This window comes from Embiotoca jacksoni, unplaced genomic scaffold, assembly GCF_022577435.1.
Source record: "Embiotoca jacksoni isolate LCO1_2020_lvr unplaced genomic scaffold, fEmbJac1.0.p SCAF_6, whole genome shotgun sequence".
Lineage (NCBI taxonomy): Eukaryota > Metazoa > Chordata > Actinopteri > Embiotocidae > Embiotoca > Embiotoca jacksoni.
The window spans coordinates 20966363-21036703 of NW_027185414.1; the positions used below are offsets into that span (position 1 = coordinate 20966363).

Below are 70341 nucleotides of genomic sequence, written 5' to 3' on the forward strand. Positions count from 1 at the left end.
CACCGTCTTGTATTCATCATTGTTCACAGCTAAAAATAGAAGAGATAGTACTTTGTTCCTATATTGATCAATTAGGGAACACCTTTCAGAGGTCAGGGTGAGGCACAGTGCAGCACGATGGGACTAGTATGACTTACTTCACAGCAAACAGCAACAGGAATGTCAGGCTGTGGTTTGATGAATTATCTGAGCCTTACAGGTGGAACTCCAGCTGATTCTTTTTTTTCTTTTTTTTTTTTAATGTCAGTGGAGGATTTCTTCATAAAGTCCTAATAACACAAACTCTCCTTTCCCTCGCTCTGTCACACGTCCTCACATGCACATGCCCTCTTGAACCTTCTGCAAAGCTCTCACACCGTGAGAGGACAATTGGTTCAAAGAAGCCGCCGGCCCTCGACTACAAAGCCAGAGTTTATCGACGAGTTATGCGTCAGTACACTGAGCGGCCAACGGGAGTTTACTGAAACATTAAAGAGCTTATCAGCAATTACAGGCATATTTTTCAATCATTACCACAGCTCTGAGACAGCTCGCCCTGTCCTTAAACTAATCCCTGTGTCAGCCCAGTCGGTACATTACTGACTCCCAGTAAGTCACTGATTCTCCCCGGCGTGTTTAACCAGTTGATAAGATCTTTCATGCAGCTGATAGACAAGACTAACGAAAGTTCAGGAGCTGAAAATACAAACGATTTCTAGATCCTACAGATCATGATAACATGGATCATATACAAACATCAAAACCAGACCATGAAAGACACAGACTCTTTGATTCACTGTCACTGTGTTCAACTTGCTTTGATGATGTGTTTTTTTTTTTACACATTCCTGTATCTGCTCTTCCTGAAGGCACGTTGTGACCCACGAAGCTTTCAGGGAAGCTGTTGACCAGCACCACCGTTCCCATCAGGCCTGCAGTGCAACATCCGGATTGCGGCCGTGATAAATGGCTCAGGTGTACAATGGGCTTTCTGTGTAGTGAAAATCAGCTCTCCATACTCCTGGTAATTAGACTAATTCCCACAGTGTTAAAGGCAGATGATAAATCAGCTCGCTTTCTGCCAGACCTTGAGACCAAAATTAATGTTGTCTCATTAAGGAGATAAAGATAATTTATTAGAGTTTTACTTCTCTTCTTAGTCTCTGTACCTTGTCCCCATCATGTATTAACCAATATTGAGCTTTGCCATATGACTTCTAGCCCACTGGATGTGAATCTCCTTTTGTCTGTCTTTGCTTCTTTGGCCCCTTCCCACTCCTCTCTCTTCCGGTGTGTATCAGCACTTTCATGAGGTGCTGGTGGAGAGTTAATGCACCTGTTTACTGACCCTGGAAATCATATCATTTAGATTTTTTTTTTTAATTGCTGTTTTACTTCCAAGTTGTCCAGGATGAGCCGCAAGGGAAGGAATGCAAATTTGTTCGTTTTAACAATACTTAAACATCTTGAATTAATAAGAAAGCAGATATTGAGGCAACAGTATTTTTCAGTGCCTTAAGTTGTATTTATGACAAAATATTTCAATAAAATCCAAGTAGCTGAAAACTAAAGTAACTGGCCCAACAGCAACCAGATTCACGCTGCTTTTACAGCATATAATTCAGATTGAAGTGTGAACAGCTAAATGAGAAAACATGTTCTTGTTCACTGCAGGAAACATGTCTGAAAAACCACCATCACTGTAGTTAAATCCAAATAAAATCCAATATTAACATAAAGAGAACACAAACTCATTTTAAAGGAGTTTCTGTTTGTGTCAGATTTCAATCATTAAAGGTCCCTATTGTATAAATTCAAATTTCCATTTGTTTTCTTGATTATAAAGCAGGTCAGGTGCACATAAATACCATGAAATAGGAAAATGCTCAGTCCATGGGTAAATGCTCACAGCCTGTATTCAGCCGCTGCGCCATTCAGACATCCATTAGTTTGTGATGTCACAAACTCAACCTCAACATGGCCCACTGTCCAAATCCTTCTGTGGAAGAAAACTACATTTTTTCCCTCATGGAGTTGGCAATCTACAAGACCCACATGTAATTGGCCTGTGCCTGTCACTCAGAAAGGAGTCAGCCAATCAGAGGCAAGTTATTGATATCAATGCCTCTTAAAGTCGCAGACACAAAACAGGTTGTTTTTCATAGAGCTCGAGAGGGAAGCTTCAGAGAAGACATGTAAAACTATATTGAGATGGATTTTGGTACTTAAAACCACAAAAATACCTTCTTATGGCTGACAGAAACAACAACAAAAAAGTGTAACAATCTACTCCAAAACACAACAAAAGCAGGTAATTAAGCTTGTTTATCTGGTGTTACGATAAAACTAACAGTGGGGGTAACGATGTTGGAGTGTGAACACTCCCCACCGGGAATATTCCATGAACACTGACCTAAAGTTGGCTGTAATTGGAACTGAGACGTTCCTCCCAAGATAAACTACTGTATCACTCATTTCAGGAAGTTCCCCAAATTGCTTATAATGAAGGGACACAGTTAGAACACAGTCCGAAAGGCATCAACACAACTGCACAGCAATCACAGCAAGAACCAAGTGTGAATGTTGGATTGGTCGGAATCCCGTTTAATCCAACGTTGGAGGCGTTCTGACCATCCAACAAGCACTTTGCATGGAGTATACTGGCCATCACCTTAAACACAGTGTTGTCAGATCATTAAAACAAATGTATTTTTATAACAGTGATTTGTAATGGCTTTGGGAGGCACAGATAAACTATGTTGTCCTGTATGTGTGGTGTTTTTAACGCGCAATTCAAAACCACATCATGAATTCCAAATTTGTCTAAATCCATTGTTGTTTTAAAACAAAGATGAACTGATACATTTTCTGATTATTAGATGGAAGAGTTCATTTAAAAGGTCCTGATAATCTGTCTTCAAAAAGCATTAAATAAACAAACAACGTAGGAAGTGCAGTTAATAAGGACGAAGTAGATATTGCATGGGTTTTAGTATGTGGTAGTTCTAATACTTTGTACACCACCTGGCTTTTAAACACCTGTTTCAGTACCACTCTTGATCAAATTTGATGTGTTCTGCATATCAAGATGTCTAAATAAATATACAGTGCTGGAATTAAATGTTACTCTGGTGCTTTAATGTAAATCACCTGCTCTTTCAGGTTTTGATCTTGGCTAATTAATATCATCTTATAAAGTGGACACATCTTATACAAAAACAATAGAACAAATAAAACAGCCCAGGTTCATAGTCTGCCTTAAATCTAAATTGGGGAATTCCAGCCCTATGACTCTCCAATCATGTCCCAGCTCACCTGCGTGTTTTTTCCACACTGGAAACAAAAGCTTCCTTTCAACATTATTCAGTTCATTGTGACTTTTATGACCATTTAATGGGTCCTTCCATCCAACAGCCCCATGTTTTACTGTCACCCATACAAGGGCCCCATTGTGCACAGATATGGGAAATAGGAGATAAAGACACCTTATCAGCCACAACAAGACATCATTACTTTCACCCTGCTATCTCACCATCCCTCTCCACCATGCATTATCTGCCCACTTATGAGGATATTCAAAGTCATCAAGTGCTTTGAAGATATCCGTCAGTTGGCTGTTTGCTCTCTCTGCTTCTCCCTCAGTTTCAACTGTGCAGCATGTTGTTCATTTGGTGTCTCTCCCATCACTGCGAGCCATACTTTGCGGTTTAAAATGACATTTAAATCTACATCTAATTGCTACTTTGGGGATAGGGCTTATTGCTCATGATAGCAGGTGTTGTCCAATGCTTTCCGCTGTGAGGAAATTGCCTGCTGCCATTAGCAGGCGGGTAATATCTTCTTATGGCCCAATGTACCTGTTAACACTAACCAAAGGTTACCGACGGGAGAGGAACAGACAAGCAGCGAAGGACAGTGAGAGCAACACACAGGCAGATCGTTTCTTTTGAATAAAAAAATATTTCATTTGCAGAACATTTATCCACAAAATACATTTACACAGATTTGTATGTTGCATGGTACTTTTAATTCATTTGTTTAAACAGATTCCTTCTGTTTTCTTGTGTGCACAGAGCAGCAACTACACTGTACACTCCAAACTTTTGGATAAAGGGAAGTGAAAGTACTGACAGGAGTTGATTCTGATAACAGACAGAAGACACAAACAGGATTGTTATCTGCAGTACATTAAACAGTCATCCTGCAGTTTCCATCCACAGTGAAAAGATCATAAATGCAGGAGTGCCAGTTCCATTGGCAGCCATAACAAAGCCACCAGCATGTTTGACAGATAAATTGTTGCTTTGGCTCATGACTCTCCACCATTTTCATCGAGACTAATGTTTGTTTCATCCATCCACAGAAGTTTGTTCCACAACTGGTTTGGTTTTGTATGTTTCTGTGAACTGCAGCCTCTTCATTTTTTGAAGCTTGCCAGAGAGCAGTACACTAATAAAAGAAAAAAGGTTGTTTGCTATTTTCTAGCTTACCTGTATGTGCCTGATTTTTCAGTACAAACCTCCTGGCTTTGGCAAACCAATGGCATCTCTGTTTTTGCCACATTATTTCTCATCTTTATTTGTGTGCCCTCCTCTTTACTCCTCATTCTGACAGACAACTCAATCTACAGTAAATGTCAACTCTAAATCAACACTGAAACACGTGTGAGCTCTTTGGTGCACAAACACCACTAAAGTGAAACACATCAGCTACCTGAGAAAATGTCAGTGTTCAGATACTTTTGGACCTAGTTTGGGCGCTATGTGTTGAAAGGGCTATGCTACGCCTCATACACAGTTTTTTTTCAATATTGGCATACACCTATATCACACCTATACACCTAAGTAGATTAAATTTGAATGTAGTATTCACAGAACATGAATAAAAATAAATGTGTAACTGTACAGACCAACACAAACACTCCACATACTCATTTAGTAAGAAGATAAGAATGTTTTTTTCATTTCCCCCAAGAACTTGTGTTCTTGTGAACATTGGAAACTGGGTCATGCAAATTAAAGGCAAGCAAATTAATATATTTTAATGCTAGTTAAGTTTAATATATATAGTTTAATCCAGTCACACAAGGTTTTATTCAAACCAAACACTTAGTTTTAATTTGATGTTTTAATTAACTATACCACTGACTTTGAGAGAACAATTGAAGTTTTCCACTTCAAGTGGTTCAAATACAAATATCTCTGCCTCTTTCACTCATCTTTTCTTCACTCCGTTCATTAAATTTGTTGTATTTATGGTTACAAGGGTAGAGAGGTCAGGGAACTCATCCCTCTCTGTCAGCGTGCTAATTGGTTTGAATAGGCAGCCCCTCCTCTCAATAAACCACACATGCTCAATCTTTAAAGTGGCCTGAATCATTTTTAGTCAGCCTGTCACAAATAACTGAAGGACAAATTCTCCACCTTGCTAAAAATTTAAAATGTACTTTGAAAATGTCAAACAATCAAACTTTGAGTCTATCTGTGTTTATTTGGTCTTAGTGATAGAAGAAAAAAAAGCTCTGTGTTTTTAGACGTTACTATAGCATATCTAATCTTAAAACATTTATCATAGATAAAATCTCAACAAGTCTCTACGCTGTAATATTACAAATTGACATCAGCAGCAATATGAACTGAACCATTTCCCCCTCCACAGGTCTTGTATGCTCTGAGGTCCCCATGAGGCTCAATATTAGTCTCACTGGTCGGCTGTATGTTTTAGAACAGATTTAAAAGATTTTACTTTAATATTTAAAACATATGTACACAAATTCTAATATATTTTGATCTCCCCATGAGTGGGATCATGCTTAATTGTCAAGCTGTCTAAAGTGTCTACTACCTTAAGTCTTTGATATTGTGTTTTTCTCTGTCTTTTTTTTTTTTTTTTTTTAGTCATAAAACACTTTGTGACTTTTGTTGAAACGTGCTTTATGAATTCAGTTGTTTATAAAGGTGGACATTCTTTATCTCTGAAAATGACTCTTGGAAACTAAATCTACACCTACCATATTTACAGAGCTATAGCTCATTTTCTGTTCAAATATCCTTATGGGATAAGCACTGTTTGTGATCTCCTGTTTGCTATTGGTGGACTGACGTGTTGAGTTTCGGGAAATGCTCCACATGTGCCAAGCTGGGGCTCAGCGTAAACTAACTGAGGAATTAGCAATTCCATAATTGGACATTCTGTCAGAGGTTCTGACAAGCTGAGATGATGAAGTGGTCACTAAGTGATTTGTCTTCTGTTCTGTCTCACATCCCGTCCGACACAAAACTTCAGTCACCATAAAGAAGATTCACTGTGTCCTGTTTTGTTCTATGGCTCAAGCTTTACTCTTCCTACACTCCATTTACATTTTGTTTTCCGGAAAGGAACAGAGTGTAAATAAATCACAAAAACACAGCGCTCCCACTGCTACGCCATGAGAATGTGACAGTGAGAAAGCATGCGCAAAACCAGGACCCTGAAACTGAAGCAGCTAAACAGAGAATTCTGTTATTAACAATTTTGCTATTTACAGTTGATTTTCTTACTGTGGCATGTCCAATTTTTCTCTGGGATAAAAGCCTATTGTACAGAAAGGTGCCAGCAAAGCAAGGGACAGTGTATCAGTCTATCAGTGTGAAATAAACAATCTAAATTAGGCTAGAAGATGACATCCAGTCTACAGTCCCTGTGTTCAGCTGGTTATTACAGATCTTATTTAAAGAAATTGGTCTACAGTTAGAATATAAATTCATTGGGGTTTTTTCAGAGAGTGTGATGAGCAGATCAAGTCTAAAATGTGTAAACTGAGTGTTTAGCTGGAGCCAGGAGGAAATCCACTTTGCATAAAGACTGAAAGCAGTGGAAAGACTTTGCCTGGTTAACTTCCCTTTAAACATAAACATATCAGTACCCCAACAGCTCAGTTGTTGTTTATTTAATGGGAATACCATACTTTCAACAAATACAATAGTTGGTGCCCAACTTTGCCTTGCTAAGAAAAAGAGTACAAACCTCCATCTGAAATGCAAAATGTTTCTATTTCTGTTTTGTATGAATAAAAAAAACAATTTTCTAGCTAATCTGTATGCGCCTGATTTTTAAAAGTGAAAATGTTCACTTTTAAAATTTCACATCTTCTTGCTGGCTCCATACATAATTTACACACAAGAGCGGATCTTCTCATCTAACTCTCTGTAAAAAAGCAACTGAGAATTTTTCTTAGAATGTTAGTTTAAAAGAATTTTAGGACAGATCGTGAGCAGTGACCATTAGATTTAACAAGTGTGTTGACCATTTAATCTGTAAAAACTCTTGCTTCATTAAAGCAGAACCGATTTTCAAAAGGGTCTCAAAGTATGGCCACTATTGCCATTCAGGTTTGTGCTCTGGGAAAGTCTGCCACTTAGAGGCCAGCGCTGATTGGATTTGAGGCCACATTCACTCTCCCACCATTAAAAAAACAATATCAAAACACCCACTAATGTTCTCAAAACTCAATTTACCTTTAATGTCCTTCATCACTGTCCTTTCTGTTTTAATGCAATGTCTCCCTCTACCGCGCTCTCTTCTCTTCCGCCCTCCCTGCTGCTTGTTCGCTTACTCTGACAATACAGCATTATGGAAATAAATTGTTCCATTAGTGCATTGTGTTCTGCCATCAGGCCAACCACACGGAGTTATTAATGAACACAGCCTCCGTTTTGATTAAGACTAAAGATTTATGAAAAAACATGCTCTGGTGGCGTTTCACTCAACACAGCCACGTCCCTTCACTGAGATGTGTTCACAAAGAAACACTCCCACAAGAAGTGACCTCATGAATGTCACCAAACTGGAAAACACCCAGTCTCTAATTTAGTGGATACACCACAGTTTTCTAATATCTTTTTTTTTGTCTTGTTTTTCCACGCAGGAGAAGGCATGTCGTAAACACACTACAAACTTTGAATCACTGTCAGAACTTGTCCAATTTGTACAGAAACGTTATTTACATCACTGTGGTCTATGTTGCGCTCCAGAATGATCGACATCCAGAATTCTATTTAAACACGACTTGACGTCTGCAGTCATCCTGGCAGCTATGTGAGGCTTTAGCTACTTACAGTAGGTGCAGCGGTGCTCCGAGATAAACGATAATGTTAGTGTGCTATATTTTCACAATGATAAAGCTAATATGATGATGTTAAGAGGGTGTAACGTTTGTTTGTCATTTTAATTCAAAACACTAACATTTTCTAAACAGCACAAAACTCAATGCCTATAGACCGGGGACGTCATTAGATCTGCACATATTTCAAACCAAAAGTCTTGTGGTTAAAATAGAACCTGATGGTGGCGGTAAAAGTCACCAAAATTATTACAATTACACCTGAGGAAGATAGGTCTATCTGTCCAAAAAGTTCCTGACAATCCTTTCAATAGCCATTGAACAATATCACGCCTGGTCACACCTGGTATTAAGATGCATCGAGGGAAATTCAATCACAAATGGACATGTCTAAGTACAGGTGTGAAGGCATCCATGACATACTGAGATCCAATCCCTCAAACATTTTAATGTCGTTTCAGTGTCTGACCAAACACTTAACAAGCTATTGTTTAGGTACACACAAGAATGACTTTATGTTGCTGCTAAAACATGTTTCTCTGAGTGAAGTGTATCAGAAGAGTCTATATGCTATTTCAGGGTCTGTATTTTTACAAATTTTGTAAACAGGCCTTAGTCATTCCCTCTGTACAGCACAGGTGTGTGAGAGTGTGTTGTGTGTGTGTGTGTGCATATACAAGTGCGACTGATCCCATTTATCAGGCCAGTTAACCCTTGGCAGCACGTAGTAATTCGGAGCAGGACACCCGAGGGGGATGCAGGCACTCGCTCTAATTAAATCCCCCCTCAGCCTGCCCACCCACACCTACAGCCTGCTGCCTCCCCTCCTTCAGCAGCAGAGACACTGACCTTCCAACCCTGCCTTCCCCCCTGCCGCCTGCATCTCCTCAGCTCTGCACACCGCAAAGTGACACATGGAAACAGTTTTCTGTTCTAATGACAGTTTACAGTCTTCATTGTCAACCCCTTAGGCTAAAGACAGATTAGATCATAAAGTAATTAAATTACTAACTTGTCATATCATGCTATGCTTAATGAGAGACAGTTCTTGTCATTGAAAGTGTTGATAAAAGTCATCAGGCCTCATACAAATACATAAATGCATTAAAATCCCTACAGATTAGCAGTTATGACTGAATAATCACTGTTGGGGTGTTTTATGTTTACGTTCACAATGATGAATGACAACATACTGAGAATGCTTGTGTGTTTTCAGGAACACTAGTGGCACGGCATGCGTCTGTCCTCCATTTTGTTTCAGTCTGAAACATCTCAATAACAATCCGATATCACATGTAGTAAACTACAGGCACCAAAACTGCTTGGATAAGTTTAGGAAAAGATCACAATTTGGGTTTGAAAAAAGTAATCAAAACAATAATCTTGCATACTTCATGTAAGTTACTTAAGTCACGGAAGCTCAATATGTCATGTATGTAACTTAAAAGAAATCCATGTTGACTTTTGTTTCCTAATGAACTCGAACACCAGTTGTGCGATGAAAGTCCAGTATTTGTCCCGTCCATCCACCCACAACGTTCCTAATAACTGGAATTTTATCATATGACCTCCTTCTTTGACCCTGGTCATAGAGTGTACTTTTCAGGCCTGGGTGAAGCAACACGTCACACTGCCACGGTGTCCTCTGGTGGGCTGACAGGTGTATTACATGCTTTGGCATTGATACCTGGCAGCAACAAATATTGGATTTACTGCCATTAAATTTTGTACAGACATTTATGGTCCCCAGCAGATGAAACCAGTCATCCCCTGACTTTTTATTTAGCACCACGACAGTAACAAAGGATGACTACGGCCTAAAGAGTCTGCTACTCTCTTTCACTTTGACAAATGGACAAGCAAAAACAAAAAAAAAACAAATGGTGGCCACAAAACAGCAAAAGAACAGGGACATTATTATTAATAACTGTGTAACACTTTTCCCACATTGATTTATTACGGACAGTTTTTTGTTGTAATAAGTATATTTGCTTTCCCAGGACAGTTCTGCTAATCGACATGATAATGTTGCTTTTCCCCTTTTCAACTGCGTATGCCTTCACTGAGCTGTTGACCTTCTCTAATCCATCTTGTTTTCAGTGTGAGTCACATATAATCTTAATCATGACTCAAAATAAATGTATCCTTCCTCCACTTTTGAAGTAACGGCAGTGAATAAAGTGGCATTAATGTGAATAAGTGTTTGCACTGGTATGATGGTGTGCAGCTGGCTTTTGTGTGGCACACTGGGTTCAAAAGCAGGTTAAGAGCAGAGGTAATCTGTCTGGCTGACAGCATCAAAGAGGCTGGCATCATTAACACTGACAGTCCCGGGCTGAGGCGTAGCCACAAAGGCTCCATCCACTGTTTGTGAAGGTTACACATGAACTTATGTGTCCACATGGAGGTGCAGGTACCTGTGTGGAAAGAAATAGGCAAGGATTTGAAGAAGAAATGAAGCCTTTACGGTCTCACAATATATTTTAGAGCTGATGGTGATGTTGAATTTATGGGCCCATTTGAGTTTGGTAACATTTGAAGCACAGCTCCTGTTTTATTAACACAAAGTGCAAAGTTTAGCAGCACTCTTGTTCTATATCTTGTTCTTTCTATTACTGATGTTCTCCAAAGATAGTCCATCATAAAACGGCAGAATATTATTGTATTTATCATTTTTATGTTTTGAAAGTTAACAGGTTTTGAGAAAAATATTTCCTGTTGAGTATCTGCATGCATGACAGGTGTATCTGTAGGGGACTGAGAGGAGATACTGCACGTCCTCTGGCCCAAACCCAGACTAATAAGAACAGATGAAAACTATTACTGAATAAATGGCTGCTCTGGATTTAACAGGACATTACACTTGTTAAATGACACTCTTTTTAATACGATTATTCTTGACAGCTGTACTAACTGAAATTGGCACTCTGTTTCATTGTGTGAGGGAATTTCAGAAGCTCCAGGTGTTCTGAAAAGAAGTTGTTTAATTGATTTCCAAATATATTTAATGAGTTTGAAAGTATTCTATGAACATTAAATTAAGGATATGTGAAGAAAATTAGGAAGATGTCTTACAGTTTAGCACTTAAAAAACAAACTCATGAAGGTAAGGATTATTATCTAATTATATTTACTTATAATTATATTTACTTATAATAATGATAAACATTTGTGGTGCTGCTGTCACTTGTATTGGTTCTGGTTGTGTTTCTGAAACATACATTAAGCTTATTTATCATTTTTAAAATACATTATAAATGCATTTGTTAATTTTTTTCCACTGTAATCAATTATTTATTCTTATGATGATGCTTATAATTGCAGCTGACTGTCTAACAATAAAGCAATACGTTGCAAAATCAAGCACAGGACAACACTGATGATACACACACACACACACACACACAGTTCTGAGACTCTGTTTACCCATTTTTTTTTTCCACATCAAAACGCTGCACAACCGATTCCACCAAAACATTGATTGTTTCCATGTATGAGTGCCAGGAAAAGGAAAGAGGCACACAAGACACAAAAGGATCTAAAAGTCACCCTACTCTTTAATCATCAAAAGCCAATGGAAGGGAACCAGGTGAGTGCAACTACCTCGAACCACAAAGCACACACCTATAATGACACACCTATCACCCACATGCCAATGCACATTGAAGCCAAGCACCTGAATATGCAAAAACATACAGATGTGGCTGCTACACTTGTTAAATTCCTCACTTTACAGATTTGTACTGGCATTGCAGCCACTGCTCACCCTGGAAGAACTCTCTTGATATGACAAACACTCACCCTACAAGGTCCAGGCACTCCTTTAGCTCATGACCGTACGGAATATTTTGTCAAAGATGTCCGATACAGGATGAGCCTGCAAATAAAATGCATTTTCAGGTCTAACAGGGAGGTATTACCTTCTATCTTCATAAGCTGATGATCAAACAACAGCAGGTAGAGAGGCAGAGTGAACTGTAACTATGTGTACTAGAAAAAATACTTGGGACCAATTTAAAGACCTACTTTAATCTATATGCAGCTATCAGGTCCCAATTTTAAATATGCAATTACTGGTTTCTGTGTTCACTTGAGAGCAGCGGAAACATTTAGTGAACACAAAATTGTCATATCATCACCTTTTAAGTTGATGTGGCAACCTTGCCAGCATCTAGCAGATATGGTGCAACACTAACATACATTTGGAGTTGTGTTTGTGTCCGCCTGATGACTTCAAACGAAACATTAACTCTCTTTTATCTCCGCTTTTTGTAGCTACCAACTCGTGAGGGAAATATCTGGCTGTTTGGTTCTTCTTTCGTCAGCTAGTTGCTGACTGTGTCCTGTGCGGTGCTGAGCAGGTAACCTAGTGTGTAATGAGTTTCTAAAGCTTTTCACTGAAAACAGCTGACATTACAAGAGCTGAAATGCCACCAGTTTGGATATGTTGCTTTTCAAAAAAAATTCGGACGTTTCCTGTAACCACTGACGAAAGAGGTCAGGTTATTTATTAGATTTGTATTCTATTTAGACAAAACTAAAGAGATACCAGAGCGTATATGTCTACAACCATGCATAAAGAGGGTCACGTCAACATCTCATTTATGTAATGGCTCCACATTTATCGCACCCTGACATGACTGACGGGTGGAAATGACATCGCTAACATTTAAATTGTTGTCCTTCTCTCTGCAAAGTAATACATGCTAAGTGATGCATATTCCACCAACAGGCTATTTTCTACACTCATCTACTATGTCTTACTCAACCTTTGTCACACGCGCACGCGCACATGCACACGCACACACACACACACACACACACGCTTTAATCCGCCTTTCACTTTCTGTGTTTCATTTTACTGTCCCCACAACCTCGCGGTGTCACTGTGATATCCAATTGGCATAATTGAGCCGGGTCAGATGATAAAGAGACCTATAACAATCAATGCAGGTGAAATAAAAAACAGCTCCCAGTTATTACTTTTGTCCTTTTCCTGCGTCAATCACTCCACCTCCAAAACACACACACAGATACACACACACACACACACACACACACACACACACACACACACACACACACACACACACACACACCAGTTTAACAGACTGGTACTGCAGCGTTTATTTGAGGGAAAAGTATGACTTCTCAGAAGGAGGAGTGAGGAGACATGGGGAGGGGAGAGCAGCAGCAGAAGAAGAAGAAGAAGAAGAAGAAGAAGAGGAGGAGGAGGAGGAAGAGGCGGTGGTTCAGCATTATCAGGGCTGAGATAGATGAGTTGTGACAGGCTGACACTCTTCTCAGCACCTTCTCATCAGCATGACACAGCTGTCACAGCCCTATTTTAGGAAAATTAAACAGCCTTACGGTAAACTGGACTGCCTGGGAGGAGGGGCTGGAGGAGAGGGAGAGAGAGAGAGAGAGAGTGTGTGTGTGTGTGTGTGTGCAAATGAATAAACTTGTAGTATGCAGATGGCCTTTCTGCTTCTCTCCTCCCCCAACCTGTTCTCCTCCTTCAAGCACCATCCTCTCCTTTTGACATGATAATGGCTCCAAATTGATGAAGACACTTCACTCATTCAGTGACAACTCGACCGGCGAGCGACATAAACGCTTCCTCCACGCCTCCTCATCCATCACTGATGAAGGCCCTCCTTTCCGCCTGCTGAACATTGGCTGGGCGGGAAGTTGTTTAATCAGCTAATTTACTCTTCTCTGGCCACCTTTAATGACCATGCCACCTCTGGATTATCTTGTCATCCCATCCTCTTAATCAGCACTGATGAACTGCTCATCAAACTATTAGCCTCTTTTTACCTTTGCCATACTTAGCAAAGGTTACAGGCCTGTAATTAAAACTAATCTGTTGGGGCACATTTCTCTCTTTAATTGGCAGACTATAAGCCATTTCAGTAGCGTTTCTATAATGACCAAGAGACCTCAACTCTCAACAGACTACAAGTTCACAAAACACAGGCCAAAGAAGATGTCTTCACAACTGTGACAACACATACAGTAAGTGCTACAAATACCAAAGTAGAGAGAATTTCCTGGTTTTCTTCATTTGTATTTTTTGCATTTTCCCCAAAATGCTGCCTGTGTGGTCAAAATGATGAAACTATGTTTTTATCAGTATGTCCATGTGTATCTCTCTGAACACTGAGTAAGCACAGCGCCTTATAAACATACTTGAGTACACGAGAAACTGGAGTCTGATACTTGTAAACATACTTGACCAATAAAAGTAATTCATTTGCTTGTGTTATCTGAAATTGTACTGTGTTGAACTCGGTCGAGCACCATATAATTTAAACGGAAATGCAAACGGTTGGACTGAAACAAATCTGCCATGACTGTGAATTACACTAGATAATAGATAGGAGCGAAAAATGGCTAAAAAGTGTCATTTTAACAGCACAATAAAATTAAGTTTCTCGAGACAACGCTATGAAGTCAAATTTTAATTTTAAAATAAAGGTAAAATGATGATGACTATATTATCACTATAAGGGTTGAACCATACGTCACTGCTTATCACTAAAGGTTTGCTGCAAAGTTTGAAGTGCCCAGAAATAATTAACACAAAACAAACATGTGCGTTAGTCAAGATAAAAGTACTATAGCGGCACCAATCAGATACGATGGACTGATATCAGCTACAGTACTTTTAATAAATTGCATTACCAATCCACAATAAACGTAATTTCTTTGATATAACATTTAGTGTTTTCACAAGTGATCACATCTCTTCAGTCATGACAAGATGTTAACCCAAGCTTTTTGTGCCACGGGAATCGTTGCTGTCATGTTACCTTACATAAGAATGACACCAATGAGTTCTGCACTGTGAGGTACGGAGAGCCAGTAGCGGTTGTTACTAAATATTGTCAGGCACCCTAGCTTTAGTTATTGGTATTAGTCGAGAAAAAGTTGGACTGATGCACATATCATGTGGTCACGGTACGTTATAAGCTCATCGAGTCGGCATGGTGGCCACATGGAATTTATTTAAATCTACTACTTTGCTTTTTCATGTACCAAATAATGTTGTAGAAAGTCAATCTTTAATTTCAACTAATATTTGTTTCCATGGAGGGTGGAATAGCTCAACCTATGTTTTTCTAGTACTAACTATCAATTGCATTTACTTTGATTGACCTTTGATGGGCATTTAAGTAAAAAAAAAAAAAAATCCACAAAGCTTCAAGTTCACAGCACCAGAACTGAAAATCCCCAACTTTACAATCTGCTGAGCTGCCAAGACCCCAATTAATTTCACTACTGTTGGTTTTTGTTGAGAATTTACATACAAGGTGTTTCACAGACATTTTCTCCTACAAGAAAAGGCCAACGATGAATATTTTTCTCTCTCTTGAGATTGAAAACATTTTGTTTGAGAGGCTGACAGTAGAACAATGAATAGAAGGTAACCAATGCAGGCATCTTTCGAGTGTGTATCCGTAATGGTGGAGGACACTTGCAGTATCATTCCAGTATAGAGAAATATGTGCAAATGAAGGCATCTATCTTTAACATGCCGGTTTAGGTGACTCGGGTAAAGTAGACGTGTCTAGTCTGCCTGTTTTATAAGCTGAAGATCTTTCCTCTGTATAATTTAAGCCCTTTTCCTGCCATTTCAGCACAACTATGAAGCTACACTGTAGGTGAAAGAGTTGTGATGCCTTTAAAAGAATTCATAACAGCCAACCTGTTCTGACCTTATCCGGCAAATAAAAACTATCGATCCTTCTTTTCCAACTCGCACTTTAAAAGACTTATTGTGGAGCTCCATTTCATCTAATCACTTGGCAAAAGAGTCCAGCGTCTAAATAAAGAAAGAATAAATAAAAAAGTCCCTGGACCAACGTGTTGCTCTCACCTTTGCAGATGAAATTACCCGAAAAGCTGTTACAAATCAATATAATCAATGCAATCAGCTAACTGACACAGGCAATCTCCTGCCAGTAAGTAAAATACCCCCGGCGGAGATCTTTCAATCTCCAGTGCCATAATTGCCCCCAAGGGCGACGTTACGGTGTTGCATTTTGTACACTTAATTAAATTAGTGAGCTCTGTGGACAGGGTGGGTTGCCGATCTCAGAGAACGGATAGGTCTGGCCCCGTGCCAGTAATTAAGGCAATACCTTTCTTGATTACGCCAATCCCCCTTAATGAACTCATTATGCATTTTAACCCAAACACTCCCATGAATTAATGAGCACACAGAAAGCTCCTGGATGGAAAGAACGCCCTGATCACAAGCACAAGTCATAACTCATCCACTCAACGGGGTAGACGTAATGTCCATATTTCTTCCTCTTTCAGCTGCAGCCAAGACTAATTTGGACTTGAGTGACAGAAAAAGTTCTGAGTCTGTACACATAAAGCTTTAAAGAAATAGGATCCCTCGTCTGGAAAGCAACAACAGAAACTTAGTGGGCCACTTAACAAGGTCTCACAGGAATCAGCTCACTGTGTTTAGGAAACTTTTGGATGGTTGTTTTGAACAGCGAAGATGAGGTGCACACACCCGCACATGGCTTCCAAACATATGTGCAAAATGATTTAAAGAGACCTAGGAACACTGCGGGGTGGGAGCAGCTCTGCACTGACCCATAATGCTTTGCTAATTAAATAATTCACTAATTGATTCATTGCCAAATCAATAAAGCCCACGGATGGTTTATGGCGTGAGAGCTTAAGTGTGTTTGTGTTTCGAGACAGGGGCTGGGTTACAAATGAAACACACACACATACACACACTAACAGGATCCAAACCAAACCACCAGTGTATCCTCTAACTGAATGACAAGCAAAACACATGAAATTGGTGCTAAAACATAGGCGAACATTGTGTTGACCTTGCGCTTGTGTTGCATGACATCATGCAGCCCCTCACAGGCAGATGATAGTGAATATAAAAGGTGGGGGCAGAGTGTGAGCGTGTGTTTGTGTGTGGGTCCTCACTGAACCCATAAACTCGGCGCCGTCCTGAACCCAGTCTCAGGGGAGTCTGGGGTTTGTAGGTGGGCCTGAGGAAGAAATCAGACTGGATTATATAAATTCAAGCGTAATGACTTCTAAGGGTGTTTGTGTATAAAAGGGAACATTCGTTGTAAATATGCGGCATGTTGTGCATACTTTATGACTGGTCATATTTGTGTGTTTGTGCCCGGCAAGATAGGAATTACCTTTAAAAGTAATTGGAGGAGCAGTGAAGTGTGGCATCTCTCTGATCTGAGTGGATGTAAGGGTTGTAAATCCAGCTACACGAGCAGTTTCATATTCGTTTCCAAGCATGTGTGCACACAAATACACAAACACAGAAAGAGGTAAAGAACGGCCGTCAGAGCTCAGTACGGCCAGATGAAGGTTGTGCATGTCTGCCATGGAGGACAATCCATCCAAGACTGAGACAACTTCATTAAAAAAGTACAAGATTTTACATTTAATTTGTTAATAGTACAAATCCCAAATTTTCTTGTTTTCTAAAGGACTGAATGTCAGATTTCAGAGTCTGGCTACAGAGATTTGCTCCCTTCAGCCAATAGGACATGATGATAAAGTGATATGATAAAGATGAGTGATAAGGCCTGACATCAAATTTGGAAAACAATTTCTTTATGAACCTTTCTTTATGCAGAGAGCCTAATCACAAAGTTGGAAGCATGCTGAAGTCTAAAATATCACCATACACTGTAGAATAAAGATTTAGCGTAAGCCCATTATTCCTCGTCCACCAAACTTTACAGTTGGCTCTATGAATTCAGAGAGGTAGCATTCTCCTGCCAACCAGCAAACCCGATTCATCCACTGCCAGACTGTGAAATGTTATTCATCACTTGAAGGCAACAACTAATTTCCACTGATCCAGGGTCCAGGGGCGGTGTGCTCTATGTCATTCAATCAAATGGCCGAGGAACATCTAGCCAGCAGCACTGGATTTACTCCAGCACTGTACTTAAAAAACTCAAGCATTTACATTTCATGATACTTTATAACTGAACTCGACTAGATTTTTGAGAAAATTATCGACAGACTGAAGGAGGAAGGGATCCTTCTGCGAGTACTTTCGACATATGTACATATTATCTTGCCAGTTTCATGTGACTTGAAGTTTTAGTTTCAGATCTGATGTTCAGCACCACTGTAGGTAAGATGTAACTTCAAATGCAGAAGTCATAAAGGTTAATACACATTTTAAAGGATACAAAATATTATTATACATGATGCTCTGTTAGAGACCAACACTTTCATCAATGAATATAAGTTCAAATTACTTCCACCTTTACCAACTACAACAGTGAAATGCTTACATATTCATGTATTTGTAATAGCAAGCCAGTTATACTATAAGTAGTAACACTTGTTTTTCTGAACTATTAGTAGTTTAACATTTAGCTAATATTATTTACATGCTTTCATTCAGGTGACATTTTAGTTGCAGGACTTTTACACGTAAGAGCATTTATAAAGCAGTTACCCAAGTAAAGGGTCTGACTACTTCCTGCATCACTGATAGCAGGTCAGGAACCAGTTTAAACAGACTCACTGGAAACGTTGCATTATATGACAGCGCCACATTAAAGCCACCGAGTTCTTTAGTATGAAACCATTTTACTGCAAATGTTTGTCAATGAGGATTTCATAGCTTGATTTGATCCATTTTGCCATATTGTGAACACCAGACTGACTAAGTAGTGGAGATAATATTTGAGTCCTGACACATACTTTTCTTGACAGACTACTTTTTAAATGTAGGATACCGTTTTATTTCACAATTGTATTAAAAAGTGTACAGAGTGCTACATGTTTAATATTTATTAATCCATTACTGTGCAATGATAGTGTCAATAGAGTTTTCCATAATTGAATAACACACTCTTATCTAGGACCTTTACCAATACACCTAAAAATGTTCTTACCAGCACCATCAAACCAGTATTAGTTTGCCACGAAATACTACACACAGGTTCAGTCATTTGAAATATCCAAACTTTGCATTAAAAGATAATATATTTAAACAGTGTGTCAATCCCAATACATTCCAACAATTAACCGAACAAGTTAGCAATTAAGGACAATTCTTAGTTTTAATATGGTCCTATATCACCGCATTACACTCACAAATGCATTAGACTTAACCTATATGCCCAAAATATTCCCAATAGTCTGATAAACAGTTTAAAAGGTACCATTCAGGTCTATAAGAAAGACCCTTCGAGAGGTGGTCGTATCCCGAGAGAACAAAAGTGCGAGATGACATTCACACGACAGGAAACCCAGAATAAACACAAACATATCTGGAATGGAAAATGCGTAATTGTTTAAAAGTAAAAAGGTTAACCAGCAAAACAAATGTGATAAAAACTTTTACTTACAGTTAATATAATCAAATTTTTAAGTGATTCCTTAAACCGCTTAAAATGGATTTCTTATTGTTTAGGTCTGTACCGGTAATGCCTGATCCCTTCTCCTTTAAGATGTATTTATTATTTTTGTGTAGGCAGATAGTCATTTCTGTGTTGTACGAAAAGTGAATTTATACACACACACACAAACAAACATAGTCGATCACCATGTGAATATGTTGAGAAGGGGACTGTGATGATGGAGCACCTTTGTGTGTTCAAATGCAGTACTGCAGGTGAGTAGCACTCGGCCTCTTCACTTTTCAGGCAAAGATAGTGTGAATGAAGGTGTGGAAGAAAATCTAAAGGTGTACACTGATGATGACAGCATTTACGTGTAACCTACACGATGTTACACGCACTAGAGTGAGGAATCAAGATGAGAAATAAAAGGGAACGGGAAGTTATTCCTTCTTGGTAGGGAATGTAATTGATATGTATTAAACTCGGGTAGCTTTCATGCACTGGAAAGTTTGGCAAAGCTTTAATGTTATCCCTTTTATCAGAAAAAAAAATGTAACTACATTTTAGGATGAAAACAGTTTCTTGTCTTAAAGAATACACTAGAAATAATCTTATTTGCTAAAACTACAGCCTTTGGCTGGTTATCTTAAATAACATATAGACTGCAAAAAGGGGGGCAGCTAGCTTGTCTCTGTTCAAAGGAAAAATCCACTGGCCCAGCATCTCTACAGTTCACTAATTAACAGGTTATATCTTATTGGTTTAACCCATTTAATTAGTTTTTTTTGTACAAATAAAGAAACAACATGATAAATAGTAAACTTTAGGATGATTCTGTTACCTTCGGACAGACCCAGCAAGCCGTTTTCCCTCCTCTCTCCGGTCCTAACGCTAAACTAAGCTAACAGGCTGCAGGCTCCAGTTTCACACTGAACTGACATATGAGAGCAGTGGTAGCCATCTTCTCATGTAACTCAGACATTCAGGAATCACTATATTTTTCAAAATGTAGAACCGTCCATTCATGGTAAAGCCACATTAATATTAGACACAACATTTGATCCTTGGCAAAAGCATCCTACAGCAGGGTCAAATAACACTTAAGGCATTTCAGATTCTTCGGATCATTTGGTAAATCTGTGACAAAGAGTGTTCGGTGATACGCAGGCTGGCCTGGATCGTTCGAAATAAAAGCTGATTACTGTTGCCAAGCTCCCCAAGATGAGTGAAAATCCATACCTAGGCTTTTACACTGAACTCAATAAATAAAAGAAGTAATTTCAAGTTGGAAATAAGAGATGTTCATTTACGCGTGCAAAGGTCTCCGTGACCCGACATCAAGTGCAGCGTGCAAAAGTCAGACCATGTTGGTTTGGGTGTTGGGGCTGCGACTCTGAAGGTCCTGTACCTGGTCAAGAACCCAGTTGATGTTTGGTCTCTCCTGCGGATTTGACACCATTATGGAGCTCAGCAACACCTGCAGGCCCTCAGAGTAACTGGGCACAAGACAAACAGACACGACATCAAAACTCATCTTTTCACATCAGCCTATAACCTCCCTTAGTCAGCACAAAATACTGAACTGTGGTCAACCAATGTGCACAAGGTTAGGTATATGCGTGTATATGTGTTCTTGTATGTGTTGTCAGACCTCGACGCTATTATCACAACTTGTATATTTTGCTGTCTATTGAAAGTATTTAATTGTGTCAACGGTTCCACGTAATAATACTTTGAATGTAGTTTTTTTTTTTATACATTTAGTGTATTTTGCTGATTCTACTTCGTTGTTGTTTTTATTGTATGTACAGTAAGGCATGTTTTGCAATATTGAACTACTGTATAATAAACTTTAACTTGACTTAATATAAGTTTGGCCCATATTTAATTACATAAACCTAAACAACTGACTTTTAAACTTAAGGGCACGCATGCGTCCCTAACACCAACCACAGAATCTTTATCAATAGACTTGTCTTTATATACATGAAAACTGATCCAACTCGTGTTTTCACATAGCACTTCTGTTCAATCAAAAAGAGAAACAAACTGCATTCAGTGAGCTTGGGCTGCATTTAAGAAGTTGGACTGCTGTTAACTTAGATGCACACTTACAATGGAAAGTAAATGCAAAATAAATTTGGAAAAAGAATCTCAGGTAAAAATGTGTGTTGTTATTTTTCTACCACTATCACGGGCAGTGCCAGTGACTGATACATCAACGGGAGACTTTCAGGTTACACAGTGAGATAAAATCTGAACACTGACCTGCAGGACTGTGGGATGGCCACTGGGTTCTGGACAGCCAGAGCAACACTGTCCCCCTTCTGAAATACCAGATCGTATGGCCCCTCCAACATCATCATGCAGTAAAGCACACAGCCAAGTGACTGGAGGATTATGGGAAGACCACAAACCAAAGATAAGAAGAAGGAGTCAGTGAATGATCCACAGTCATTTTCACCTGAAGTTTCAGAGAACAACATGCACAGCAAGCAAAGAAGGCTACAAGGTTTTACCCAGATATCAGTGCGCTCATCTATAATGCAGTGGCTCTCCACATTGAAGAGCTCAGGAGCCCTGTAGGAAATGGTACACCGCTGGGCTGCCCAGTCCTGTATGGTCATGGCATCTCTGGATCCTTTAACCTGTAATAAACTCCGTTTTTTTTATTAAAGTTGTCACAGTGTAGTAATCATTTAGAGGTTGTAATGTTTAGAAGATAAACAACATAGACAGGTGAAAACAAAAAAAACGACACACTTTTGGTCTATAAGTGATCCTCAGCTGGTTTGTTGCATATAACTCTTGAAATGTTATGCAAATACTGAAAAAGCCAAGTATAGAAAATGGGTATTTGAAGTGGCACGATCAGTGTTGGAAACACAACAACTTTGATGGAATAAACTTGCAGCACCATCGAGCATAGCAAAAGGCCAAAGTTGTACAAGTTTGACGCATCCAGACGAAAAGTGAAATAAACATGGTTGAAAGAATTCAAGAAACATCGGAGACTCTATTGTCTAAATCTATTGTTCGTAAAGACAAATTTACTTTAAATCTAATCATTGTTACAATCCGCATCATGCAGCTTTCTTGTTCAAATTACTGATGAACTCGTCACTGCATGAATATGGAAAACGAGTCACAAGAAAGAGCAGCGCTGGAGCTTTGTAATGAGACTCACATATTTGTACACCAAAGAATCATGTCACGAAGAAAGGACAAACGTCTGCAAAGAAATATCTTTACCGATTTTCGAATTCCTGCTTCTTGGATGAATAATTCACAAAGTCCCGATCGCTTCACAACGTTTCACACGACAAAATGAACAGCAGCATTTTTCCTTTCTGGCGATACCAGTTGTTCTTTGTGCAACAACGTGATGTCGAGTGATTTGCTTTTTGTAAATCACAGCAAATTTCTGCATCGTCTCCAACATTACAGCCCACTTCGTATTAAAAATAAATAAATAAAAGAATGAAATTTACTTTTGTTTGGCACTATGCACATACTTTCTCAAATGGCTTAGTCTGAGTGTCTCACCATCATGGCTCTAACATTGCCAGATATCACATTGCCAGCATAAATTAAAATATTTCTCTACATTTTATAGTGAAATACATGTAAAAACAGATCAGGTGCAATTTTTTCTGTCCTTGATATAAAGACTAATATAAAAATATGTTCTGTTCTGAAACTATTGTGACACAGCATGAATGCCGTGACCTTATCACGACCCAAAGAAGAGCTTAAAAGTATAGGTAGTGAGATTACTCTGAGGGTAGAGTTAAGGACTTAAAGCATGATACTTTGAATATGAGGTTCACTGGCAAGAAAAATGTTACTCTGCCATGTAGAGGTGGAAATCTAGTAGAAAACTATTCAATCTCATAAGATGATCTGAACAACGACTTGATGGGTCGCCACTAAATATTATGTTGTAGTATTGGTAATCATTTCAGATTATTTGTTTTCAGATTTCTTTATCTTCATTTTTCTGTCATTAAAATAGATTTTGCCATATAACTGCAATTATTTCTTTAATTGCATACAACCACTGTGCAACACTTAAATAACTTAAAAATGACTTTTTAATATTAACAGACAAAATAACAGAAGTGCGGGTGGAACTCAAACCACACAGCATCTTGCTGTTGATGCCACATAAATAATTGACACGGAAGATGTGACTGATTTCAGGCGTCAGTTAAACTAATTGGGGCTTTATTGTTTTACCAACAGTTATAAATGCCTTTAATCCATCAAATCGGACAAACTCTTCACCAACCCTTTGTACTTACCTCAATCCTGGCCCGGTTCATTGAGCCCAAATCCATCAGAACCGGCCTGTCATCCTCATCCAGAAGCACATTGGTAGGCTTCAGGTCTCTGTCAAACATAGCACACAGCATGTGTTCAGATGTAGGCAATTTTGTTAAGCTTTAGATTTTAGACTTTATTAATCCCACAGTGGGGAAATTTGGTCGTCGCAGCATAGAAACACAAAAAAGGTGCACACAATATGACAAAATTTACAAATACGTATACATAAAATAAGATAGATAAAAATAATTATTTTAGAAAAAAACAAGAGCAATAAAGAAATGCACACACACATGCAGACTATATACACAAAAAAACAAATAAAATGACAAAAATAAATAAATACAGCTTAGATATCTTGATGAATGGAATAATGAATGGAATTAATATGAAACACACACACACTCGCACACACAAAATGAATGATCAATCACATTTCACCTCAAAATAAACTGTAACACCATATCCTTAGCTAATAATATGTAGGTAGGTATACACTAAGTATTGACTGACACAGTTACAGATTTTTCCAGAGGCTTCTGGAAAAGTGCATCTACTGGTACTATGCATGCAAATGTTTGCTCTGTCTGTCTGTGTGTGTGTGTGTGTGTGTGTGTGTGTGTGTGTGTGTGTGTGTGTGTGTGTGTGAAGGGGGTTGGGGGTTACCTGTGTGCATAGCCTTTTTCATGAATGGCCTTGAGTCCAGAGCAGATACCGCGCAAGATTTGCAAGATCTGTTTTTCAGGCATCGAGCTTCTCTTGTCTCTCAACTTCTCCAGAACAGACCACAGGCTGCCTTTCTGCTCACACAAACACACCAACATATCAGAATCGTATCATTTCCTGCGAGGTTATTCTCATCATGCTCCATACTGCAGCAACTTACTCTAATATAAGGCAGAAGTAACCAGGCTTCAGTCTTCCCTCCATGATCAACAAAGGTGTGAGCAACCAGGCTCAAGATGTTGGGGTGATTAAACACCTGATGCATCTCCACCTCCGTCTGAGCCTCCTGGCGGCCTTCACGGTCATGACACAGGATTCTCTTCAGGGCGTAGAAGCGCCTGTCCTTTACTCCCTCTACCAGGTCAACATAACTGAAGCCGCTGAAGAGAGGTCACAGAGAAATATTGCTCAAAAGAAGCACATGAATCCAAATTGGACTTCAACCTATAAGGGTGGTCATATTATTTTATGGTGAATCTCATAAAGACCAAAATCAAGAATGTATTTGTTCACCTCTCACCAGCCTTCTGACATTATCAGCCCCAAACTAAATTGTTCCTGTTGATTCAATCTTCAAAACCAGTTTAGATGTTGTTGTTTTTTCTCATTTTAACAGCAGGGTCTTACATTTTTCCAAAATATTTCTCAAAGCATAAATTGCATGCTTTTAGAGACTATTTTAAAGCATGACTTGGTGCGCGAGTCTCTAATCACTGCATCAGACAGATGAATATTTCATTAGAAATAGCATTCATTGTAAAGACGGATGAGAGATGTGACCCAGTGCAGCAGTGAAGCTCAGTGATGTGATTTTAAAAGTTTCTGAACAAACAGTGTAGGTCAAAGCAATAAAATACATCAGACTCTTCTTCAGTTGTGGGTATTTTTTTTTAAAGGGGTTTGTTGAGAAACAAAAATACAATATGACCACAGTTGACCTTAATGATAAGAGTTCAGAGGAGTTAAAAACACAGTAAACTTACCCTTCGTCTAGTTTCTGGACAAAGTAGTATTTTTTGTTATCAATGGTCATGGAGCTACGGGAACATATACACAGGGTCTGCCCCATCTTGACTGGCACATTGCTTTAAAGGGCCTGGAAGAGATATTTAATAAAAAAAAAATTAAAGAAAAAATAAAATAAAAAGAGTACAAGTTATTTGTGAGCAACAGCCAAAAATATGGACATTTAATTTTCTAAATACAAAAAAAAAAAAAAAAACAACATTCAATTATTAGGATGTTAGAAAAAGACATGAAGCATTTGAGGAAACAGCTGACAAAGACTCGGACAACAAACGTGAATAAATGCTAACAGAACAACACCAACATCTAACGCAGCAACATCCAGGCTACAACACACACAATCCCGAGATTAGACTCGATTTTTTTTACGGCCCGAGAGTTTTGTAATTTTGATATAACGAGCAGCCTTACCGAAGTAACCGAAGCTAAAATTGGCGGCGTTACGTTTTCACTCTTACCAGCTTTCTATTTACTAAGTTAGCCTGCTGTCATTTTGCTCCCCTTCTTCTTCTTCTTCTTTGATTTTTTTTTATTGGCGGTGTGCCAAACAGCCTCTGGGTGCAACAGCGCCATCCACTGATCTGGAGTGTGGACGATACACGTACTGTATACTTCTCTGTATTATTACTGCTACGAGAGAATAAAATCGAAAACAGCCAAAATTACAGAAATTAAAGGGGATCCAAACGAATACGAAATCAAGTAGAACATAATAATTTCTCCAATTCTGTTCATTAGTCTTGTTGATTAGGGACCATACACTGGATATTAAAGATAGGGACCCACGCACAAATAACAGACAAATACATTTTTAAATTTAAAAAAAAAAATAACTTAATTAATTAATTAATATTAATATATGAATTAATATTAATACATTTAATTTAGGTAGGTAGGTATATACTTTATTAATCCCCGAGGGGAAATTTTTTCGCCACAGCAGCATACATACAGAAGCAATAATAGAAACAATAGAATTAAATTATAGAATAGAATATATAATAGAAAAGCAATAAAACAAAAGAGCAGTAAAAGCAGTAAAAAATATAAATATAAAATATAAAATGCACAGTATATACAGTATATATACAGTACATTAAATATCTATATATATTATATACAACAAACCAATAAACACAGTCAACATATATATATATATGTATATATATACATACAGTACAGTATATAATATATAATTTATTAATTAATAATAAATTATTTTTTAAAATAATATATAATTATTATTAATAATAAATAAAAAAAAAATTAAAAAGTGAATTTTAATAGTGGCTGTGAGTATTTTATACAATAGATTTTCCCCTACCACTGCAACTTTATACTTTCACTCCACCAGATCTCAGAGGCTAAAATACTGTACTTCCTACTTTGATACGCGGGGTGGCGCTGTTCCCTCGTCTTCTTCTGCGCTAAATAAACGGCTCGTTTGGCGCCACAGCGCCTGAAGAAGACCGGCGGCGAGTTTGAAGCAGAGAAACCATGGCGGATTACGAGCACAACAGGAGGGGTCGCATCGACGACGGAGGTGATATTTGTGCTGTTTTGACGTGTAAAAATAAAGTCGAACAAATAATCAGTGTTTAGCATTAACTTAATTTACTGCCTATTCTGTAAAAAAAACAAAACAACAAACAAACCCGGCCTGAACGTAGAGGACACGGACTTCATTGAGCTGCTTCATGCTGCCCGCGTAGCGCTAAGCTAAGCAAAAACGCGAAGCAGCAGTTGACGTTTAATGAACTTAAAACCTGCGTGTCAGTGGGATGAAGTTACCGCTGACGTTACGCGGGCTGCAAAGGAAAAGCTTTGCTTTAACGCGGGTCTTTAACACCGTCTGTGATCGCTTGTTAAACCCGCTAACCTGGCGTTAGCTTAGCAACTTGCTAAGCCTAATGATATAGGTCATTTTTTGTTGTTGTTGTTGTTGTTGCATGCACAAAGTGGATTTAAAAACACAGCAAAAGTTAATATTTGTTTTATTAATGGCTAACTACACAGGTAAAGATGATAGCTTTTTTTTTTATTATTATTATTTTTTTTTTTAAATTATTGCCAACAAACTGTTGTTCACCTTGGTGAGTTGTCTTGCCTCAAGCAGGGCCGCAGGAGGAGGGAGGCAGAGTGAAAACTAAGCCTGTCTCTTGTAGCACTGTGGGAGGAGAAGGGGCTGCAGTCAAACGCACGTCCCAGCATCTCACCGAGGAGGACGACGACGAGTCCTCGGCAGACCCACCAGCGCCTTGCAAAGTCTCCAAGATAGGCTTTAGCATGAGCAGCCCGATGGCGAAGAAAACAAACCCCATATCTATCAAACTCGGAGCAACAGTGAGTGTGGAGAGGTGCACATTTAACCTCATGCAAAGAACAGGTTTTTTTTTTAAAAATTTGATATAAATGGTGGCGTAGGTTTCATCAGGCTGTTGTACAGTTGCTCTAATGCTTGATAGTGAAAATGATCATTGATCTGACAGGCCCCCCCCCCTCCCCCCCCCCCAAAAAAAAAAAAAAAAAAAAAAAAAAAAAAAAAGGATGCAGGCAAAGGTCCTTTAGAGATATGAACATGTACTGTTTGAAAGTCGCTCTCGTTGAGCTCTCACGGTAGAGAGGTTTGAATCTATGAGGTTGTGGTGGGTTTTTTTGTGGGTTTTTTTGCTAAATCTTGTGTCCTGTTCTAGAAACCTAAAGAGACTCCACCTTCACTTCCTCCAAAAAAGGCAGGGCTGGCGTCTGTTTTCAACGAAGAGGATGATGTAAGTGAACCCAGCAGTGTTATGGTCGTACAGATGCATCGACAGATGTGTGGAGGCTGACTTTGACTTCCTCTTGTCATGTAGAGTGAACCTGAGGAGATGCCTCCAGAGGCAAAGATGAGAATGAAGAACATTGGGAGGTATAATGTGAAATATGTTTGATGTGCTTTATAATTGTTTCCTCTGCTTCTGCTTTTGTGGAAAAAGTAATTAAAAAAAAAAAAAAAAAAAAAAAAAAATTTATTGTGTACACTTTATGTTGAGCTGTTTGGCTGATGTACTTGTTTAACATGTCTCTAATTTAGTTTGAAGTAATCTGTCATTTTTTTCAGGGAGACACCAACATCTGCAGGACCGAATTCCTTCAACAAGGGCAAGCAGGGTTTCTCTGATCATCAAAAACTTTGGGAGAGGAAGCTGAAGGCCCAAGCAGACAAATTGTAAATGACTTCCACAGATTTTGTCACTAATGGATAATTTTATACAGGTTAATCATGTCCGATTTTGAATGAAGGCTCAAATGATTCCTCACTGTAGCCTTGGCTTTGTCTGAGTTATGTGGACATTAATTGGAGAATACTTTAAGCCTTCTAAGATCGTGACTGAACCTGCGTTTACGTTTCTAACCACTACTGGCTGATCCCAACTGAGAGGAGAGTTCCCAGACTGTCACGCTGTCAATTAGGAGAGAGATCAGACAAACAAATTAGTCAGAATGTTGTTTGAACTACAGCAGCGTTCTGCTGGTGAATGAGAAACAGCCAACATCTTACAGCCCTCATGCCCCCTTTTGTGACATCCTTGTGTGAAGCTGGTTTGGTGTGGTCCTGAGGAAGTGTGTCGCTTGTCTAATATTTGTGTAAAAATGTACATAGAAGTGTGACAGTGTTTTATTTTTAAATCCACAAATTGGAGTGCGAGTTTGAGTGTTATGTTAACGTGAGTGTGTTGCAAGCAGGCCAGACGTGCATATGAATTGTTTTGTTTCCTTTAGTTTCTCAACCTTGATGTACAACCCTTTGCTTTCACCAGCTGTGCCACCTCAGAGGCTGTCTTCTCTTTGATTTTTATGTTGTGTATTTGGTTTGTTTTAGCTTTGTGCCAGCATTTCTGGTGTCCCTTACTCTACACGGTTTCTTTCTGCTTCCCTGAATATAACAAACATAAAGTAGAAATAAGGTTGTGTTCATTTTTTGGTTCTCAACTGATTATGTATTTTTATTTGACAGCTGCGTGAAAAGAATCATACAGCCATGACATATTAAATATATTCTGTTGAATATAGGTTAGCAATGATGAGGGAGTTTTACAAACTTTTCTTTGCCACTTTAACATCAGAGATATAGCGTTCATTATTTTATTTCAGATATCATACCTCAGTGACCTTTCCTGTGCCTGAAACTGTAGTTGGAAATCTTCCTTGATTGCAAATATTTTCAAATTCCTCTGTGGGTTACCCAACTCCTGTACAGACATCCCCAAATGAATTACAGCTACTATCTACTATGAATCCACAGCTACCATCAGTTTTTTTTTAGTTTTTTTTTTTTTTTTTTTATCACAAAATACATATTTAAAATCCTGTCAAGGGGTGACTTGACAGCAGAGGATGCGTACTACATGGCCGCAACCGCTGTTAAGTGTTAAGTTCGACTTTGCTGCATGTCATTCTTCTACTCTCCTTCCCTGTATTCCCTGTCTCTCCACTGCTCCCAATCAATAAAGGCTAAAAATCCAAAAAGTAATTGTTTAAAAAATAAAAAGAAACAGTCAAAAATTTTAATGTTTCATGTAAAAAAAAAATTAAATGCTGACCTATCCACCGTATCAGAATCCATGATGAACTACACCTCCACTGATTTACAGGTAGACATAAATGCTAAGTTTGTTAATTGCCTCCATCATGTTTCAGTGTACTAGTTCAAAACCTTTTTTATAGTCACTTTTTTTTTTTTAACTGCAGAAACGGATGTTTTTGCACTGTTTAACTGACATGGAAATGTACTGAACTCATAGCACAGCAGGTGACTTGCTTCCCCCCCGCCCTCCCCCGACGTGTGAAAATTATGCGTTGTGGTTTTGGTTTTGCATCACTACCATCATGGAAATTTCCTTCACACATTTGTGCATTCAGGTCCTGCAAGCAGTTTCAGTGAATGACAAGTAAAAACAACATACTGCGAGAAAAATGTTACTAGGAACAATCTAATCTCTGGCGCTGAATGACTGAGACCAGCCACACTCTCTAGCAGTGGGCATGGCCTTCTTTAAAGATCTCCAGAAGTTGCTGTTGGGTCTGGCAGGTTTGTCTGAGCTCCAGTCCAGACTGGGTAGCACCCTCAAGGCCCTTCGGACGAGTGCGGGCAGCGGGGGGTCCGGCTGAGAGATGGATGCTGAGGCTCCATTGGTCCATATTAACAGGAGTTTGAGTTCAGACTTTTGCAACAAGGCCTAAAAATGTGGTAAAGGTAGCAAATCATTAACACAAAAATGTCAGCCAGGAGACCGCGTCGAGTTTAACCATCTATTAAAGACGTGCATACATTTTTGTTTGGTGGTGACTGCGCGAGTGATGCTCTAGAAAGGTCTGAGCAAGCATGACAGCAATTCTGAGATCACAACCCCCCCCCCAGCAGAGCCTGAAATTCACAACTTTGAATGAATGGACACAATAATCAGAGAAACATTTGTGAGTGAGCGAGGAGGCTGGGGAGGTTAGGGTTAGGGATTATGCTATCCTAAATTGAATAAAAACAATAACTTCCTGACAAAAGAATTAATGTCACTGGTATGTTTCTGTATGCTGATTGCAAACTGTAAGGAGCGTTTTTATCCAAACACTGAATGTGTGAAATATACTCTATACTGCTGGGAAGTACCGCAAAAATGTGACATCATAGCTCATATCGACACTCCTGGTTTTCTATCACACTTTCATACATTGACCAGTTTGACTGATACATATAAAGTTGCAATGATATTAACAGAGTCTTTAAAAGCTCTTAAATTAACTTTGATCAGCAGCGGATAATAATAAGCTTTTCACTTTTATGGGCTACATAGAAATTTGAGTTATTTTCCACATCCAGTACAGCTGCTGTTGCTGCACTGCATGCAAAAGGAAAAAAAACCTTCCATTCCTCATGTACCTTCTGAGAAATGCATGCTTTACCTGGACTCCTGATTCCAGTACAAACACAGTGTTGCTGTTGGCGAGGTAGTCGGCTGACAGGACACAGATTAGCATTCGGCTTCTCTGTATTGCAAGGACCACATCATTTGTATATGCTGCAAAGAAAAACCAACATGAATCTTTGTGGACAACCCCCCCCCCCCCCCCCCCCCCCCCCCCCCACACACACACACACACACACTTGTTGCTCTGACCTCCTCCAGGAAGCACGTCCCTCTCCAGCAGACACAGCCGATAACCCCACTGGTCCTCTAACACCTGGGGAAGCAGCACTTCCAGTGGTCTCTGGGTGGCTTTACCTTCCCTGCTGGTCAGCAGGTCCAAGCTACATAAACATGCTGCCATTAAAAGAATGGGTGAATTTTCTTTCGCAGTGCCTTTACATGAAGATGTAATACAGGTATGATGAAACATGTAGGTGTACCTTCCTCATCATTAAAGGTTCCTGATCTGGAGGAAAAGGTCAAACCATCCATCACCTTTGCTGCTGTTGTTGGAGGGCTCCACACGTATGACAGAAACACATCAAACTCCTTCTCCTCTGGGAGGTGAGGAAATTTGTAAAAAACAGTTTAGACACCAAAACATTAGAGATTCAAACTTGGGCTCTTGATTGTACTTTTTTTTCTTAATGCCAGTGTGCTACCTACGTTCTTCAAGTTCATACAACAGAGTTTAGACTGCAGACAGACTATTTCAAGGTATTTTCATAACCGTTGTAACTTAATGTAACGCTGTGTAGGGTTAAATGAATTAAAAACTAATTTGTGCAGTGGTAGACCATCTTGAGATGAGGCCATATTGTTTGAAGAGGAGCAGCAGATGGCAGAGATGCATGCAGGCTAAATTTACCTTTAAGTTTCTATGTGTGTGTATTTGCATTCTGACCTCCATCATGTTTTCCATACTGGAAGTGGGATCTGTAGATAAGCTGTAGTTCCAGCCATTTCACATGCAAGATGATTCCCATCCCAGCTACCAGAAGGAAAGATGCAATGGTATACCCAACCAGTGGAGGCCATCTTTCTGCAAGCAGGTCCACAATATACTTTTAGATTTTAATGTATCTTTACTGCAGGGATGATTAACTATAGGGTGCAAGTAAAGGTAGAAGCTGTAAACACAAAACGGACAAGTTGAAAAGGCAAATTTGTCAGATGATGTGCACATCAAACAGACACAGAGCAACATTACCGTGCATTTAAAGTGGTAAAGTGTTATTTGAGGGCAACTGGACTTGCGTGAGGTTCTTAAGGATGTTCTAAAGAAGCCTTTTGGATGAAATGTGAAACACCCTCAAGAACATAAACCAAGTCTAGTTGCTTCCAGATAACACAATGATAGACCAGGACCCAGATGACTGAGAGTCTTCACAGACATAAAGTCCAATAGTCGCCCTCCTTTTAGCTCTGTTTGGACACTTTGAGTTTCTTAGCTGAACATAAACACAAATGAGAGCGGGGAGAATGAAGCAAACTAAATAATGGGGGGCCATAAAACCAAAAAAAATGTAGTTTAAAGAAATACAAATGTTGAGTGAGGATAGCTGCAGAGTCGAGCAATAAATCTTTGGGTTCACTTAGAAGAGTTTTCCCTTAAACATTTAATCAGTTGTAAATATAAAACTATTGATTAGTGCAGATTTAAGTACCGAGTATAAGTCGGTGAACATACTGTAAGTACACGAACATGTGTGCTTTGAAAACCACTATAGAAAAAGGTTCTCTTGCAGATTGTGTCACCAGTAAATTCACTGGATTGATAACATCATTGCTTTTATCTGATTAGATGCAGCTTTTTTATTTTGAGTAATAACATGAAAATAGGTCAAACGCTGGCCTCTTTTCAGCCACAGGATTATAAATAGGGGCTCTGACCTCCTGCAGGTTAACAGCAAACAGCTCTGGGCTTTGTTGCATGGTTGCACATCCAGCTGCTTCAGTCACTGGGTTGGAGCAGCTTATCTCCAGTGGCCCACTGGGTGCAGAGGCTGTAGGTGACAGCTCACCTTCCTCTTGTGCTCATTTGGTGCAATATATAACATACAGTATCTGCCTGTTCAGCTATCTGACACTGTGCAGAGACTCTCCTTTAGATTTTTAATAGATTTTATCATAGTTATTTCACTGTACCATTTCTTTTTTTACATTTCATACAGAAATATTTTAAGAGCAATGTAACAATAATATCGGACAATATAGTATGAATAAAACATGAAAACATGAGGGTGACAACAGAAGAGGTGGTACCTTTAAGTTTCCTTATGAGCTTGATTGTGACGCTGTTGCTTCCAACAGTATTACTGGTGATGCAGGTGTATGTGTGGTCCAAGTGCTGCGGCGTCACCTCTGTTATGATGGCTCTCTGTCTGACCCCATACTCTCCAAGCGGCATTTTCTTCGGTCTGGAACACAGAACACATTTTTAACCGCTTCCAATTCTACAGCAACCGATCGAACAAGTGAAACCACATCATGGTGTTTACATCCACGAGCGCACACTGGCACGGTCAGCTCGGTCTCATTCCCAGAGCGTCAAATACTGTCAGTTTGTCAAAGCCGTCGGCATCAGAGAGATATACACAGGGTGCACTTTGGCATTGCCACCGTGACCGTATATACAGTGATTGGTGACATACTTAATTTTAACCCAAACTATGATCTTCTCCGCAACCTTACCAAGTAGTTTTGTTGCCTAAACCTAACTAAATTGCCCTCTATCACATTTAACCCAAACATAACCTGTTCCTAAACTTAACCACAGGACTTTTGATGCCTCATCCTAAGATAACTTTATTTTCAACACCAGTGGGCAGTGACAAAACAACAGCAGGCTTTTTGATGCCCTGCCATATGAACATGCTGCTACTACATGGGGAAGTTAATAGATGGAAAAAGCAAAACTGACTAAGACACAGCGGTGACTTACTGAGGTGTCAACATTTGTTGTGGAGTCATCTTCTCCATGCTGTCGCCATAACTTGTGTACCACTGCACCTTTGGTGAAAGCTGTATTTTGAAGGGAAAATAAACCTCACATGTCAGATTGTGAGGGCGACCTAGAATGAGCAAAGGAAAAACATTATTAGCGGCTCCTTTAGAAGTGATAAACGAGAGTGATAACATATTCTGTATGTTGTTCTTTGTGTCAGTTTTGGAAGATGCTCAAACAAGTCATTCAAAGTTCAGACTATTGTGTGATTGTTCAGAACTATTTCAGATATGTAAGAATAAACAGTAGTGACATGTTGTGCATTGAAAGTCAAGTACAACAAGTCATCATTGGAACATGTTAGAAATGCTTGAAAGTCAAAGAGCCAAATCAGTTCTGAGTCAAAACAATTATAACCAAATACTGACCATTGATTACACAGCTTTTCAACAGGTGATTGTCAACAAAGAATCAGAACTCTTTGGCCCTCATCTGGTAGAGCCAGCATGAGCTGGAGACCTATCAAGCTGATTGTAATCTGTAACTAAGTGTTGACTTTTGTGTGGCAACTTGAAATTCACAAACACCCTTTTTTTTGTATTTACATGATAATTCTACTAGCTGTATGATTATGTCATAGTACATTTTAATAAACTTACCAAGCTCCACTTCTTCTGTCATATTGTCATTGGGATACGTAATCCTGGGAGGCCTAGGCACTGTGTGATACGCTGTGTGGGAATGAGAAACAAGGTCACATATTCATTCTCTAATTTAGAGTGCGTCTGAAAAATGTACAAACAAATCAGATCTGTGCTCTGCTCTGACATACGGTCACATCCGCATGTAAGAAAAAACATTTTATGAGATGGGATGAAATAAGACAAGTCCACGGGGTCGGGGTGGTTGGATGGATCAAGCAAAGGATATCAAGGAAACTGTTGTTTGCGACCGTTAGAGGGCAAAAGTCAAGGTTGATTTTGTGCAATGTATTTACTTATTTGATGTATGTAACGTTACTTAATGACTTAATTACTGTATCTTCTATCTTCTAGTGGACAGACAGGTGTATTACACGCTTTGGTGTGAGACCAGGTTGTTCAAGTCAATCAACTTAAAAAATTAAATGATCAATACTACAGTAAGCACATACAAATATTTTGGTCAATGTTTTTAAGATATCTGAAATGTTTACATATCAAACAGATGTCCTATTTATCTCTGTCAAAACAGCCATACTTACACAGAATTGTGTATTTGACAGGCATATATTTGTAATATTTGTTAGATCTGTAGACTTTCTCAGATAAATATGTCATTGTTCCACTTCAACATTTTAAACATCATTTACATTATTTCCTCGGTATTCAAGGCAAACCTGTTTTCATACTTCTAAGCTATGAATGCAAGATTTATGTAAACACAATGAGGGATCTATGTTCCACTTTCCTCTAATTAAACTGATGGTTAGATCAGTTTAACAAATAATTTTGTTATCAGGTCTGCGAGAGCTTCAAAAACTTCCTTTCGGTACTAAAAACGAACACTACATCATGTCCCTCAGAGATTTGTTTTACACTCACTACAGGTTTTAGTCTGGAATTTGGAGTGTGCACCATACTTTTATAAGCTGAGAACTTTCCATCTTGCTTTGAACCCCAAAAACACCAGATTTCCTCCACAGGAAGTGGTTAGCTCTTTGGGTGGTTTCATGTGCATTCATCGCTCCAATCTGCAAGAATTCATGTTTCAGACTGATAAGAAGCCAATTTTTGAAGTTAGATATGTTAAGATAACTGAAGGACTACTGAACCACAGTATGTTGTTTCCCCGATAACAAAGCAAACATCAAGAAGTTATTTGTCGTGTTCAGGTTTTTTCCCGGAGTAGACATTTTCAGAAATTAATTTCTGTTATTTGTGTTTGTTCTGACTTGGTGGAGAAAAGACAGAAAACCATTTATTTTTGTGTGTTATTTGTATGTTTTTTCTATCACATATAAAACGACAGCACTTACGAATCACTCTGACGTTAACAGCCGTCCTGAAGATCCACGTGACTCCTTGCTCAATTATTTTGCTATCACAGAAATACACACCAAAATCCAACTCTCGGACTTGGCAGAAATGTAACCACCCTCCCTTTTTACAGACGGATATTCGCTTCTCCAACATAGATTCATGCTGTAAGAAAACACATGTTTGAGTTTCTGAGGTGATGTTAGATGCTTATATTGTGAAGTCCTGTTCTTCTATGTACTTTACCTTGTACCAAATAACATCTGTGTTGTTGCTGCAGGTGAGGCCCGGGCAGGAAATTTTCCCAAAGATATTCACACGCAGGTTTACTTTGCTCTCCTCACCATGAAAACATCCCAGATTGACTCTCTCCACCACCTGTAGATGGAATGCCAGCTGGCCACTGGACAGCAGAGACCTGAACACTTAACAGATAGTCATTCAGTAACAGACATTTACACACCGCACAAAAGAATATAAACTTAAGTTTTTAACATTGTGACCATCAATAATATCTCATCTGAAAAGTTAACTTAAAGTCTCTAAACTCAAAACATCACTCACATGCCCATATGTACTGCTGTAGTTATTCCTCCTCTCCATAGATGGAGACAAAATCCAGACAAAATTTGTGTGAGGCTTCAGCAGATTAAGTGGGCATATTAACCAAAATCAGTCTTTTGATACATACCTGTGTTTCCACAGACTGTTTCCCGGTAACATAAAAAGATTTTGTACAAAAAGTGTAAATTTGGAAGATGGGGGGAAGCTGGGATCTCTTTGTGCCCAGCATGTACAAGATAAACAAATACAGAAGCCAGAAACTGTTCCATTAAGCATAGTCTATGGGCATGGGAGTGTTGTTTAAGGAAGTGAAACTGTCATTTAAAACCCCTTAATAAATCACATTGTGTTCCCCCCCCCAAAAAAAAAATCATCATCGCACTATGTTGTTACGCAAACATCTAAGTTAAACCTGATTTTATGAATATCAATCAAAAGCGTTAAATGGAGCATTATTTACCCCGTGAGGCTTGTGTACTTTCCAGAATGTTTGGCTTCAGCTTGAAACACTTCCCCACAGTCAAAGCATTGTGCGCCTTTATTTCCTTCTCCAGCCTTGGAACACATTTGCTCGTTCAAAGATTTATTAACGCATGGCATCATAAAGATTTCTCCCTCCACAGCTCTGTAGTGCAGATATGCAGCATCCGGCTGAGGAGCTAAACACAGTCACATTTCTGCTATATTTTATTTCTGTGGTCAAAATAGCCTACTACACCATTCATAAATAGTTCTTCATTTGAAAAATTAAACCCTGTACAAAGCCCTGTTTTCCAGCTGTTATGTTCAAACATTTGTGCTGAAATTATATACCTGTTCGTTGCTGACTTCTCTCACAACATCCGTCCAAGAAAATGGGAAAAATACAAAAACACAGAACGTATGCAGAGTCCATGCTGCCTCTTTGAATCTGTGAAGATTGGTCGCTGGTGTCAGTCGTGGTGATGAACCAGCCCTCTTACATTTCAGTTTTTTTCCCCTTTATTTACTGAAGTGTAACGAGATCTGGAGTTCCTGGTATTTTGACAGAGATGTTGTTGGTGGTACCGTACAGTTTCCTGTTTGGTTGTTTCTCTGTAAGGTGCTTTAATATTTGTGTTCCTTGTACTTGTTAGCCACTTCCTGCGTATTTCTTAGTAATGTTGTGTTGTTAAAGGAAACATTAACCTGTATAGTTGTGATTTCAAGCACAGAATCTACCAAATAAAAAAAGTATGCTCCACTGACAGGGGCCACAGAAGATATGTATTAATTTAAAGAACAAACAGATTCGATAGATTTTAAAGACTGTGAGGTGTTTTTCTAGCAACACACAAACAGATTCCTATGGGTAAATTTAGAGACTGAAAGCATGCTGTATATGCTTGAATTGTGGTAAATATGCATGTACTGGTGGATACACCACTTCTCTGGGTCCCACCAGCATTTTTTTCTGTCCTACCTCTCCTCTGTTTCTTTTGTTTCCTGATGTCTACAAAAGATTATGTGGGCTTGAAAAGGCTTTTTTCTATTTACTACTTTGCATTATCGTGACTATTTGCCACATACTGTAACTGGAGTTTGAACGTGACTGGGCAGGTAGCTGGCTACAACTGATCAAATTTGTCAGCAAGTTACTTCAGTCAGGGAAATCCATTGTTACTGTCCAGAAATTTAAAACCTGCCTTTATCCACCCCTCTCTAAAATCAAAGACCGATAGTTACATGATTGAAATATTCAGATTGAAGAGCTTGGGTTAACCATTTACATGGTATGTGATGTACGGTCTGGTGTTTACATGCGTGGATCGGAACAGTTGTGTCACTATAGACTGTACATTAACGTGGAGGTAGCTTCTGGGTCGGAAAAATGCTCTGGCTTCAAAGACTTCCATTCAACTTCTGTCATGAAATACAACATCAATAAATGATTTGCACAAATCATAGTACTATCATTTGCTAATTTCACTCCTCCATATTTGTTTTCCGTAGATTCATTAAAAAAATAATCATGTCATTAATTAGATATTAGGCCTCAAAAAGTGGTATGTTTTTGGGGTCAGTTTGATGACAGGCATGTGGTGCAGTCAGGTTTTCGCTATCAGATTCACCACTCGCTCCTCTCCAACTCGTCCAAACACGGTCATATCTGGCTCCAAAATAGCAAGATGGCTGGTAACTTCATCTTCTGGACTTAAATAGTAAAGTTTTGGTTGTGAAAGCACAAAATCAAAACAATAAGCTAAAATGGGTTAAAATATTTGTATGGCTTTTTTTCTGGTCATACAGCATCAGTGTTTTAGTGTAAAGAACATGAACACAGATATAACAAAACAATTTATTTTGAAGTACAATTAAAAACATATTTTGCCCTGAGGCATCACATAGTATTGTATTTGATGGTGCAGTTGAAGATAGAGGCAATGGATGATGAGGATAGAAATAGGATGAAAAACACCATGACATAAAATGTGTAAAATCAAAATGGAAAAGTCCTGGCGTACCACTAAAGTATAGAACAGAAATGTTATTTCACATGCTGCTAATCGTTTTAGCTGTATTGAGAATACACTGGTTGGACCATTATGGATATATGTCAGTTTAAGCGTAAGGGCTGATATAATGCTGTATATTCTGACTTGGTTAAACATTTTACCACGAGGTAACCTCCTGGACTGTCTGTGGTAAAAGCTCTATTTCTGTGGGGCAGGTAGGTAATAGCGTAGCTGCTTCCAGAAGGAGGTTGAGGGCGACATTGAGCTACTGCCCTTCCAGGTGACACAGTCTCCAACCTCGCTAAGAATTTGTAAGGCCTCTGGTAATGAACCCGATCTTGATACTTGTGTCATCTCAGTGTTGATGAAAACCAAGCGAGTCTGCCGCTCCACCAGGGCTGCGTGGATGGCACTCAGCAGGCCAGATCCAGGAGCAGGATCTGCAGAGGTGGGAACCAAAACCACCGTCCGGCTCTGCTCTATGCAGTCCAACACTGCCTCTGCTGCAGCTGCAGGCAACCAAAAAACAGATTCAACTTTATTTTATTAATGTTATTTTAGGTTGATATTCTTCAAAGGATTTCTTAAACACTTACCTTTCCCTGGTAGGACATCACGCTCATAAAGACAGAGATGGTAACCAAATCTCTCTTCCAAAACATTCTCCAGCCATCTTCTGTCACAAACATTTAGTCCTCCATCTGTGACGCTCTCGTAGCACATCAAATAGGCGTCATAGCTTTTTTCATCTAAGTAAACAACAACAAGCTCTGTCACTTCCTTCACGTCCTCTGCAGCCCACAGAAAAGCAACTTTTTACCTCTTAAACACACATTTTTAGGTCAAATGAAACAAAAATGTTCGTCTTACCTGCTGCGCTCCAACGGCAGTTGAGAGTGTCTCTTAGGTAAAGAAAGATGTCAACTTTAAATTTCACATATATAGCTATTGTCACAACCACCATCACCACCATGCTGATGAAGCATGAAACCAGGGAAACATACGAAGGACGAGCTGCAGGGAAACCATGGAGAGAGTAAAATGATTAAACAGTAACTTAAACAGTCATTAATAGTAACAGATGTCAGTCACTTGATTCTGGCTCAAATACGAGGTGTGGTCAAAAAGTTTGAAGACCGTTCCTGTTGCCCTCGAACATCGACGGAGTAAGTAAGCTTTAAGTATCCCAAGTTACATTACTTGATCAACATCAGCACCTGTGTTACACACATTTGTGTGACCACCGTACAAGCGCAGTTGGCGCTCACCATGGAGTTGAGCAGGGAGCACTCAATAAATTATGTGTCAAAACTCCCTTTAGACCCTTTAGAAAACCTGTTGCAATGAAGTAATGAGCCTGGTAAGGTGTTTTAAGTGGCATTCAGGTTTACAAAGGGGCAGAACGTCAATGTCCAAAACCAAAGACAGCGCGTTGGGTCAGGAGCATAACCAAGTGTTTTTTTTTTTAACATTCGCAGGGTTGTGGACCGTGAATTTGTCTCTCGGGGTCAAACACTCAACGTCGAGTTCTACTGTGACCGTCTGAGGCGTCTGAGGGAAAACATTCAGTGCGAACGACCTGAATGGTGGCACGATAGCAATTTGGTTCTCCAACATGGCAATGCACCCACTTAACGTGAGTTTTTTCACCTGCACAATGGATGCTCTTGGTCATTCACAACAGGAACAGTCTCTGAACTTTTTGATTGCACCTCCTACAATGCTAAAATGATAAAAAAGTCATTTAAATATTTGATTGACAACAAAAAAAAATAATTATTTGCTTATATTTTGTTGACTAAAAATTTAAGCAATAATGAAAATCATTCAAAAAGCAAAACTCGGCATACCTTTCTGGGTCAGAGTGATGTTGACAGACTTTGGGTAATCACTGTCATGTAGCAGTCTACACGTATATTGTTTCGACAGATCTTCCTCTAACACTTCTTTGAAGACTAGAGAAGCTGTCATCCTTTTAGAATCATCGTTGCTGTGTAGGACAGGATGTGAAGGAGGGTAACAAGCTATTTTATAGGTGTGATGAGTGTTTATGTGACACTTTCACCACTTTCACACATTTTCACTACTAAACTTGCATAACTAAAGCGTGTACATGTGAGTCCAGTCTTACCATGTTTCTTTGTAGAAAACCCTTGAGCTTTCTGTTGTGGTCACAAATGACCTTTCAATCAACCAGAAGAGCGAATGCTGGCATGAAAACGTTTCAGCTACACAATCAATCACCTTTGTTGAACCTAGATGTAGAAATTTATACAAAAATTAAAGTAAGAGTGCAGACAGGCGGTAAATGTTTGTATCCATGCTGCATATATGAAACTCACCCAGCTCTACATCAAATACTTCACCCTCACGTGGTGAAGCGATAACTGCATGTTTCTGTTCTTTTTCTGCGCATGAATGAAGAACATACTTTACCAATTCTGTTGCATTTGAACTTCTGTAAAAAATAAAGGTACTAAAGAAGTGTTTTTCTTACTATTTGGTTGGACATCAAGTACCACATTAAGGGTCTCATTATATATTTGACCATGATACAGATAATGCTTGATGCAGGTGTAATTGCCGCTGTCATTCTTGTTCACAATCCCGAAGTAATGGTCACTTGGTGATGACTCGTTCTCGTGACATAGAAAATGAAATTGGAAATTTAAGCAAAAATTTGCTAATGCATATGCTAAAATTTGGTAAAACATTCCAACCCTGCAACAATATTATACAATCCGATCTCATTCACACTAAAAATCTGCTGTGTTTTAATACCTTGTACCATGTGGTGCCATTCCTGGTAATATTAGGGGTATGTACACAAAGCACATCGGGGCATTTCAGTGTGCATGACTCGTTTGTGTAACACGTTCGGAGGTGCTGGGTAGTCTCGTCATACTCTCTGGACTGTGTTCTGTACACTGTCAGCCTGAACCAGGACTGGTGGCTCCTGCCATGTCATTAAAGAGGGTTAATGCGTGTAAGATATGCTAAGGTCAAATTACTTTCACATCAGTTTCATTAGGACCAGCTGACTTTGCCATTTATTAGTTGAGGAATGTTTGGATCTTACCTGAGAAAACATGAGTAATTCCCCTGATGGTTCACAGACACACTGAGAATCACAAGGCTGTTCCCATGAACCACCACACCCATCTGCCTCTGCTCAGCGGCTGAGATGTTGTTGTAAAGATACATCTCCTGGCTGGAGTCACTTTTCCAGAGCACTTGGGCATCATAATGATTTTTCCCTCCGCAGTGCAGCGCCACCATGTCACCTGCTTTGACATAATACTCTTTGGGTGTCATGGGACACACACCTGCAGAAGAGAGTAAGAAATGCTCTTCAGTGTGTCGCTGTGTAAAAGCATAATTTGCTTGTGGACTGCTGGAACAAAATGTCAACAAATATAATCATCGCATTGAATCATTTAGAAATGTGGCTGCAGTACGCCAGGAAACGTACAGACAATCTCGCTGTCAATCAACATATCATCAGCATTATGAGCAACATGAGTTAGATGCTTGGTTGTAAACCTTCATATGTTGTTATGAAGATCCAAGTTCTGCAACATTCAAAGTTTGGTTGTGTCTCAATCTTTGTGATGGGGAAAGAGGCTGAAAATAGTTAATTTTAGCCTCAGTTATTGATTGGTTAATATGCTTTCCTGAACTATTAACATTCTGGTTGTTGACCCTTAACCCCTGCAAATTTGAAAAGATTAATAACAGTTTAATTTGAACAAAAGTTATGTGTTGGTGCTTTATTTGTTTTTGGCTCTTTTTTTGTTGGTCATGTGTCTGTTATTAGTCAATTCCTGTAAGTTTTATCAAACTCCCACATATTACATTGATTAGTTTGAATAATGAGCTATCATATTTATCTCCCAAAGAATTCAACATGTATATAATCCATCATAAATCCTAAATAAAACTATTGACATCAAAACATCTGGGCATTATATATGTATTTATATATAAATCCTGTGATTCAAATGGCTTTTAATAAAGAATTTATAACTGTCAACCAGTAGAAATGCTACACACTACACATCACTGTTTATGATGTGTTAGTAAATGCACTTATTGTAAGTCGCTTTGGATAAAAGCGTCAGCTAAATGAAATGTAATGTAATGTAACATCAATAATAGAAGATCTAATAAATAATGTTATATTATAGGTTAAGATGCTCCACAAAGGGAATTAGCAAACTATTCCAGAAGATGATTTAATGGAGTTCCAACGGCAGTTGAGAATGTCTTTTAGGTAAAGAAAGATGTCAACTTTAAATTTCACATATACAGTTGAAACCAGAAGTTTTACATACACTGTGCAAAAAGACACATAACACTTTTTTTTTTCTCACTGTCTGAAGTTAAATCAGACTAAACCTCTCCTGTTTCAGGTCCATTAGGATTACCAAAATTATTTAACTTTTGCTAAATGTCACAATAATGAGAAAGAGAATATTTTAGAGAATTTTTCATTACTTTCTTCAAGGTCAAAAGTTTACATACAGTTCCTTAGTATTTAGTAGCATTGCCTTTGAACTGCATGACTTGGGTCAAACGTTTTGGGTATCTTTCCACAAGCTTTTTACAGTACTCTGCTGGAATTCTGGCCCATTCCTCCTGACAGAACTGGTGTAACTGAGTCAGGTTTGTTGGCCGCCTCGCTCGCACACGCCTTTTCAGATCTGCCCACAAATTTTCGATGGGATTCAGGTCAGGGCTTTGTGATGGCCACTCCAAGACATTGACTTTGTTGTCCTCAAGCCACTTTTTAACTATTTTGGCAGTATGCTTATGGTCATTGTCCATTTGGAAGACCCATTTGTGCCCAAGTTTTAGCTTCCTAGCTGATGTCCTGAGATGTTGCCTTAATATTTCCAGGTAATGTTCTTTCTTCATGATGCCGTCTATTTTATGAAGAGCTCCAGTTCCTGCTGCAGCAAAACAGCCCCACAACATGATGCTGCCACCTCCATGCTTCACAGTTGGGATGGTGTTTTCAGGTCTACAAGCTTCCCCCTTTTTCCTCCAAATGTAACGGTGGTCATTATGGCCAAACAGCTCCACTTTAGTTTCATCAGACCACAGGACATGTCTCCAGAAGTTAAGGTCTTTGTCTTGGTGTCTTTTTGCAAACTGTAATCTGGCTTTTTTATGTTTCTTTAGGAGTAATGGCTTCCTTCTTGCTGAGTAGCCTTTCAGCCCATGTCGGTGCAGGACTCGTTTTACTGTGGATAATGACACTTTCTTACCAGCTTCAGTCATCATCTTCACAAGGTCTTTAGCTTTTGTTCTGGGGTTGATTTGCACATGTCGGACCAAAACACGTTCATCTCTGGGACACAAGAGCCCGTCTCCTTCCTGAGCGGTGTGATGGCTGGACATTCCCATGTTTATACTTGCGTATAATTGTTTGCACAGATGAACGTGGCACCTTCAAGCATCTGGAAATTGCACCCAAGGATGAACCAGACTTGTGGAGCTCCATGATTCTCTCCCTGATTTCTTGGCTGATTTCTTTTGACTTTCCCATGATTTCAAACAAGGAAGCAGAGTGTTTGAGGTGTGGCCTTAAAATACATCCCCAGGTGTGCCTTCAATTAACTCACATGTTGTCAATTAACCTATCAGGAGCTTCAAAAGCCATGACATCATCATCTGGGCTTGCCCACATTGTTTAAAGACATAGTACTTTTGGTGTATGTAAACTTTTGACCTCAAAGAAAGTAAAATAAAATTCTCTAAGAAATTCTCTTTCTCATTATTGTGACATGTAGCAAAAGTTAAATAATTTTGGTAATCCTAACAGACCTGAAACAGGAGAGGTTTAGTCTGATTTAACTTCAGACAGTGAGGAAAAAAAGTGTTGTGTGTCTTTTTGCACAGTGTATGTAAACTTCTGGTTTCAACTGTAGCTACTGTCACAACCATCACCACCACCATACTGATGAAGCATGAAGCCAGTGAAACATACAAAGGACGAGCTGCAGGGAAACCATGGAGAGAGTAAAATGATTAAACAGTAACTTAAACAGTCATTAATAGTAACAGATGTCAGTCACTTGATTCTGGCTCAAATACGAGGTGTGGTCAAAAAGTTTGAAGACCGTTCCTGTTGCCCTCGAACATCGATGGAGTAAGTAAGCTTTAAGTATCCCAAGTTACATTACTTGATCAACATCAGCACCTGTGTTACACACATTTGTGTGACCACCGTACAAGCGCAGTTGGCGCTCACCATGGAGTTGAGCAGGGAGCACTCAATAAATTATGTGTCAAAACTCCCTTTAGACCCTTTAGAAAACCTGTTGCAATGAAGTAATGAGCCTGGTAAGGTGTTTTAAGTGGCATTCAGGTTTACAAAGGGGCAGAACGTCAATGTCCAAAACCAAAGACAGCGCGTTGGGTCAGGAGCATAACCAAGTGTTTTTTTTTTAACATTCGCAGGGTTGTGGACCGTGAATTTGTCTCTCGGGGTCAAACACTCAACGTCGAGTTCTACTGTGACCGTCTGAGGCGTCTGAGGGAAAACATTCAGTGCGAACGACCTGAATGGTGGCACGATAGCAATTTGGTTCTCCAACATGGCAATGCACCCACTTAACGTGAGTTTTTTCACCTGCACAATGGATGCTATCTCTTTCTGCCAGATTTGGCTTCCTATGACTTCTTTCTGTTAACCCCAAATTTTTTAACAAAATTTGATGTGCTATCCCTATTTTCAGCTCCATTGTCCAAACCCCACACACACACCAGTGGTCAACAAAACGTGTGCAACACAGGTGCTGATATCGATCAAGCAACACAACTTAGAATACTTACTAAAGTTATCTCTCCCCCTGCTTCGTGCACATGACTGTGTGGCGCTCTTGGTCATTCACAACAGGAACAGTCTCTGAACTTTTTGATTGCACCTCCTACAACGCTAAAATGATGAAAAGTCATTTAAATATTTGATTGACAACAACAACAAAAAAATATTTGCTTATATTTTGTTGACTAAAAATTTAAGCAATAATGAAAATCATTCAAAAAGCAAAACTCGGCATACCTTTCTGGGTCAGAGTGATGTTGACAGACTTTGGGTATTGATTGTCACGTAGCAGTCTACACGTATATTGTTTCGACAGATCTTCCTCTAACACTTCTTTGAAGACTAGAGAAGCTGTCATCCTTTTAGAATCATCATTGCTGTGTAGGACAGGATGTGAAGGAGGGTAACAAGCTATTTTATAGGTGTGATGAGTGTTTATGTGACACTTTCACCACTTTCACACATTTTCACTACTAAACTTGCATAACTAAAGCGTGTACATGTGAGTCCAGTCTTACCATGTTTCTTTGTAGAAAACCCTTGAGCTTTCTGTTGTGGTCACAAATGACCTTTCAATCAACCAGAAGAGCGAATGCTGGCATGAAAACGTTTCAGCTACACAATCAATCACCTTTGTTGAACCTAGATGTAGAAATTTATACAAAAATTAAAGTAAGAGTGCAGACAGGCGGTAAATGTTTGTATCCATGCTGCATATATGAAACTCACCCAGCTCTACATCAAATACTTCACCCTCACGTGGTGAAGCGATAACTGCATGTTTCTGTTCTTTTTCTGCGCATGAATGAAGAACATACTTTACCAATTCTGTTGCATTTGAACTTCTGTAAAAAATAAAGGTACTAAAGAAGTGTTTTTCTTACCATTTGGTTGGACATCAAGTACCACATTAAGGGTCTCATTATATATTTGACCATGATACAGATAATGCTTGATGCAGGTGTAATTGCCGCTGTCATTCTTGTTCACAATCCCGAAGTAATGGTCACTTGGTGATGACTCGTTCTCGTGACATAGAAAATGAAATTGGAAATTTAAGCAAAAATTTGCTAATGCATATGCTAAAATTTGGTAAAACATTCCAACCCTGCAACAATATTATACAATCCGATCTCATTCACACTAAAAATCTGCTGTGTTTTAATACCTTGTACCATGTGGTGCCATTCCTGGTAATATTAGGGGTATGTACATAAAGCACATCGGGGCATTTCAGTGTGCATGACTCGTTTGTGTAACACGTTTGGAGGTGCTGGGTAGTCTCGTCATACTCTCTGGACTGTGTTCTGTACACTGTCAGCCTGAACCAGGACTGGTGGCTCCTGCCATGTCATTAAAGAGGGTTAATGCGTGTAAGCTATGCTAAGGTCAAATTATTTTCACATCAGTTTCATTAGGACCAGCTGACTTTGCCATTTATTAGTTGAGGAATGTTTGGATCTTACCTGAGAAAACATGAGTAATTCCCCTGATGGTTCACAGACGCACTGAGAATCACAAGGCTGTTCCCATGAACCACCACACCCATCTGCCTCTGCTCAGCGGCTGAGATGTTGTTGTAAAGATACATCTCCTGGCTGGAGTCACTTTTCCAGAGCACTTGGGCATCATAATGATTTTTCCCTCCGCAGTGCAGCGCCACCATGTCACCTGCTTTGACATAATACTCTTTGGGTGTCATGGGACACACACCTGCAGAAGAGAGTAAGAAATGCTCTTCAGTGTGTCACTGTGTAAAAGCATAATTTGCTTGTGGACTGCTGGAACAAAATGTCAACAAATATAATCATCGCATTGAATCATTTAGAAATGTGGCTGCAGTACGCCAGGAAACGTACAGACAATCTCGCTGTCAATCAACATATCATCAGCATTATGAGCAACATGAGTTAGATGCTTGGTTGTAAACCTTCATATGTTGTTATGAAGATCCAAGTTCTGCAACATTCAAAGTTTGGTTGTGTCTCAATCTTTGTGATGGGGAAAGAGGCTGAAAATAGTTAATTTTAGCCTCAGTTATTGATTGGTTAATATGCTTTCCTGAACTATTAACATTCTGGTTGTTGACCCTTAACCCCTGCAAATTTGAAAAGATTAATAACAGTTTAATTTGAACAAAAGTTATGTGTTTGCGCTTTATTTGTTTTTGGCTCTTTTTTTGTTGGTCATGTGTCTGTTATTAGTCAATTCCTGTAAGTTTTATCAAACTCCCACATGTTACATCGATTAGTTTGAGTAATGAGCTATCATATTTATCTCCCAAAGAATTCAACATGTATATAATCCATCATAAATCCTAAAATAAAACTATTGACATCAAAACATCTGGGTATTATATATGTGTAAATATAAATCCTGTGATTCAAATGGCTTTTAATAAAGAATTTATAACTGTCAACCAGTAGAAATGCTACACACTACACATCACTGTTTATGATGTGTTAGTAAATGCACTTATTGTAAGTCGCTTTGGATAAAAGCGTCAGCTAAATGAAATGTAATGTAATGTAACATCAATAATAGAAGATCTAATAAATAATGTTATATTATAGGTTAAGATGCTCCACAAAGGGAAATTAGCAAACTATTCCAGAAGTAGCCTGCTTTGTAAACTAATTACAATTAGCTCCATATAAATTATCAGCTGGGAAATTAGTCAAGCATGAATGCATTAATAATTGTAATATTATAATATAACATTCAAAAATTTGTCATTGAGCATTATGAGAACTCAAACTTTTTTAACTTTATAATTTGATGCGAACTGTACTTAATTTATTGTCCAGAACTTGTCTTTAACTGATGATACTGCTGTAATTGAAACACCTTAAAACTATTCTCTTACCTGATAAAAGTGTGAGGAGGAAGAGCAGAGGGACCGTTATGATAACCATCTTTCCCAAACTCTCGGCAGCGTCGACAAAAACGATCAAACTGCCCGAAGATACCTTCTGCTAAAAGTTTCCTAATCTGTTCACGTCAGACTGTGATGATGAAAAATAAAACTTGTGGAAGAGCACCACGTGGTGGCACCAGAACATTCCGGATTCCCCCTAAAATGTTTCTTTTCTAGATATTATTAGTCTGTCATGATATTGTTTTTAATAGGCTACAACACGTCATTAGAATAATCTGTTTACTCCATGAAGATAAAAAAGAAACTGTAACTTTAAAATATCCTTTGTTGTAGCTTCGTTTCATCCGCAATAACTGAGGCAAGAACGACGCAGCAGGGCGCTCAGAGAAACCCACCTTGATGCGCGCTCTGCAGGTGTAGAGCAGCTTTACACAACCATTGACAACAGAATGACATTGACTCATTTAGTCCGAGTGGTAGGAGCTCCAACCACCAACCTTTGTATACCACATGTCAACAACAAGGCAATCCAAAGTGCTTCACATAAAACCATTAAAAGCATCAAAACATAAGGCGAAAGAAAAGGACATTTAAAGACAATTAAAACGGCGATTAAAACATTAAAAACAGTCATTAAAACATTAAGCAAGCTAAAAATAGCATAAAAGTTACAGTGCAATTTAAAACATCCTCAAATCTGGTTCAGTGAAAGTCAGCAGCAAACAGAAAAGTCTTTAGTCTTGATTTAAAGGAGCTGAGGCTCTCAGCAGACCTGCAGGTTTCTGGGACTTTGTTCCAGATATGTTGAGCAGAAAAACTGAACACTGCTTCTCCATGTTTAGTTCTCATTGAGAACAGGAAGGAAGACCCAGAAGACCTGAGAGGTCTGGATGGGTCATAGCAGCAGATCAGAAATGTATTTTGGCCCTAAACCATTCAGTGCTTTATAAACCAACAGCAGGATTTTAAAGTTCAATTCAATTCAATTCAACTTCATTTATATAGCGCCAAGTCACAACATAGGTTATTTCATGGCACTTAACACATTAAAGTCCTTACAACAAGACGTTACAATATTATACAGAGAAACCCAACAAATCAACAAAGTTGACTCTTTGTTGGACAGGAAGCCAGTGTAAAGATCTTAGAAATGGAGTGATGTGATCCACTTTCCTGGTCTTAGTGAGGACTCGAGCTGCAGCTGTCCGATTTTTACAGAGACCTGTAAACACACCGTTACAGTAGAGTCTACTGAAGATGAACACATGGACACGTTTTTCCAAATCCTGTTGAGACATAAATTCTCTAATCCTTGATATATTCTTCAGGTGATAGTAGGCTGATTTTGTAATTGTCTTAATATGGCTGTTCAGATTGAGGTCTGAGTCCATGACTACACCTAGATTTCTGGCTCGGTTTGTGGCACTGACTGCTTGTCTAATTTTCAGAATTTTGTCAGTAAAAAGGAGGCAAATTGATTGCAGGCCCAGGTGGACTGGAGCTCAGCAGCTACTGACACTGGAGGGTTTGTTAGCCTGTCGACGGTAGCAAATAAGGCCCTTGTATTGTTATTGCTTTTGGTAATGATGTCAGAGAAGAAGGACTGCCTTGCATTTCTCAGTTCCACATTATAACTGCAAAGTCTCTCTTTATACATGTCACAGTGAGCCTGGAGATTTGTTTTTCGCCACCTGCGCTCAGCTTTTCGACACTCTCTTTTCTCTATTCTGAGTAACGTGGCATTTCTCCAAGGAGACCTTTGCTTACCAGCGACAACCTTCACTTCAGTGGGTGCAATGGCATCAATAACATTTTTAACTTTAGAATTGAAGCTATCTACAAGCTCATTGACTGGGATGCCAGAGAGGGCTGGTGTGGAGGAGAACCTCTGAATAAATAGTTCACTGGTGTTTTCAGAGTAACACTTTGTCACGGTCAAAGATAAAGAGAAAAGGAAATGGAACAAATGCAGTAGAGGAGGAGGAAGATAGCTGCACTAATTAAAATAGACATTTGATTAGGATCTGAATCTTAAAGCAGGGTGGATCAGAAAGTTAGCTTTAGTATTTATGTATCAGGCAAAATAATAATTTGTAAAATGTGGATTGTGTGTTTGCTATTACGATTGTTTCATGTTCTCAGGTCTCTTGGTAAAGATATCACAATCTTAAAGAGACTTGGCTATATACATAAATAAAGTCTATGATTGTATTTTCTAGTAGTGGGTTAAGTCTACAAAAGTTACTTTGTCTTATGCCCTCAATCAGACTCATAATTTTACGGTATTAGGTCTATTTTCCCAACTTCCCACAGGTGGAGCTGACAGTGATCAGCTGATCACAAATCAATCCACTCAATGATTTGTCTCAACAAAGCTCCGGCAGAGACAGAAATACCACATCACCCTTCTGACTCACAAATAGACATGTGGTTCCCCGAAATCTCCCCAATACAGAGGAACAACTAACTCAAAGTGGTCACAGATGACTGGTGAGAGTGACATCAGCATCATGTGAGTTAATCTATCATTTATTTTTTAAATGTCAATTTTGAACACCACATTCTTGTTTTTAAACATTGTTTAGGCCCAAAATAATTTCCAGAAGTCTTTTTCCCAAAACGTAAATACTGAATTAAACCGGGATTTGCCAGCTATCCTATCTGAATGAATCCTTGATTTGTTTTCACGAAAGCAGTGGTACATACATTACCATGGAGGTTTATTCTGTACATTTAGTCTGCTACAGATCAGGTCAGAGCCAGCCTTGAGCATCTGGGGCCCCACCTCCCATTAAATCCAATCCAATAGTGATTTAATTTACTTATATTCTTCAATTACTTCTTAATACTTTAGTTTTATTGTTAGTTCCTGAGCTGGTTTCAAATTGCCTTCACGTGCACATATTTTAGCGGCCAGTAGTGGGCAGTGCTGCATTGCAAAATAATCCTGCAATAATGAGTGAATAGTGTGAAGCATTTTGGATTACTGCATCTAGAAGGACTATTTCTGTTCACATTAACTTATGTTAGGTCTTAATCAGAAACTTATATATGTGCTCATGTGTGCTTTTAAGATGCATTTTGAGGTTGCGGACCTGAAGAAGACATTCAACCACTGCAGTGGACGCTAACAGGAATCAAAATAAACAAACAAATAAGAAACTGTTTTTTGTTTGGTGCTGAGCAGGCAGTGTTTCATGGGAAGTGAACAGTGAACCATTGAGTTGATGGGACAGATTTATAAAAAACATACAGATTAAAAATGTTAACCCTTCCACATATTCATTTTTACTGCTTTAAAAGTACTGGTACAACAAAAACTAGAGGAAAGTGCATTTTTAACATTTCTTTCAAATTAGAGCAGCGGATCTGGAGACTTTCCCTGCAGTTCCTACACCTGGCAGCACTTTCTCACAAAAGACATTTTAACATGGCACAGAATGAAAAACAGATGTGTGAATAATAAAACCGATATTGGCTAATTTTCATTCAGCTGCATCATTTCTCAGGGTCCCAGTATATTTTGCATGCTGGATCATTTTTACACCGCCGTGCCTGACTGGGTTTCAAAAGTAAAACACAAACACCTGTGTTTTTGTTTGTTTATTTTGTTTACCAATAATGGCAACTCAAAGTGGTGAAAAACACCTATTTGCTCTATGATTTACTCAACCAACCGCTATCACCACCTTAAGAAAGAACATTTTATATGGAAATGTAGGAAAAATATGTTATAGGGATAAAGAAGGGGGCTGAGGATCTTCAAATACTGTTGAGTTCTCTACACGACTGCCTTGATGACGTGAAAAGCTGTATGTCACAATATTTTCTACAACTCAACTCAAGCAAATCAGAGATTCTTGTAATTGGTCCACCACACTTAACCAAACAAATCCACCCATCTGCTGGCCCGCTTGTAGAATTCATTACACCTGTTGCAAAAGAAATCTTGGGGTTTGGTTTGATAGCAATTTGAGTTTGGAACACCATATTACAAAGCTTGTGCAGTCCTGTTTCTATCACCTTTGAAATATCTCAAAAATCCATCCTGTCTTAACATTTCATGATGCTGAGACCATGATACATGCCTTCATCTACTCACACCTAGACTACTGCAACAGCCTCTTCACCTGCCTCAATCAAAAATCCATCAGTCGACTTCAAACTGTACAGAACTCAGCTGCCAGACTTTTAACCAAAACCAGGAAAAGGGACCAAATCTCACCTGTTTTAGCCTCCTCGCACCGGCTCCCAGTATGTTTTAGAATTGATTTTAAGATTTTACTGTTGACTTTTAATGCTCTTCATGGTCTCTGTCCCTCCTATTCGGCTGACCTGATTGTTTCATACAACCCTGCCCGAAGTCTGAGATCCTCAGACAAAAAACGTTTATCAGTTCCGGAGACACGTCTTAAAACTAAAGGTGACAAAACATTTTCAGTCACAGCCTCCAAGTTATGGAACGAGCTGCCTGAGGAAATAAGGTCTGCAGAGTCAGTGACATCTTTGAAGTCTCTTCTTAAAACACACTTTTATCGGAAAGCCTTTGCTGATTTTAGTTGATTTCAGTGATCGATTGTTATTTCTTTTATACCCTGTTTTAATTTGTTTTTCATTTGTTTTTATGATTGTTTTATATGATCAATGTGCTGTTAAGACTTCTTAGAATTCAATTGTTGTTTTATTTTAATGGCTTATTTTATGTGAAGCACTTTCTAACTGAAGTTTAGAAAAGTGCTATCCAAATAAAAATTATTATTATTATTATTGTAGGCAAACTGTGAGTCCAACACAAGCTTTAAAATATTGAACATATGTAGAAAAATTCTAACTTTTTAATGAATTTTGTTAAACTGCTATAAGTTGAATATGAATAGATTAGATGGTATGAAAGCAAACTACCTTTCATAGTTGCTAGAGTACAAAATAATCATTCTGACTGCTCAATATTGCACTGGTTATAATCCTGCGTAGGTATATGAGGTAAAAGTCTTGGGGCAGGAAGGTAATAGCGTAGCTGCTTCCAGAAGGAGGAGGAGGGCGACATGGAGCTCCTGCCCTTCCAGGTGACACAGTGTCCAGCCTCACTAAGACGTTGTAAAGCCTCTGGTAATGAACCTGTGCTCGAAACTTGTGCTGTGTTGATGAGAACCAAGCGAGTCTTCCGCTCCACCAGCGCTGCATGGATGTCCTTCAGCAGGTCAGATCCTGGACCAGAACCAGGGGAGGTGGGAACCAAAACCACCATCCGGCTTAGCTCTATGCAGTCCAACACTGCCACTGCTGCTGCTGCAGGCAACCAAAGTTCAGAACAAATTTGACTTGATTAATACTCGAAGATTAAGTTATATTCAAACATATGTAAACATAATACCATACCCTCCCCTGATGAGACATCACGATCAAAAAGACAGAGATTGTAACCAAATCTCTCCTCCAAAACCCTCTCCAGCCATCTTCTGTCATCTTCATTCAGTCCTGCGTCTGTGATGCTCTCGTAATACATCAAATAGGCATCGTAGCTTTTTCCATCTTCCCAAAAACAACAAACACAGCAGCACTATGTTAGGAGTGGATATTGGTGAAGGTAGACAAAAACATGGATGTCGACACAAACAGGCAGTTAAAGAAAAAAATATCAACCTGTAACACAAAAGGACAAAAAGACAAAATTATAATTCCTACCTGAGGTTCTGCGATAGCAGCCAAGAGTGTCTCGCAGGAAAAGAGTGATGTTGATTTTAAACTTCACACAAACAACTATAGTTACAACAATCAGCACCACAGTGATGCAGAATACCAGGGGGAGGGACGAGGCACCTAGTGTAGGGAAATATTAGTTTGATATTGATGGTAGTGTAAAGAACAAAACCCCTGAAACACAACTAAATACAATAGTGAATCTGTGTGTCTGTGTAACATACCTTTCTGGGTCAGGGTGATGGTGACAAAGCTTGGAAGTTGGTGGTCAGATTCCAGTTTACAGGTATATTGTTTTGACAGATCCTCATATGACACTTTTTGGAAAACTAAAGATGCTATCATCTTTTGTTCCCGACTATTATTTTCACTGGAAAGGAAAGGAAAGGAAAAGAAAGGAAAGGATGTAAGAAGTTCCAGAAGCACATCTGTTATAATGTGTTGAGTGCTGATTGTAGCTACATACATTTGTGAATATCCCTCAAACGTAACTGTGGGAGTGTTGAATGTGTGTGAAATATTACCTTGTAAGAGTGTAGAATACTGGTAGGCTGTTGTTTGTCTCCACAAATGATTTTCCACTTAACCAGAAAACCAAATCAAAGTCTGAATACAGAACAGCTTCACAATCAATCACCACTGTTGAGTCTAGAAAAAAAAGACACATTTTATATTTGATTAATTCTAAAGTTATAGCTGAATGTGTGTGTGTGCATATGAAATCTAGACAATAACTCACCTAAAACTACATGAAATACACTGCTTTCTTGTGGTGATAGTATTTTTGATTTTCCATATTTTTCTGTCAAAGAAAGAGAGCAAACGTGTTAATATTTTTTAAAAAGTATATGAAACACTGATCATAAACATCTCCAAAAAGTGTTTTTCTTACTGCTTGGTTGGACATCAAGTACGACTGTAAAGGTCTTATTATATGTTTGACCATGATACAGGTAAGACCTGGTGCAGGTGTAGCGTCCCCTGTCGTTTTTGTCCACACTCGAGAAGTTATTGCCTCTTGGTGATGACTCGCCCTCCTGACAGAGAAAATTAAGTTGACAATTTATTTCCAACACAACAACAATATTGTACAATCAAAACTCACTCACACTAAAAAAAAAAATCTGCTGTGTTTTAATACCTTGTGCCATATGATGCCATTGCTGGTTATATTAGGAGTATGTACACAAGGGACATTCACACTGGGGCAATACAATGTGCATGACTCTTGTGTGTAACACGTTGAGGAGTACTGGGTATTCTCGTCATACTCTCTGGACTGTGTTGCGTACACTGTCAACGTGAACCAGGACCAGCTGTGGGCAGTCCTGCACAATAAATGTGAAAGTAAAGAAAGATTTAAAGGTGCAATAGGTAAGATTTAGGTTCTGTCTTGTAATACCAGTTTGTATGTTAGGAGGCAACAGTGAGTCCAGGCAGTCTGTCAACAGTCTGGTTGGACTCCTTGTCTTGTTGCACGAATTACATTTAGGAGATATCTTGTTTTTTGATGATGATTGTAAAGTTAGATTGTAGTGACCAAGATGAGGATGATTGATATTAAAAATGGTGATTGATTCAGCCTGCTTGCTTACCTCTACTTTTAGCAAGACCACAGAAGCAAGACAACAGCCACAACAACACCATATATCTGCACCACTTGGGCTTGTTTTTTTTTGGCACAGTTTGTGTTTTGCAGCACCAAAGATTAGTGCAGTACAGTACCTTGCCAATAAAAAGTAACCCTAATATGAACTCTTGTTTGCTGCTATTTTGCCAAGAGTTTCAGCCATCAGTGTGTTTCTGTTCCTCTTAATCAAACTTGAGGTTAGAATACATTATTTATTCTTTCTCCCATGTTGGACGGAATTCAGACGACGCCGCAGTGACTCACTATTATTGCTTGTTGAGGTGGTCCAGGGCTAGGTGGTTGGCATGCTAACTTCTACATAAAGCTCTTCCACATAACTCTAAAAACTGATATTTCTTTACATTATGTTGATCATTTTTGCTACGGAGAACTCTTGCATGCGGCACCGTTGAGGTTCAGTTTACGAAACACCAGTTTTCCTCAGAGCCAAAGTGCCATTGCTACATCCAGATGTGTTATTGGCTGAAAGGACTTTGTGCTGGCCTCGCTGTAGAGATGGAGTCAGTGTGACGACCACAGACCTCTCGCCTGACGTTACGGCGAGCGTATGGCGTCACTTGTTGTCTGCAAACATTGTGACTAGTGTTACTTCTCTCTGCTATTTCAGCTTCTCTTCCTGAATTATACGTATCTTTAACTCTCTCCACACTTCTTCTAATCTCAAGTTGAAACTTCGCCCTTCTTGAACAATTCTACTGTTAAAACTTTGACCAACGTTCACTTAACTTGGGCGTTTTGGTACTGCTGGCTTAGCAGTTAGCAATGGCTTCCCCCTCTCCCTCCACCTCTTCTTGTTTTTTTCCTGCTCGGCGTGTCACACGTTTCGTGACGACCCTGCCTCCCTTAATTTTGATTTTGATTTTATACACTTTATTAATCCCCGAGGGGAAATTTCTTCACTACAGCAGGGGGGGCTCTCAGGGGGGAGCTGCTGCTGCAGCAGGCTGCCACTAGCACGGCGCCAGGTAACCTGACCTGAGGTGCGTGTTTTTGGATGATAGGAGGAAGCCGGAGAACCCGGAGAGAACCCACGCAAGCACAGGGAGAACATACAAACTCCGCACAGGAAGGCCCAGGACCGGATTCGAATCCGGAACCTTTTTGCTGTGAGGTGACAGTGCTAACCACTGCACCACCGTGCCGCCCATTGATAATGATAATGCTACCTGTAATAAATGTAGTGTAGTCAGGGCTCTGGAGGCCAGGGTCATAGAATTAGAATCAGGGAGGGGGTGCGCAGCTGCCCGGGGCTGCAGGCTTAGTTAGCCGGTCCCCCACAGATTTAGTGCCGAGTTCAGATAAAATGATGAGAGTGGGTGACTTTAACATTCATGTTGACGTTGGACAACGACGGCCTCAGTTCTACTTTTAGCTCATTATTAGATTCTGTAGGCTTTTCTCAGCATGTAAATAAACCCCGTCACCGTGGTAACCACACCCTTCATCTGGTTCTGTCGTATGGCATGGAAACTGAAAATGTAATTGTATTTCCTCAAAACCCTGTTTTGTCGGACCACTTCTTATAAGTGAAGTTATATATTATTGAAGTTACAATAATGGACTACACAGCATGTGGCAATAAATCCCACTACAGTAGACGTATGTCAGATGATGCCGTGGCCAAATTTAAGGAAGTAGTTACATCCTTATCCTCTTTGATGCCGTGTGTTAAAGCAGCGGAAGGCATCTCCGTCGACTTTAGTCCCACACAAGTGGATCATCTGATAGAAAACACTGCAGCATCTCTGCTACAACTCTAGATAATGTTGCCCCTCTGAAGAAGATTAATAAAGTAACTACCTAACCTAACCTAACCTAAGAGAGTAATGAACCAGAGGAAGTTGTCTCCGTGGTACAACTCAGAATTACGCTCTGCTAGGCAGGCGACTAGAAAGCTGGAAAGGAAATGGAGTTCCACTAATTTAGAAGAATTTCACCTGGACTGGAAGGATAGTCTAATATTATATAAGAAAGCTCTTCGTAAGGCCAGGACTTTATATTATTCATCATTAATAGAGGACAAGAAGAACAACCCCAGGTTTCTTTTCAGCACTGTAGCCAGGCTGACAGAGTGACAGCTCAGTTGAGCCCTCTATTCCTTCAGCTCTCAGCAGTAATGACTTCATTAACTTCTTTACTAATCAAAATCTTACTATTGGGGAGAGAATCGGGCCGACCTTTCCTGCCACCGTCACTGATGTGATGTTAAGCACAGCAGCCCTGGAAGCAACTGTAGGACCAGATGTAAACTTGGAAAATGTCTCTTCTGTTGAGCTCTCTGAGTTAACTAGAATTATTTCTTCATCTGGATCCTCTAGCTGTCTGTTAGATCCCATCCCAACTAAACTTTTTAAGGAAGTCTTTCCTTTAATTAATACTTCAATATTAGATCAGATCAACCTATCTATTGTAACCGGCTATGTACCGCAGTGTCATGAAAGAGCAGTTGCATGACTTTTGTTTATCTTTCACATCACCATAATGTCAAATAATTAGCACAATGGTGCAGTGCAATTTTAAAAGCTGTTGCAGAATGATGTTCGATAAGACAACAATCTTTAAAAGTAATCAAAAGACCAAACTTAACTTTGGATTAGTTTAGGAGTGTTTAGATCTTACCCAGGAGAGCATGAGTAATTCCCCTGATGGTTTACAGAGGCTCTGAGAATAACAAGACTCCTCCCGTGGACCAGCAGATCCATCTGCCTCGGCTCATCTGATGTTGACATGTCAGTCAGATTCATGTGCTCGGTGGTGTGACTGGTCCAGAAGACGTCTGCCTCGTTATCATTGTGCAAACCGCATTGAGGACAATGGAGCACCACCATCTCACCTGCTTTGGCATGTAACATCTGCGTTTTCAGTGGATACACACCTACAAATGAATGTCAACATTTTGTGTTTATTTTCCTGTGTAAAACTCCAGCAGCTATGCATGTTCTGCATTTCTATCATTATTTTATATCGAGCATAAATAGTACTCAATTTATTTGTCATTATTTCCCTTCCCCCTTGTTCTTTCCACTTGCAAACATGCAGTATACAAACTCACACAACTCCATATATATATCCACATTATTCAGTGTCTGTTTTACGGTCTTTGTGTTCTTTTTTGTCTCATGCTCTTTTTGCATTCATTTTGTTATATTTCACCAACAAAAGAGAAAGAAAAAGGAACAAAATAAAAGGGAATTTCCCAGAATTACTTTTCCTTTTCCTTTCAAAGTTGTGTTGTGATAACACATACCTGCTTCTAACTACCCTTTATTTACATTTCAGCAACATGTTTTCTCAGCGATGAGGAAGCCTTTGAGTAGCTTTGATCCAGGGTCTTAATTAAGTTCTGGCCAGATAGTTTTATCCCTGAAAATCCCTTTGTGAAAGAGTTTAGGAGATATTACGAAAGATTTTGAGCAATCTGACCACTTCCAGTTTTCTTGGTCTTGTGTTTTCCCTCTAAAAGGAATTTACTTAAACTCTGTGGAAAAACTCAATACTTATGAATGCTTGTTCATGCTCTCTGGCAAGTCACGACACAAATATCTCACAATCCTAAAACTGTGCAGTTTAAATTTGAAATACCTTCTGCAGAATGTTAAAAGTAACACAAAAACTTGGCTGACATCAAAGTATACAAGCATGAGGTCGAAGAGCAAATCTTTGGTTTAGTGGTTCCCTACGGTAAAATATTCAGACACCCTGCAAAGGGTCACAGAATAAATCTGATGGGTTGTGAGATGAAGGGCAATCTACCTGTATTAATCTTATGGATTTGTATTGTCTTTATGGCAAAAATATTGAATAATTTAATTATTTTGGCCTATTAATTTAAACCATTAGGTAAGAACTGTCTCTTTAGTGGAACTGCTAACAACTCAAAAACCTCTGAAAAGTGACGAGGGACCCTGAGTAAAGAAGTCTGAAACCACTGTTTTATTTGAACAGTTTACATTTTTTTATGTAAAATATTAATCAGAAAAGCACACATCAAATACGAGTATAAGTTTAAAATGAAAAGTGCAATTTATCAAGCTATTCGATGGTTTATGTTTTATTTAATGGTCCGGCTCTGAACTACATAGTCGATACATATTCAAAATGTCTATAAAATATGCTATAGCCTATAAATAAAGTTGCCTTGCCTCTGAGAAAAAGTTGAACTTGAAGAATGTGAAGTATAGTACCTCAAGTTCAACACTGGAGAAAATATACACTTAGCACTGGTAAATAAACAATGAACTCCACATCTAATGTAATAATTTGTGAATATTTTACACCATACAGAATCTGGGTTGATCTATAAATTTACCAACTTTAAAAAAAAATATTGTTCAACCTGTATAATTATTTATTAAAATAGAAGTGTTATAATGAAGTCTCTCACTTACCTGTCAATAATGTGAAGAGGGCAAGCAGAAGGGCCACACTTATTTTCACCGTCATCATTGTCGGCTAACACCTCACATCTAGAGTGAACAGTCGGACAAACACATGAATGCGATCAGCATCTGCAGGATGAGCATCTCTAGCTGGGTTGACCTCCTGCTATTCGAAACTGAAAGCACAGTTGCAACATATACTGAAAACCCCCTTAGTTGTGACATACTTCAGTAACCTTAAAGTAAACAGTCTGGATACATATTTCCTTTTCATATTTACATTAGACTTTTAAGATTTGTAAGCCGACCAGAAATGAAAGTTAAAAATGAATAAATAGCCTATGTCAATTAGGCTGCGTATGGCGATATTTGTGTTTCGTTTAATAAACGGAAACAGGTGCATGTATGAGTCAGATGTATGTTATTCGCCATCTTTTACAGCATATGTGGATGAGGAGAGGCTGCTTCTAGATAAGTACGACCAGTGTGTGGCAGCTGCAGTCATCCAGTTCGTGGAATTCCTCGACGCACTACGTCCTGACGTATTTCGCAAGATGTGGTTCCTGAGCTCTTCTACATTTTGCTGACTGGGCTACCTTTTTACTTAAGTAAAATTTTGGATACAGGACTTCTACTTGTAAAGTATTTTTTCATTATGGTAGGCTATCAAGTCAACGAGTACCTCTTCCACCACTGATTATTACCATTATTATAAGCAACTGAGATAAATGTAATTTGGAATAATAATAGCTTATACCAAATAACATTAAGGTTATTAAAAACGTTTACTCATGCTAAATCAAATAAATACCAATGTGCACCCTCCTGAAAACACCTTTTCTGTCTATACTCGTCATTATGATGACAGTTACCGGATTCAACCTGCTTTATTCTAGTTGAGGACGCATTGTGCTCTGGAAACCAGGCCGGCTGGTGCGCGCCCTGCGGGGGTTCATTGCTAAGGGCAACCGGCTCTCAAGTCTTAAGCTCCGGGAGTTGCAGACAAGCAGGGAGAAGAAAGGATTTCGAGAAACGTTTTAAAGCTTCATCCAGTGCGGATCTTTGCTGCGGATTAACAGAGATGACGGACATACTGCGGCTGGTGTCAGAGGAGGACAGAAGGACTTTAACTGTTCTCTCTCAGCTCTCTAAAAACGGTCGGAATAATCTTTTCTTTTTATGAGTGACACTGTGGTAAACTGTTTATCCAGCCGCTGGGACTTTATGTTGAAGCCTGTACAGAGCTAATAAAGTGAGCATGAGTCATTCAAGACGTCTCCATGTCGTCATAAACAATCTTATTGTTTGTTTTTCCAGATATTGAGTGTATTTGGGCAGAAGTATCAGGCTACATTGAACGTCAGATGGTTTTACAGAAGGTAGGTCTTTCTGCCTGTCAAAAATTGATTGATTGATTGATTGATTGATTGATTGATTGTTTGATTGATTGATCTAGGGGGTCCATGTGGCAGGACTGGGAACCTTCACCTTCTCTCAGCAGAAGTTGGACATAGGAAACAAGTTCTCAGTGATCCAACGACCCATCTTTGTCCCTGCTGGGAAACTAGTCCAGTCTCTGGGTTTAAAGCAGACCAGGCCACTGGCTGCAGGTGACAAACTTTAATATTTGTAAAGAATGAATTGTTATCACTTTCAGATGATGCTCAATCTATAAAGGGTCTATAAATCGCAATTAATTGATTTATCATTGATTAATGCATAATTTACAAATTTTTTGCAGCTCAAGCTATTTGTTTGACTGTTATCGCAGCACAATGCTAAATACTCTGTAAAAAGAAAATATTGACATTTTAGAAAATATGCTCAATTAACTTCTGTGCTAAGAGTAAAATGAGAAGATGCGCAGCACTCTCAGATTTATATGTTAAATGTTATCCGAATAGTTCAGCACAGGTACTCAAACAAGGAAGAGACAGGGGGCAACAAAATAAAGGCACATCTAAAGCTCACAAAATTAATACATTGTATCTCATTTGTTTAATCCATGAATTTGTGTGTGTCCCTTGCAGCAACACACCTACCAGTGGTGCAACTAAACTTTACCGCTGTTTCACGAGAGTCACCTTTCAGTCGTGTTGTAGTGGAGGGCTGCGTTAGAGAAACTCTTCTGCTGCTCTTCAGAGCTTTGGCCTCAGACAAAAACGTATTCCTCACCTTTGAGGGAATTGGAGTTCTGTCCTTTAAGAACAACAAGGTGGATCAACTCCTCACAATCTGTTTCTTTTGCTGTGATTCGCTTCACTGTGGTTCATCATCAAATCTAACCTTAATTTAATTCATTTCAAAGGTCCAGATGAAATTCAACAGAGATTTCATTAATGCCATGGATGGAACTGGAAGGCTGCTGTTAGTCTTTAACAATGTGAGTAAAAAAGTGTGTTAGCATGTTACAGCATGTAATGAATGTCGCGTATGTTTATTCATTAAGATTTTGGGTATTTTTGCCCTTTCAGAGACCTGGGAGCAGTGTTTCCTTACTGTCTGGGGGACTGTCCGGGCTTCAAAGGCCACAGACTGCCAACCCCCTCACGCTGCCAACTGTCTGCTCTCCTCTGTCAGACAACAAAGCTGGTAACAAAGATGGATGGTGCTCATCACCAGCTCCAGACCAGAGGAACGCAGGAGGTGAAAGAGCCTTTTGCACAATGCTGACAATTAGGGTTGCGGTTTGACAGCACTTTAATGAATCCAAATTAAGTACTGAGTGAAATCCAAATCCTTTCAAATCTCTGATCACCGTCCTGCAAAGAAATAGACATTTGTTCTTTACAGCGAGGACGAGCTGTTACAGTTGAAATTTGATTGTTCCTGAAATTTAAAATGGTAGCAATAATGTTAACTCTCATTTATATTAAAGGCAGAAAAATGCTTCAGCTGTTTGGAGGACTTGCTATCACTGCCATTTGCTTAGCATAGAAAACAGTTATCGGCTCTGTTTATTTACAGTTATTTGGCTCTGTCCAAAGATAAAAACATAACCCCTGCAACCTAAATTTTTTTGTAAAAAAAATACGAATTAACATATTGTATAAAAATGACTATTTGTGGTTTTAAAGCTATGTGCCAAACTATTACTTTGTAAAAAAAACACTGACTTCCAGGAGTCTCCCAACTTTATGCTAAGCTAAGTAAACTGTTTCCTCGTTATAGCTTTGTATTTATCATACAGACTGAGAGTGGTATTAATTTTGTCATTCAAGTTACAGCAGGAAAGCCAATAAACGTATTTCCCAAAATGCCGAACTGTCCCTTTAAGCGGTGTCGTTGCACTTGAGGATTAACTGGTTGCACCAGCCATTTGAGGTAGAGCACATGTTCTCATGTTACACAAAAAGCTTCTCTTTCAGTTTACTGTAGCTACTATAGAATATGTTTAAGAACAGATTATGTGATTTGAGCTTTATGAGCACAGGCATTTTCTGAACTTCAAAGTGGCTGCAGAATCAAAACCAGAATGAATCGGGTATAACAGAGGTTGAGATACAACAGAGAAGAATAGCTATTGAGTGCAGTCTGACTCAGTAACAACCAATTTGGAGCTGCCATTATGAAGAGTGAGGTGGGTGCCGTTGTGTCCAACAGCAGTGAACCTACTCAGAGAGTTGTGTGTCTCTACAGAAGTTCCCCAACAGAGAGAATCTAAATTCCATCAGACTCTGCAGCCTGCCAAGATGAAATCTGTCAGCCTGTCTGAAGAACCGAATCCAAAACCCCCTATGGAGGCCACAGACAAGTACTCCACACACAAAGATACAACACTACACAGACAGACAAGCACACAGACTCAGTGGAGTGGTTCAGCTTGCACTGCATGGAGCTGTTGTTTGCAGGTAGATGAGTCAGTGAGAGCTGAGAGCTCAGTGGTGGTCCATATTGTTCCTGCGCCCCGAGGCAGCTTCCAGCTCCATCAATGATGCACAACCACCTGTGGGACAGATTCTTTCTCTGTCGTCAACCTCCATGCACTGTCAGCCCCCCCCCCCCCCCCCACACACACACACACACACGCACACACGCACACGCACACGCATGCATGCACGCACGCACACACCTGTAATCTGGGTAAACTGTAGATGTGAAAACTTCCTCATAATACAAGTTTACAAGTTTCTAATACAGGAAAGAGAATCGCAAAAGTAGTTTGTAGTTTAAAATGAGCCCCTTTTTATTTTGCTGTCTTCCCACTACGCACCAGTTACGTTCACCACATATGACAGTACTCCTATTTACGACCACTAATTTTCTTATAATATCCCCCCAAAAATAGGAGCCCTCTTCAAACACATGTTCAGAGTTCAAAACAAAGCCACTTGTAGTACAGCAACTGTTCACAATGATTATTTTGTGGACTACTGTGACGAAGGTAACTTTCCTTTCGTGAATGCAAAAGTCCCATAAATTCAATTACGAATGATAACTTAATCTGTTTTTTTGTTTCTCATTAATATACTGTATCTTTTTCTGGTTTAACAAGTTGCAAAGAGAGATTTATGAAGGATTTGCTAAACTATGTGTAAAATTGAATATCCATACAGACATGCAACACAACAATACAATAAAATATATACAATTTATCTTTTAATCATACTTTATTATGCGCAAGGAAATTATGATGGTTTGATCCACTTTACTGTAATATGACATCACCAAGTCACACATGTACAAAGAAGTCTTCGATGTGCATTATACAGTAGTAAAGACTCTGATTCCACTCTCAGGCCCACCACCTCCACCTCACCACCGGGGACACCTCCCAAACCTGAGGAACACCTCGCGAATGTGAGCTGCTCTGGCCATGCCCATGCTGGACAGGTGAGTGTGTGCATGTGTGTGTTGGTGCGTTTATGTATCTGTGTACTTAAGTTGTAAATCTGATCTGGCTTTTATAGTGGTCGCTAAAATTAAAGATGTAATTCTTACAGTTGTGTGACGATAAAGTAAGAGGGAAATAAGGTGTTACTGATAAGAAATTGGGTTTTTATAACATTACATTTCATTTGGCAATTTGGCACAATTGGCAAATGGATATAGAGGAGTATCCTGTATTGCAGCGAAAGAGCCAGATGTTTCCCACAGTTGGTTAAGCTTGATTTAAAAGGAGAGGGACTTCACTGGTTTGTCAAACGTAACTTCAACTGAATGCTTATGTTGCTCGGTGTCTGCTGGATGTGTAAATGACCAACTGTTTACTGACATGCTTGTTGGATATTATGGCACACGAGTCAGGTCACCTTCCTGTGGCCTTGTCACGATAGGAGCTGTGCGACCAGTGTATGCAGCGGGCCCACCGAAATGTTCCAGTGTATCTGAGGGAGCAGCAGCAGGAACAAGAGAAAGCTCAGGGGAAACTCTTACTGCTTAAAGAACAACAGAGAGACAAGCAGCACATGGAGGAAGAACAGGTATGTAAAAGGTGTGTGTGTGTGTGTGTGTGTGTGTGTGTGTGTGTGTGTGTGTGTGTGTGTGTGTGTGTGTGTGTGTGTGTGTGAGAGAGAGAGTTCTTACGGCAGCAAGAGTGCTCCATAAAGACTGCTTTCTGTTTGAGGTTTGAGTGAGTACATGTGAATCACGGAAGATTACGAGTACTGTACCTCTGAATGTGGATTGTGATATGAACTCATTGTATTTCTTGAATTGCCTGGTTCGACGCTATTGAACCCTGTACTGGATTTTAACATGTAAGGCATTTCGTGGGCCAAATGCCCTATCTTGCTATGTTATTGAAAGTAAAAAAATAATTAGTGATTCTGCCCCATTTTTCAGATCTGCTCCAAAATATATTTGGTCCTACTTTGACCAACGGTACACCCTTCCACCAAGTTTCATGAAAATCGGACTCCTAGTTTTTCTGCAATCCTTTTGACAAACAGACAAACCGTTTTGGAAACATAACCTCCTTAAGGAAGGTAATTTATTCTAAACACAAAGTACAGTTTAGGATGACTGGACTGTAACTTACCATTCAGCAGGTAAGTCAGGGACATGAATGTCTGAACCAAACAACAATCCATTCAAAACTGTTCAAAAACACTTCACTTAATACCAAAACTTATCAACCTGATAGTGGTGCTAAATTTATATTTGGAAGGAGCAAAGTCTTTGGGAATCATCCTCTGAAAAACATGAATACCTAAACCAACTTTCATGACAATCCATCCAACACTTGGGCAGATTCCCCAGACCAACGAACTACTGGACCAGCACTGTCATCACAGAGCCATGCTGCTAGGGAGGATAAAAACTGTGATTGTGTGGGTCAAATGCACTTTAATGGCGTTAATACTGTACAAAGTCAATTAAAAAGTCTGTAAAATGCTTGAATAAATTAAAATACCCTTTTCGTATTTTGTTTTGAAACTTGAAATAGCATTCATGCTATCTGCATTGGTTAATTGAAGGTGGTTTGAAAGTCATCTGGAGTTTTTTTTTTCCATTAAAGAAGTGGGTTCAGAAAACAATATCCCAGACAGACTGAGAATTAAGAAAAAATAAGAACTTAAAAAGAAAACATTACAACAAGGGAAGGGTGGTCTTCATCCTCAGACAGCAGTGGGAAATAAATATGAGATGTGAGGTGGGATATTGCAATTCAAAGCAAAATAACTTTAAATGCGTTTTATGCCGTTTTTGCCAAAATTATTTCATGCCAACATGAAATGTCATGCTCTTGATGTTTTTTTTGTTTCAGTCAACATGACGAAATAAGTTGTGTGTTTTTCTGGCAGGCGAAGCTGAATGAACAACGTGAGCATGCAAAGCAGGTTGCTACATTCAACCTGCAAATGTCAGAGAAGAAGGAGAGGACTTCCTGCCCTGGTCACCCTGTGAGTAAAACTGAACATGAAATATCCAGAAAGGTGGGCAGACCACAAATGTTTATGAATATTGTAGGAATTATTACTTAAAACTCTCTGCACCTTTTTAGTTACAGTGGCTTGTTAAAATTCGATGTTTTCTCTGATTTGAGCTTAGAATTCATTCATCTTCCCGACTCGGCCACTCACACCTCCCAGGAAGTTTCAACAGCATCGTTACATGGACGATCTTCAGAGTCAGATAGGGAGTCGACGGAAACATAAGGCTCAAGACCAGCAGAACCGTCTCTTCATGGAGCGGCTGGACCATGTCCAGCTGATCCAGGAGTGAGTAACAGAGGCACTGATCAGGTAATAATCATATGTTGTGATTAAGTAGTGTGTCATCTGGTGTGTCTTTGTGTGTTTCAGGTTAGCTTTGCAGAAGGCTCAGCAGCTGCAGCAGAAACAGGAGAATACGAAGCATTACAAGAAGGCCCTGGACATTCAGGCAAGAAAATATTCACAATCTAACTTTCGGATTTGATGTTTTAGGTTAGGTTGGGCTCGGTAGTTGTTTTGCAAAAGATTGCATTAAAAATAGCTTTGCAGTCTTTGTATGGCAATACGATATAAAGCAGCACAAGCAATAACGACCAGTGTCAACATGGGCATGGAAGTCATTTAAATGATGTATGGTATATTTAAAAAAATAGTTTTCAGGTTGACCATATAAGTAATCCAGTTTTTAAATAGTCTAAAAACACAGCTGCAGTTACAGCTTATCGCCACACGTGCCTCCAAAGAGAACAAAATGAAGCTCTTTGATATTGTAACTTTAACATAATTGTTTAACAGGCCTCATAAGGGCGTTACACTGTGAGTACTTATCTGTTTATGAATGTCTTGTAATTTCTGCAGGCTTTTCTAACATTGCAGTCAGTTACAGATAATACAGAGTTGCTGTTTTTCAAGAATACTGTACAAGATGGCACTCAAAACTATCAGCACTCTTAATGAGAAAGAAGTGAGGAACAAACCATTAACGACCTGCAAATTAATAAATCGTAGGAGTAGTTTTTGAATAAATCAGAATGGAGGACCACATAATACTAATGCTGTAAAACAATGAGTCATTTATCATGAAATTATGAATGTTTGAAATTAATGTCGTTTTGTTCAGGTTGAGGAAGGTCAAAGGAAGGCAGCAGTATAACATTACCGCCCATCCTGCCAGTTATGAGCAGGATGGGCGGCAGCCTTGCACTGATACACTGGTACCTTCTTAACCGGCTTAACTGCCTGCCCAGACAAACTTCTTGAAACCAGTTTTCACAAGTTTGGATCTCATAATCCAGAGCATACTCAATGGTATGCTTAGATCTGAATTTAGCCTGTTGATTTTCCCTCAGGTGGGGGATAAAAAGAGCACAGAAACTCCAGAGGGCACGCCCGACAACTCCGGGTTCAGCCGCTGTGAGACAGCAGCCAACAACGCACTGAGCCGAGAAAGGGCAGAGAAGGTCGCCTCTGTTGTTTATTGTTGCCACTCGCCCATAAAGCTTCACATTTTTTCTAGTAGCCTCAGGCATACGGCAAAAACAACCAGTTACAGTTGGTCTATTAATATTCTCATGCCTCTCACTGTTTTGTGTTAAAACGGGACTATTATCAGAGTGATGTGATGTGTTTTTTATACAAACAGCTGTTCCAGGTCAATTTTAGTGCTGCCGCTCAGAGGAAGAAGGAAGAACTGCACAAGCGTCAGCTACAGGTGGAGAAAGAAAGGGAAATGCTCAGACACAACAAAATGGAGTGAGTAAACAAAGAGGGAAATGAAAGAAACAGACAACAACGAAGATGAAAGGAAAAAAAGGTGGCAGCCTGCATCGGAAACTTGGCATGTTTTCTGTTCAGGCTGATATTGGACCGCATTAATCGCTTTGAGAGGAATCAGGACATCAGTAGGTCACTAGAGGACGAGTGGAGTCGCAGCGCGAAGCTGAAGCACAAGCGAGAGGAAGAGGAGAGGCGCTTCCTCAGGTGTGTAGATGAAGGATCACTTGGAGTCTCTATCAGCATTCACCCTTGCTTATGTATTTGTAAATTCAAGCTGGCAATAGGTTGCTGATAAACTGGTTGATCAACCATACACACTATATGGTCAACATTGCTGTGATCACTGACAGTGACCATCAACTCCTCAGTTGTGTGTCTGTCCCCCTGGTGAATGGAAGTCCAATGTTCACGCTCTTCACTCCAGAGGGAAATGTTTGGCTCTTTAGCCTTTAAATGATCCACAGTGTTAACTGTGTGTCTGCTGTTTAGTCACTTCTGTCTCCCTGTGGTCAGGTCTGCTGGTCAGCTGCTGATAGATAAGCTGGCAGAGTACAGGCGCTGCTGCCAGTGTCAGAGGAAGACCACCAACTGTGGAGAGACCAACATCTGGAAAGACTCCCATTACCTGTCCGGATCACAGTTCATGATCTGATGACCAGTGAAGCCTGCGGCAGCACTTGGACATCTGTACCTCACAGTCCAAACAAGACCTCAACCTTTTAACTGATCTTGTGACGGCCACTAAAGGTCCAGGTTTAGTTTA

At 39.3% G+C, this 70341-nt stretch overlaps 6 protein-coding genes across 12 annotated transcripts in view; 2 read left to right on the top strand and 4 right to left on the bottom strand.

The window, feature by feature from the left end:
- Window positions 1-18695: 18695 nt before the first annotated feature.
- stk16 (serine/threonine kinase 16) lies at window positions 18696-26065 on the bottom strand. Of its 2 annotated transcripts, none has more exons than XM_069174122.1 (8): window positions 25995-26065; window positions 25494-25606; window positions 24671-24890; window positions 24451-24584; window positions 23763-23850; window positions 21978-22106; window positions 21727-21848; window positions 18696-20954 (listed from the first exon to the last, which is right to left on the bottom strand). In XM_069174122.1, exons 2-8 carry the CDS (start codon window positions 25577-25579, stop codon window positions 20816-20818), a joined length of 918 nt encoding a protein of 305 aa, XP_069030223.1. In that variant the 5' UTR covers window positions 25580-25606; window positions 25995-26065; the 3' UTR covers window positions 18696-20815. The 2 variants fall into 2 exon arrangements, with proteins under 2 accessions (XP_069030223.1, XP_069030222.1); XM_069174121.1 differs by having other exon boundaries at window positions 25948-26050.
- A 932-nt stretch (window positions 26066-26997) lies between these two features.
- LOC138213043 (PEST proteolytic signal-containing nuclear protein-like) lies at window positions 26998-30124 on the top strand. The gene is made up of 5 exons (XM_069173856.1): window positions 26998-27079; window positions 27653-27879; window positions 28230-28304; window positions 28389-28444; window positions 28637-30124. Exons 1-5 carry the CDS (start codon window positions 27034-27036, stop codon window positions 28746-28748), a joined length of 516 nt encoding a protein of 171 aa, XP_069029957.1. The 5' UTR covers window positions 26998-27033; the 3' UTR covers window positions 28749-30124.
- A 101-nt stretch (window positions 30125-30225) lies between these two features.
- LOC138213042 (interleukin-18 receptor accessory protein-like) lies at window positions 30226-37933 on the bottom strand. 4 transcript variants are annotated; one of them, XM_069173852.1, is made up of 12 exons: window positions 37824-37933; window positions 37471-37669; window positions 36693-36849; window positions 36446-36611; window positions 35088-35159; window positions 34426-34555; window positions 33747-33901; window positions 32386-32523; window positions 31922-32038; window positions 31692-31835; window positions 31477-31592; window positions 30226-30755 (listed from the first exon to the last, which is right to left on the bottom strand). In XM_069173852.1, exons 1-12 carry the CDS (start codon window positions 37903-37905, stop codon window positions 30510-30512), a joined length of 1722 nt encoding a protein of 573 aa, XP_069029953.1. In that variant the 5' UTR covers window positions 37906-37933; the 3' UTR covers window positions 30226-30509. The 4 variants fall into 4 exon arrangements, with proteins under 4 accessions (XP_069029953.1, XP_069029954.1, XP_069029955.1 ...); XM_069173853.1 differs by having other exon boundaries at window positions 37471-37687; window positions 37824-37873; XM_069173854.1 differs by having other exon boundaries at window positions 30644-30755; window positions 31477-31560.
- Window positions 37934-39320: 1387 nt separating this feature from the next.
- On the bottom strand, window positions 39321-49240 carry LOC138213033 (interleukin-18 receptor 1-like). The gene is made up of 16 exons (XM_069173842.1): window positions 49183-49240; window positions 47783-48029; window positions 47485-47659; window positions 47201-47342; window positions 47046-47111; window positions 46835-46958; window positions 46554-46693; window positions 42564-42810; window positions 42266-42440; window positions 41982-42123; window positions 41827-41892; window positions 41616-41739; window positions 41335-41474; window positions 40355-40498; window positions 40081-40233; window positions 39321-39993 (listed from the first exon to the last, which is right to left on the bottom strand). Exons 1-16 carry the CDS (start codon window positions 49229-49231, stop codon window positions 39683-39685), a joined length of 2445 nt encoding a protein of 814 aa, XP_069029943.1. The 5' UTR covers window positions 49232-49240; the 3' UTR covers window positions 39321-39682.
- Window positions 49241-54060: 4820 nt separating this feature from the next.
- LOC138213407 (interleukin-18 receptor 1-like) lies at window positions 54061-59397 on the bottom strand. Its single transcript, XM_069174476.1, has 9 exons — window positions 59165-59397; window positions 56036-56222; window positions 55787-55931; window positions 55634-55696; window positions 55419-55542; window positions 55119-55264; window positions 54880-55014; window positions 54574-54726; window positions 54061-54483 (listed from the first exon to the last, which is right to left on the bottom strand). Exons 1-9 carry the CDS (start codon window positions 59395-59397, stop codon window positions 54125-54127), a joined length of 1545 nt encoding a protein of 514 aa, XP_069030577.1. The 3' UTR covers window positions 54061-54124.
- A 2461-nt stretch (window positions 59398-61858) lies between these two features.
- Window positions 61859-70341, top strand: part of LOC138213418 (coiled-coil domain-containing protein 81-like) — a 9186-nt gene continuing 703 nt past the window's right edge. Inside the window, exons 1-16 of one of the 3 annotated variants that reach the window (XM_069174496.1) lie at window positions 61859-62081; window positions 62242-62303; window positions 62381-62534; window positions 62955-63139; window positions 63233-63307; window positions 63399-63570; window positions 64564-64678; window positions 65664-65757; window positions 66201-66347; window positions 67671-67769; window positions 67918-68087; window positions 68172-68250; window positions 69152-69262; window positions 69445-69554; window positions 69657-69782; window positions 70092-70341. The exon at window positions 70092-70341 is cut by the window's right edge and continues 703 nt beyond it. In XM_069174496.1, the coding sequence (XP_069030597.1) occupies window positions 62006-62081; window positions 62242-62303; window positions 62381-62534; window positions 62955-63139; window positions 63233-63307; window positions 63399-63570; window positions 64564-64678; window positions 65664-65757; window positions 66201-66347; window positions 67671-67769; window positions 67918-68087; window positions 68172-68250; window positions 69152-69262; window positions 69445-69554; window positions 69657-69782; window positions 70092-70230 (1914 nt within the window). In that variant the 5' untranslated portion in view covers window positions 61859-62005 and the 3' untranslated portion in view covers window positions 70231-70341. Of the gene's footprint in view, window positions 62082-62241; window positions 62304-62380; window positions 62535-62954; window positions 63140-63232; window positions 63308-63398; window positions 63571-64563; window positions 64679-65663; window positions 65758-66200; window positions 66348-67670; window positions 67770-67917; window positions 68088-68171; window positions 68251-69151; window positions 69354-69444; window positions 69555-69656; window positions 69783-70091 lie in introns of those variants that run through there. The other 2 variants (XM_069174497.1, XM_069174498.1) reach the window with 2 other exon arrangements.

Coding starts and splice junctions, on each gene's coding strand:
- stk16 (XM_069174122.1), bottom strand. CDS start 25,579: ATGGGGCAGACCCTGTGTATATGTTCCCGTAGCTCCATGACCATTGAT. Junction 23,851..24,450: donor GAAAAAGGCTATGCACACAG/GTAACCCCCAAC, acceptor TATGTTTGACAG/AGACCTGAAGCCTACCAATG. Junction 20,955..21,726: donor GCCATCCCACAGTCCTGCAG/GTCAGTGTTCAG, acceptor TCTTGTGCCCAG/TTACTCTGAGGGCCTGCAGG.
- LOC138213043 (XM_069173856.1), top strand. CDS start 27,034: ATGGCGGATTACGAGCACAACAGGAGGGGTCGCATCGACGACGGAG. Junction 27,880..28,229: donor CTATCAAACTCGGAGCAACA/GTGAGTGTGGAG, acceptor GTCCTGTTCTAG/AAACCTAAAGAGACTCCACC. Junction 28,305..28,388: donor TTTTCAACGAAGAGGATGAT/GTAAGTGAACCC, acceptor CTTGTCATGTAG/AGTGAACCTGAGGAGATGCC.
- LOC138213042 (XM_069173852.1), bottom strand. CDS start 37,905: ATGGACTCTGCATACGTTCTGTGTTTTTGTATTTTTCCCATTTTCTTG. Junction 31,593..31,691: donor GGACGTGCTTCCTGGAGGAG/GTCAGAGCAACA, acceptor TTTTCTTTGCAG/CATATACAAATGATGTGGTC. Junction 30,756..31,476: donor TACTGGAATCAGGAGTCCAG/GTAAAGCATGCA, acceptor CCACATTTTTAG/GCCTTGTTGCAAAAGTCTGA.
- LOC138213033 (XM_069173842.1), bottom strand. CDS start 49,231: ATGGTTATCATAACGGTCCCTCTGCTCTTCCTCCTCACACTTTTATCA. Junction 47,343..47,484: donor ATGGCACCACATGGTACAAG/GTATTAAAACAC, acceptor CTATGTCACGAG/AACGAGTCATCACCAAGTGA. Junction 41,740..41,826: donor AGTATTTGATGTAGAGCTGG/GTGAGTTTCATA, acceptor TTCTACATCTAG/GTTCAACAAAGGTGATTGAT.
- LOC138213407 (XM_069174476.1), bottom strand. CDS start 59,397: ATGTTACATGCCAAAGCAGGTGAGATGGTGGTGCTCCATTGTCCTCAA. Junction 56,223..59,164: donor AATTACTCATGCTCTCCTGG/GTAAGATCTAAA, acceptor TTTATTGTGCAG/GACTGCCCACAGCTGGTCCT. Junction 55,932..56,035: donor ATGGCATCATATGGCACAAG/GTATTAAAACAC, acceptor TTTCTCTGTCAG/GAGGGCGAGTCATCACCAAG.